The sequence below is a fragment of the Heloderma suspectum genome, chromosome 1, assembly GCF_057233095.1.
Source record: "Heloderma suspectum isolate Gila_16-S chromosome 1, 16-S_ref, whole genome shotgun sequence".
Classification (NCBI taxonomy): domain Eukaryota; kingdom Metazoa; phylum Chordata; class Lepidosauria; order Squamata; family Helodermatidae; genus Heloderma; species Heloderma suspectum.
The window spans coordinates 354,725,371-354,784,405 of record NC_139458.1 but is presented as its reverse complement, the minus strand read 5'-3'; the positions used below and the strand labels follow the sequence as shown (position 1 = coordinate 354,784,405).

General features: G+C 42.8%; 1 protein-coding gene and 1 long non-coding RNA gene across 11 annotated transcripts; one reads left to right on the top strand and one right to left on the bottom strand.

Moving 5' to 3' along the window:
- Positions 1-8,796: 8,796 nt before the first annotated feature.
- Positions 8,797-58,762, bottom strand: LOC146359716 (solute carrier family 22 member 3-like). Of its 10 annotated transcripts, none has more exons than XM_084827960.1 (13): positions 58,557-58,695; positions 55,427-55,522; positions 45,120-45,412; positions 35,619-35,722; positions 31,607-31,761; positions 28,923-29,091; positions 27,921-28,038; positions 23,753-23,850; positions 23,429-23,643; positions 13,519-13,627; positions 11,472-11,584; positions 9,914-10,013; positions 8,797-9,147 (listed from the first exon to the last, which is right to left on the bottom strand). In XM_084827960.1, coding segments are annotated over exons 2-13 (1,533 nt in total). In that variant the 5' UTR covers positions 55,428-55,522; positions 58,557-58,695; the 3' UTR covers positions 8,797-9,089. The 10 variants fall into 10 exon arrangements, with proteins under 10 accessions (XP_084684086.1, XP_084684088.1, XP_084684083.1 ...); XM_084827962.1 differs by lacking the exon at positions 55,427-55,522 and adding an exon at positions 45,940-45,984 and having other exon boundaries at positions 58,557-58,659; XM_084827957.1 differs by lacking the exon at positions 55,427-55,522 and having other exon boundaries at positions 58,557-58,762.
- On the top strand, positions 43,149-49,699 carry LOC146359717 (uncharacterized). The gene is made up of 4 exons (XR_014786750.1): positions 43,149-43,492; positions 43,821-43,917; positions 47,711-47,777; positions 49,389-49,699. It is a non-coding gene; the product is annotated as an uncharacterized LOC146359717 (long non-coding RNA).
- Positions 58,763-59,035: the final 273 nt, after the last annotated feature.

Here is a 59,035-nt window from a genome sequence, read left to right as displayed (position 1 = left end):
CAAACCAATTAGTGTCTACTCAGAAGTAACTCCCATTGTGATCAATGAGGCTTGTCCCCTCATTGCACATTTTAAAGCACTAATCCCTTAAAGGCTGTGAAGTGCTATCTCAAAGCTGCGATTCTTCAGTGTTTGGTTCCTGTTAGGAAGTAATGTGCAGCTTCGATCCTTTGCAGCATCAGGTTAGAAAGGGGGATGGTTGGAGCTACAATCAAGTGCTTACTGGGGTAAATGCTGATTGGAATAAGTCTCCTAAATGGGAGCTTAAGGGGGAAGGAGAAGGGGGGTGGGAATCGTGGGATAGAAAGGGGGCAGGTTGGAGCTGCAATCAAGTGTTTATAGGCTGGAAGGCTAACTGTTGTGAGTCCCCTAAAGGCTGTAAAACACCATGTCAAAGCTGTGGTTCTTCAGTGTTTGGTTTATTGCCATTTGGAAGTAGCTAATCGCAGCTTCGATCCTTCTCAGTGTCATATAGCAGCAGCTTAAGGGGGAAACCGAAAGGGGGTAGAAGGGGGGCTGGTTGGAGCCACAGTACATCAAGTGTCATAAGGTTAAAGGCAGACTGGAGTAATTCCCCCCTAAATGGTGTGACGTGCTAGGTTGAAGCTGCATGTCTCTGGTGTTTGGTTTTCGTAAGTTGTGTGCAGCTTCTATCCTTCGCAATGGGAGCTTCAGGGGGAAGGAGAAAGGGGAGTATAGCCTGGACCGGGGGGGGCGGGGGACACCGCTCTTATTGGCTGAACAGCTCCTGCCTGTCTGATGACATTCACTCCAATCACCCCTCCCCACCCAGAAGTATGTTCCTGTTAAGCAACTTAGAATGGCAGAGTGCACTCATTTGTGGAGCCCTGTGCAGACCAAAGCTGATTTTTTGAAAAATCTGGGTAAGCCATTATTGGCTTCTCCTTCTGTTGTCGTGGAAATCACCCCCCCCCCCCCGAAAGATTAGAGGCAGAGACCAGGTTTTACTTATTTGGTTGCTTGCTTGATTTAAATTATTTCCTAACTGCCCTTCATCAAAAATATCCCAGGGTGGTGGGGTCTGCACTGAGAAACCTATGTGTGGCTGCAGGGGTCATAACTATGTGGAAGCCAATCATGGGGTCAAGATTGTGTGGAAGCCAACCATAATGAATCAGATCATATGGAGGTAACTTCCCCTCCAATGCATGGATGTCCAGGGCAGGAGACAGTGGCATGGCTCTGCTCCCTGATAATGGAGTGATGCCCCCTTTACACAATGCACACATGAAGGGAACCCTAGTTTGGCCCTTATTTGGAGGCAAGATGAGGGTTGCCTCTTTGTAGTGTGAGAAATGGGCCAATTGGGGCAAAGTTAAAAATAGGAAGTGAGTAGGCAGAGTGACATGAACTTTGGGTTGGGTGCAAAGCTCATTGAAAGATGTATGGGGATGGGAGGGGGTTAACCAGTGACCTCCAGAGCAAGTTGGGGGCTGACATGGTTTGGGAAACTGGGAAGTGAAGGAGGGAGGTGTGGTCAAGACACAAGTCATGCTGCATGAAGAAGAGCTGCCTGAGCCGGCAGTTCATCATCTCCTACAGGTGAAGGACCATCGTGATGTCTGCCTTCAAAGCTGTAAGAAGCCAGTACAGTCACTGGAATGCTGGTGTAATGGGTTTAATATTAGGGATGGATGAATCAGTCTATTTCCAGTCCATGTTCATTTTGCATATGTTCATAAGTGTATTCTGCCCTGTTTTTGCATTAATTTGCAGTTTAAAAAAACACAACAATTCTGATTCAGATACATGTGAAAATATTTTTGAACCTGTTTCCCTATAAAATCTATCTTTGTAAATATGTTGTCTCTCTCTCTCTCTCTCTCTCTCTCTCTCTCTCTCTCTCTCTCAAAGCATACATTTCTAAATGTATTTTTACCTTAAAACAGGGCTGGGCCACTGGGGGCCCGCCAGACATTTTGGCCTGCAACTTCTATCATCCCTCACTGTTAGCCATGCTGGCTAGCATGAAATCTGAAGCATACATGAAGGGGCTGTTCACATAACACGCTAACTCACACTCAGTGGTTGAGTGTGGGTTGTTTTGAACCATGAGTTGTTTGTTGAACCATGGGTTATCATGTTGTCTGAATGCAGCCAGGGTGGTTTGTTAACCATGCAATGTGGCTTATTTTTCTTGAACAAGCCACCTTGAGAACCCATGGTTTAGGAACATAGGAAGCTGCCTTATACTGAGTCAGACCATTGGTCCATCTAGCCCAATATTGGTGACACTGACTGGCAGCGGCTCTCCAACGTTTCAGGCAGGATTTCCTTGCCCTACCTGGAGAAGCCGGGGATTGAACCTGGGACCTTCTGCATGCCAAGCACGTGCTCTATCACACTGAGCTATGTTGTTGGGCTGTTCAAGATGGTTAACGAGTCACACTGCATGTTAACAAGCCACCCTGTGAAGATGTGCTGGGTTCAGACAACACACTAACCCACAGTTAACTGAGTGTTCATTAGAGTGTTGTGTGAACAGCCACAAAGTCTTCACAATCTTATTTAATAAAGGGCTTTCCAATCTCACTGTTACCTTCTCAAAATAGTATCTGTTTAGTAAAGAACTAATTTGGTTCAGGTATATGTGGTTGTAAGCAAGAATACTGAACACTCAGTTAACTGAGTGTTCATTAGAGTGTTGTGTGAACAGCCACAAAGTCTTCACAATCTTATTTAATAAAGGGCTTTCCAATCTCACTGTTACCTTCTCAAAATAGTATCTGTTTAGTAAAGAACTAATTTGGTTCAGGTATATGTGGTTGTAAGCAAGAATACTGAATAACCCAGTGCAAACAAGGTACTCTTAAACAACTGAAAACATTTATTCGGGGGGAAACGCAGAACAAAATCTGACGTACAAGAAAGTAAAAGAAACATTAAGTGTTGTTGTTGTTGTTGTTCAGTCGTTCAGTCGTGTCCGACTCTTCGTGACCCCATGGACCATAGCACGCCAGGCCTTCCTGTCCTGCGCTCTCTCCCGGAGCGTGCTCAAGTTCATATTCATTTCATCCGTGATGCTATCTAGCCATCTCATCCTCTGCCGTCCCCTTCTCCTTTTGCCTTCAGTCTTTCCCAGCATCAGGGTCTTTTCCAGGGAGTTTTCTCTTCGCATTAGGTGGCCAAAATATTGGAGCTTCAGTTTCAGTATCTGTCCTTCCAATGAGCACTCAGGGTTGATTTCCTTTAGGATGGACTGATTTGACCTCCTTGCAGTCCAGGGGACTTGTAAGAGTCTTCTCCAGCACCACAGTTCGAAAGCATCAATTCTTCGGCGCTCAGCCTTCCTTATAGTCCAGCTCTCACAGCCATACATTACTACTGGGAAAACCATAGCTTTGATTAGACGGACCTTTGTTGGCAAGGTGATGTCTCTGCTTCTTACTATGCTGTCTAGGTTGGCCATAGCTTTCCTCCCAAGGAGCAAGCGTCTTTTAATTTCATGGCTACAGTCACCGTCTGCGGTGATCTTGGAGCCCAAGAAAGTAAAATCTGTCACTGCTTCCATTTCTTCCCCTTCTATATGCCAGGAAGTGATGGGGCCAGATGCCATGATCTTCGTTTTTTTAATGTTGAGTTTCAAACCAGCTTTTAAACTCTCCTCTTTCACCCTCAACAAGAGGCTCTTTAGATCCTCTTCGCTTTCTGCCATTAGGGTGGTATCGTCTGCATATCGGAGGTTATTGATAATTCTCCCAGCAATCTTAATTCCGACCTCTGATTCATCCAACCCGGCATTTCTCATGATGTACTCTGCATATAAGTTAAATAAGCAGGGTGACAATATGCAGCCTTGTCGTACTCCTTTCCCAATTTTGAACCAATCGGTTGTTCCATGTCTGGTTCTTACTGTTGCTTCTTGACCCTGGTACAGGTTTCTCAGGAGACAGGTAAGGTGGTCTGGTACTCCCATCACTTTAAGAATTTGCCACAGTTTGTTGTGATCCACACAATCAAAGGCTTTAGCATAGTCAATGAAGCAGAAATAGACGTTTTTCTGGAATTCTCTTGCTTTCTCCATGATGCAGCGAATGTTGGCGATTTGATCTCTAGTTCCTCTGCCTCTTCGAAACCCCACTTGTACTTCCGGTAGTTCTCGGTTCGCATACTGCTGAAGCCTAGCTTGTAGGATTTTGAGCATCACCTTGCTGGCATGTGAAATGAGCGCAATTGTGCGGTAGTTTGAACACTCTTTGGCATTGCCATTCTTTGGAATTGGAATGTAAACTGACCTTTTCCAGTCTTGTGGCCACTGTTGAGTGTTCCAGATTTGTTGGCATATTGAGTGCAGCACTTTAACAGCATCATCTTTTAGGATTTTAAATAGCTCGGCTGGAATACTGTCATCTCCGCTAGCTTTGTTGTTACTAATGCTTCCTAAGGCCCACTTGACTTCACTCTCGAGGATGTCCGGCTCAAGTTCAGTGACCGCACTATCATGGCTATCAGGGACATTCAGATCTTTCCTGTATAGTTCTTCTGTGTATTCTTGCCACCTCTTCTTAATCTCATCTGCTTCTGTTAGGTCCCTGCCTTCTTTGTCCTTTATCATGCCCGTCTTTGCACAAAACATTCCCTTGAGATCTCCAATTTTCTTGAAGAGATCTCTAGTCTTTCCCATTCTGTTGTTTTCCTCGATTTCTTTGCATTGTTCATTTAAGAAGGCCTTCTTGTCTCTCCTTGCTATTCTCTGCAACTCTGCATTCAGTTGGGTATATCTTCCCCTTTCTCCCTTGCTTTTCGCTTCCCTTCTTTCGTGAGCTACTTGTAAAGCCTCATCAGACAGCCACTTTGCTTTCTTGCATTTCTTTTTCTTTGGGATGGATTGAGTTGCTGCCTCCTGAACAATGTTACGGACCTCCGTCCATAGTTCCTCAGGCACTCTGTCTATCAGGTCTAATCCCTGAAATCTATTCCTCACCTCCACTGTATATTCATCAGGGATATGATTTAGGTCATACCTGAACGGTTTAGTTGTTTTCCCGACGTTCTTCAATTTCAGCCGAAATTTTGCAAGAAGCAGCTCATGATCTGAGCCACAGTCAGCTCCAGGTCTTGTTTTTACTGACTGTATGGAGCTTCTCCATCTTTGGCTGCAAAGGACATAATCAATCTGATTTCGATATTGACCATCTGGTGACGTCCCTGTGTAGAGTCGCCTCTTGTGCTGTTGGAAAAGAGTGTTTGCTATGATCAGCATGTTCTCTTGGCAAAACTCTATTAGCTTTTGTCCTGCTTCATTTTGTACACCAAGGCCATGCCTGCCTGTTATCCCGGTGATTTCTTGACTTCCTACTTTAGCATTCCAATCCCCTATGATGAAGAGGACATCTTTTTTTGGTGTTAGTTCTAGAAGGTGTTGGAGGTCTTCATAGAACCGATCAACCTCAGCTTCTTCGGCCTCAGTGGTTGGGGCATAGACTTGAATTACTGTGATGTTGAATGGTTTGCCTTGGATTCGTACTGAGATCATTCTATCATTTTTAAGATTGTACCCCAGTACTGCTTTTCCCACCCTTTTGTTGACTATGAGTGCTACTCCATTTCTTCTAAGGGATTCTTGCCCACAATAGTAGATATGATGGTCACCTGAATTAAATTCGCCCATGCCTGTCCATTTGAGTTCCCTGATTCCCAAGATGTCGATGTTCAATCTTGCCATCTCATGGTTGACCACCTCCAGCTTACCTTGATTCATTGATCTTACATTCCAGGTTCCTAAACAATATTGTTCTTTACAGCATCGGATTTTCTTTTCACCACCAGACACATCCACAGCTGAGTGTCCTTTCGGCTTTGGCCCAGCCGCTTCACTCTTTCTGGCGCTACTTCGAAATACCCTCTGCTCTTCCCCAGGAGCATACTGGACACCTTCCGACCTGAGGGGCTCATCTTCCGGCGTCATATCTTTTAGCCTTGTGATACGTTCCATGGGGTTTTCTTGGCAAGAATACTGGAGTGGGTTGCCATTTCCTTCTCCAGTGGACCACATTTTGTCAGAACTCTCCGCCATGACCTGTCCGTCTTGGGTGGCCCTGCACGGCATAGCTTATGGCTTCACTGAGTTACGCAAGCCCCTTCGCCACAACAAGGCAGTGATCCATGAAGGGGAAACATTAAGTGCCTTCTCACAAATACATTACTTTAGCTTTGATAGCAAAGACAAAAGAACAGGGCACCACACTTGTGATTTTCAGTACGTCCAATTAAGTTATCTTGTGGACATAATTACTCTCATTGGTTGCACTGGATGGGAACGTGTATTCTCATTAGGGATGTACAAAATTGGCCTTACCTGGCTCCGCCGGGTTCTGCTGGGGGGGGGGGAGGCGCTCCGTCCCTCCCCCCGGAATCCTTGCCGGCCAGCTCCACTCTGTGGGGATTCCGCAGAGCCACCAGCCGGCTCCGCCAGCAGCCGGACATCTGGCCGCTGGCTAGCAGGGATGCAAATGGCGGCAGCCGTAGGCGCCGCTGTTTGCGTCCCTGTAGTCAGCCGTGATAGGCTACGTAAATTTTTACGTAGCCTATCACATCTGACTTTAAAAACAAAACAAAACAAAACCGCACATATGCAAATGGCGGTGGCTATGGCCGCCGCCATTTGCGTTCCTTATTTTGGCCCGTCTTAGTCTACGTAAACATTTACGTAGACTAAGACGGCGAAAATAAGGGGAACGCAAATAGCGTAGCTGCCATTTGCGTATGCGCGTTTTTAAAAAAAAGTCAGATGTGATAGGCTACGTAAATCTTTACGTAGCCTATCACATCTTTTTTTTTCTAACACTGGAAATGGCAGTGGTGGCAGCTGGTCGGAAAACCGGCCACCACAGCCGCCACCGCCAAAGCTGCCGCCAGAGCCGCCGCCACCTGGAAGATCCGCCCCAGGTAAGTCTTGTCCTGGGGGGGATCCGCGGGGGGGGTGAGGGGGTGGCAGGCCGTTCCGCCAAGGAGTTCGGGGGGCTGAATGCACTGGTATTCGGCCTCACCAAGATCCATGGCGGAATTCTCTGCCATCCCTAATTCTCATACTCATCAAAAGATGCATCCAACCAATTCAATGTGGCCCAGATGTGCATCACAATGTGCTAATGCACATGCACTTCTGCATTATATGTGTAGAAGGCCGCTTTCCCACACAGAGTGTCTTCGCTGGAACAGGGCAAAGGAATCCTGCCAGGAAAAGTGCTGAAGCTGCCTTATAGCTGAGTCTGCAAGCTGATGGGGGTAATCAACACCGACTAATGGGCAGCTAGCCACACCTGGAAAATGACAGCATTAGTCTTCAGCTTCCTGGGAACGTACCTGGAATGCACAGAACCTGACTGGAGGTCATATCCATCCGTAATAGGAGATGGGAATTTTTGCCTAGTTCCGACAAAGTGCTGCTATAGGAAGTGGTTTGGCTGGTGTTGCTTTGAGACTAGCACATCTGTGCTTGCTGCTATGGCCCTGGAATACCTACTCAGCCTGTGCATTGTCTTGAAAGTAAAGATAATCACAAAGGCTCTATACAAGCCCATTCGTCGTCCCCCCCCACACACACACTAAAGTCTGTCCTTAATTTCTCACAACCTATTGTGAGAAAGTCTATCCTTAATTTCAACAACAACCTATTATTTTTTCTTCTTCCATTCTATTCATAAGGTGAGCACACTGGAGCCTTTCTCAGAACAGAGTAATACTTCGCCAGCTACTTTTCTTCTGGCAGATGTTATGCCACTGTCAGTTCAGCTGCTTTCCAACTCCGGTCCAGCAGCTGCTGGGTGGGGAAAAGTACTCTCCTCCTCTGAGCAGTAAACAGAAGCTCAGGGCCAAACAAGATGCGAGATTAAACTCTCCTTGTGTATGATGTGCAGGTAAAATGCAAATAGCATGTCCTGGGTGTGGGCTGATAGTTACTGGGATCCCTCCAGTTGATCCCTCCCCCCTCTGCCATGGTCATGAAGAAATTCCTCCTCGGAAGCTGCTGTTTGCTCTGGGAGGAAATCCTACACAGGCACCAGTGGAGGATTCCTGCTCAAAGCGAGTAGCACCTTGGAGGAGGATCTTCCTCAGAGCTGCAGCAAGGGAGCAGAGGGTTCGTTCCCCCTCTGCACCTGCTGTGATCCCAATGACTATCAGCCCCCGCCCCTCTGGCCGCTCAGCGGATGCTGCTTGCAGGAAACAAGTGAGGGTATGTATTGTTGCTTCTCGAAAATGGCGTAAATGAAGCAAAGTACTAATAGCACCTGCAAAGTTCCTTAATCTTGGATTTCAACAGCTGCAGGCTGAGCACTCCATTGCATCCATAGAGCCAGGCTGGCACTCTGGCAGTCCCAGTCAGTCCCAGATTAATGACACAGTCCCAGAGGATGAACATGGTGCAGTGGATAGAATGCTAGGTGCAAACTCCTGCTCCGCCACGAAGGTCACTCTGGAGCCTTTGGCAGGTAACTGTCGCTCAGTCTATCCTACCTAGAGGGTTGTTGTGAGGATGAGGTGGGATGTTCCCATGCCTGCTGCCCTGAGTACTTAGGATGAAGCGTGATAAGAACCCTGTAGAAGTGTAATCAGTGCATGTTTACTCTTGTTTGTATCTTTAAAATAGGAAATGTTAGTTTTCCATTCTGATTCAGTTCCACTGAATAATTTGAATGGTTTTGTTTTCAGGTTTTATCACAACGTTGTGGATCATGTCAATTTCTCCCCCATGCAATCCAATTTTGAAGCAATTGCGCTCATCAATTAGAGAAGAGAAAGACAACCAGGTGGGGCAGCCATATACAAAGAACCATGATCCAAAGTAAAACAACTTATTTAATGGAAGTGATTAAATTACAAGAGCCACATGTAATAGTTCCCTATCTGGAAACAAAAGGCTCAGAAAATACGTTCATATTTCCAAAGTCCATAGAAAAATACCAGGTTTACTTCATGTGTCTTTACATTTTGGAAAGGTGCTTTTAGGGCTAGTCATGATGACACAACTGGATCCTCCCTCTCCATCTGGCATGAGAATGGCATCCAACTGGCATCCAACGGAGAACCCGGTGACTGATGATTTCCTGGCAGCGTTTGGCAAAAGGTTACACGTATGTGCTGGAATTCTGTTGTTTAGGTTTTCCACAACGTCTGTTGAAACAGCTGTGATGACATGAGGAGGAAAAAAATAGACTTAATTGTGGAGCAAAGTTTGATTTAAGCAGAAATGTGTGCTTTTTCAGATCAGGCTATCCTTGAGACTAAGGGCTAACTACACTGTACATTAAATCCTTCTTTGCAGTTGTGTGCATATTTTGTTAAACAGCAACCACACAGGATCCTGATACAGCCCATGGTGTAAGTGGAGGGAGGTTGTGTCCCAATGAAACTGCTCTCCCTGAGAGTGCTATTTGCCCTAAGACGGAAGCTGCTATTGGACTTGTGTGGTGTAGTGGTTAAAGTGTCAGACTGGGGAGACTCAGGTGCAAATCCAGACTCAGCCAGGAAGCTTGCTAGGTGACGGTGGGTCATTCACTGTCTCTCTGCTTAACCTAACTCACAGGGCTGCTGCACGATTATAATGGAGGGGGACAATATACCCTGCCTTGAGCTCACTGGAAGAAAGGCAGGATAGAAATACACTGAATAAATAAACTGGCACCAATAGCAGCTTCCTTCCATAGAAGGAACAGCAGCTTGGAGGTGGGATTTTCAACAGGGCTGCAGCAATGGGTGTTGGGGGGATGATTAACTTCACTTATGCTGCAGTCACAATCTGGATTGGGGGCCCCCATGGCTTTTTGACACATACACACACACACACACACACACACTTTGGTTCCTAAGGCTAATGAAAAATCTGGTCTGGAAGTGTAACAATCCTTTTCAAGAAAGCACACAAGAAAATGTAAGGGTGGATAGCAGGTACCTTGATAGTTTTTCCACATCCTCTACTGTCTCTGGTAAGGGCAACCCCTTTGTCTCAGGTAAAAATGTGACTAGAATCCCACACAGAACAGAAAGTATACCTATGAAAAAGAGAAGTGGGAAACATACAATGTGCCGCATGCAGTGAAAAAAAAGATTTAACACTACAGGTCTAGGTAGTGTAGATGTGGGGAAAATAAAGCAGGGAAGGGCCTAAATGAGCAAGTTAAAGTATGAGCAAGCCCAGGTGCCACTACCCTGGGGTAGCAGCTTATAATAAAGTTGGGACATAACTTGTCAGACAGCGCAACAATTAGGACTTGAGCCTGATGCCTTTGGTGCTGCTGGGCTGGTACATCACCACCAATTACTGTGCAATCCTGGTAGTGGTGCTATGGTGTAGGTTAAGGGGTGGAGACGAAGCAGGTCCCATATAAGGCACCCTACAGGGTCTTTTGGCCCCTCGTAATCATAGACACACACATTAACCCAGATTTTTTTTTGCAACTTCTCTTGACCATTGGGATGGCCGCAGTGACTTTTGTTGTTGAAATTTTGGAGCTTGTGGGTCTGGAAATGGCCCCTGAAGATTTTTGTAATCTCACATTTTTCAGGTGGAGGTGCTTAGCATGATAGATACAAGATGGCAGAGGGTTGCAGACTGTCTTTCTTTAACTGTTAAGAAAACAAAATTCTTTGCCACTCCTCCAAGCAGTGGAGGAACTACAATAAGCAGCAGCAGCAGCCACCCTGCAGCATTCCTCTTAGAGCGGGTAGGGAATGTTTCTTTGGCCCAAGGGCCACATCAGTTCTTGGGGAAGACTTCAGGGGCTACATGCCAACAGTGGGTGGAGGCACAGCCCAAAGTGGGCCTTGCCCACGTTTGGGAAAAGTATGAGACACATGGAGCCTCCAGCAGCTCCAGCTGCCTTGAAGTGCTGGCTCCTGAAGAAGCTGGCTCCTTGCACCTCTTGCCTTTCCCTGGCAAGAAGCACATTGTCTTAGAGAATGCCCAATGGGAACGATGCTATGTCATAATGTAGCATTGTTCCTAGGCAGCCTTCTTGGTTTTTTTTTTTTTAAAGATGGCTATTCCCACTGGCTGAAAAATGTAAGAATGTCTCCCGCCTCCCCTGAAAATCCCCCCCCCCCCCGATTAAAGGTCCAGCAAAAGTGTGGGGGGCATGTTTGGCCCAGCCCTAGATGGCCATATTTGCACTTTAGTCCACAATACAGAACTGTGTCTGGTTCAAGGTCCAATATGTACCCGGCCTCCTGAGGACTGCACACACAGCAAGGCTGATACATGCTTTCAGAAGTGCAGGGTCAATGTAGATGGCATCACAAGGATGATCAGAAAAATTTCTGAGAGCTGGGAGAACATGGAGGGGGGAACTGGCTCTCAGCATTGCAAGCAGAATGTTCTGTTTTGCCTTGGAAAACTTAGTTGTATGAGGAGATAGGACTGCAGAGCAGTAGTGGGTGGTGAAAAACAATTCTAGTTCTCCTTCTTAAAAGAACCAGTAAGAGCAAAAGCAACTTTTAAAATAACATCTTACAATAGATAAGTAGAGGAAGCTCCGACCAGATGTCTGCTAGACGGTACAGCAGAAATGGGGCTACAATGCCCCCTATATCACACAGACCTGAACACAGTGAAACACCAAAGTTTCTATAAGGAAAGAAAAAGAGAGCAAGCATATTAATCAGGATATAAATAGTAGCTCTTCCACCATACTTCCATTCTGCTCAGATTTGTTTGTTTAAACTGATATTCAGTATTGACCTTGGAATATAAGGGCCCCTGGTAAATGTCCCCTCAATGTTTCCTTGAATAAGAGCTGATAGTAAGATGGTGTTGGGGAAGCTCTTTCAGCTTAAGGGCTGAATTCAATTTCAGAGAAGCTCTCAGGGTCATATTCTAGGGGTGGGCAGGGCAAAGGGGGTGGGGTGGACCAAAGGCAAACAGGGTAGGGCAAAAATACAATCCATATCTGCATATTGTAGCTTGAAGCTCTTACAGCCAGCAACTAAGCCTTAGGAGAGGCAGGTCAGCCTTTTAGACCTCTGAGGACATAGGCCACTGAGCCGCTCTCACCTTCCCTTTTTCAGGACGGTCTTTATCTGTCATGTATAACCCTATGGCATCGTACACATGTATTCTCATAGATAAAAACTTGAAAGGAAAGGCTGGATTTCTGGTAATGTCCAAGATCCCGCAGGTTGAATCCATGTAGACAAGGTGTATGTGTGTGTGTTTAATTTTGATTAAGGATTCAATCCTATGTATGTTTAGACAAAAAAAAATTCCTACAATCCTCAGCATCCCCCAGCCACCATGGTGGGCTGGAGGGATGCTGGGAAGTTGTACGACATTTTCCATCTAAACATGCATAGGGCTATACCTCCCAGGAAAGAGCTTTGTATGCTCATGGGATTTTCCATCCACAGCTGAATATGGGAATACTGTGTACACAATGGGATCTGGATTGCATATACCATAGAGTGAATATAGCCAGACATTTTACTCCTGTTTTACCATACATCTGCATTTCATATGTGGTAGAAATTCTCCATATTACTTGGAAGGATGATGCGGACAACCAGCATGCCAAACTGTGGAGGACACTAGCTGACCACCCCCAGCAGTCCCAAAACAGCTTGTTTTATTGCTTTCCTATAGGCAAGCTCAGCACCAGCATGCAGCATAATCAAGCAAATGCTGGGGCCCTGGGGACCTCACAGAGCCCTCCACTGCTGCTGCTGGGGCGCCATGGCTGATATGGCTCAGCTGGGTGGCTGCGGGTGACTGGAAGTATTGCTGGACCCAGCAATGGTGCCAGTTAGAACTCAAGGTCCATATAGTGTGCCTGTACTTGCTGGTGCTACCGTCTTAATTATGCCAGATGTATGTATGTTGGGGGCGGGACCGGCACAATTAAGATAGTGGCACTGGCAAATTGAGTTAAGCAGCCATGGAGCTCTGCTCAGCACGACTGCCAGGCCACTGGTAGCCAGCAGGGACTGGAGCTCTGGAACTTCGCAATGTGCCTGTACCACCATCTTAATTATTCCAGCCCTACCAACAGCACACATATATCAAGGGGGAGGGCAGTGTAATTAAGGTAGTGTTGCTGGCAAGTGCATGTGTGTCACGTGGGCATGGAGCTGAGCAGCCAGCAGGACCTGGAGAGAGGCCTGGAGATGGCAGTCAGCAGAGCTCTGGGCCTGTGCAATGTGCGCCCACCCAGTACCGCCACTACCAAGTAGTAAATGGTGGATGCCGGGCAGTTGCAGGGGGCCTCACCAAGGGCAGCTTGCTCGGAGCCTCACAAAGCCTTGACCTGGGGCCCTCTCATCTTACAGCGGTGGACTATAGATCACATAACCAGGTGAGGTCGTCACCTCCACAGACACATTAGCATAAGATCTGGAAACCTTATAAACTTGGCTAAGTTTCAATGCTTTCTTTCATTGGCTAAAAAGCCCTTTCTGCCAACCAATAGTTGATGGACTTTTCACAGGAAGATTAGACTTTCTAATCCAGTGCTGATTTTTGTTGGTGTATGACGCTGTGACATTTTTCAAGAAGTGTATTCTGTTTACCTGAACACTGTAGGATACAATTCAGAATTCACAAGATAAACCAGTTCAAAAGTTATGGTGATCCCCAATCTTGCCACGGTGGCTACTGATGTACTTAACCATGGGATATCTGTCGAGACATGCAAATGGAACATTAACAGCGCAATCCTATGCAGGTCTACTCAGAAGATCAGTCCCACTGATTTCAATGGGGTTTACTCCCACATTAGCAATCATAGCCTTGCAATGTACAGGAATTCATTTAACCATGGGAACCAGATATCAAGATCCTATTGCTGATCCCATTTACCATGACTTTATATTGCTCCATAACCTGATATACTACTCTACCGCCCTGATATCCTAAGATGAAGTTAAAATACTTTAAATAACTAACTAATTACATAACTGCTATTAATTCAGTGAAATCTCTTCACAGATAAATAAGCAAATGAGATGATGCTATGTTCTTCCCAGCTAAATTCAGAATCATAATATTTGGAACTGGCAAAATGGAAGTTTAAAAGGATACTGTTTATTCATTTTCCAATGTTATTTTTACCTGCCGCTGGCCTAAGGGTAGGGAAGAATTAGGTTATCCATTTCGGTGAGCAACGAGAAATGAACAAGAAATGTAATCTCCAGATTTTAAACAACTTAGCAGCATTACTCACATTTACCTGTAGGTAGCACTAAAAGACTGCTTTTTTTGATATGCCATTGTTGCAAGGTTAGCTTTTAAGTAGGTGTAAGACCTCAGGCCTGAACCAAGCTATTAGTAGGGATGTCAGAGAATTCCACGACAGACCTCGGTGAGATCTCCGAGACAGATCTCAGCCCCCCGAAATCCATTGCGAAATGAAGCCCCCGCCTCCCCCAACCCATGAAAGTTGGGTGGCATGAAGCCCCCACCCCATGAAAATAGTGCGAAACGAAGCACTTACCTGCTCCCGTCAGCACCGACTTGCGAATGGTGGCCACCCTGCGGCCACCATTCGCTTCCTCTTTAATGCCGTGATAGGCTACGTAAATACATACGTAGCCTATCACAGCAGGCTAAAAAAACCACAAACGCATATGCAAATGGCGGCGGCTACAGCCACCGTCATTTGCGTTCCTTATTCTTGGCCGTCTTAGTCTACGTAAATATTTATGTAGACTATTATGGCCAAAATAAATTGGAACGCAAATAGCGTAGTGGGCGCTATTTGCATTCCCCTTTTTTTTTCGCCGTAATAGTCTACGTAAATATTTACGTAGACTAAGACAGGCAAAAATAAGGAACGCAAATGGCGGCGGCCGTAGCCGCCGCCATTTGCGTACACAGGTTTTGTGTTTTTTTTACCTAGAGCCCTCCGCAGCCAGAAATCCGGCTGCGGATGGCTCTGGCCTGGGCCTGGCTGGCTGCTCCGCGGAGCCACCGTGGAGCGCAGCTGGCCGGTCGAGGATTCCGGGGGGGAGGAACGGAGCGCCTCCCCCCCATCGAGGATTCCGGGGGGAGGGACAGAGCGCCTCCCCCCCCCACCGCGACGCAGATCCACAAAACGGTAAGTGACTTTCATACATCCCTAGCTATTAGTAGTTTTAGAGGGGCTCACTTAAATGATCCATAATGCTCTCTGACTTTGATTCAGTTGGCTGCTGTTTTCCCAAACAGGCCTCTTGATATACCAGGATGAGTCAAAGGTCAATAGAGTGGCCTCAGCACATTCCATACTAACGAGCTGCAGTACCTTATCAGAATGTGCCTGGAAAGTGAAGCTTGTTTGCCTTAAAGCTGCAGGTGTCTGTGCCGGGAAAGTTCTGATTGTTTCCCTTCTGACCAAGTGCTGTTAGCCTATGCTGGGAAAGTTGCCGATGAATGCTAAATAATGCTTGCTGCTGTCATGCTGCCTCACTGCTAACATGTATGGTATAAAACCCATTTTACCCCATGGCTCTGGGTTCAGAGAAGCTGTCTGATCCAACCATTGGGTACGCCTGTGTGCTGTAAGTACTCAATAAAGTCTCCTTGTAAGCAAACCTGGATCTGGCTTATCACTATCTTGGCACCTCTAAATTAAAAGGCCTACTGCAGGGGCAATACAGTAGGGATGTACAAGAATTTTGTTTCAGTTCACAAATCATCCATACTTGCCCCATTCACAACCCCGAACGCGAACTTGAGTGCATTATTTTAAAAAAATGTTTGTACATTCCCAAACTTGTGATTGCATTTGGAAAATTCATTGTTTGTTGGTTTGTTTTTTAATTCAGAACGATGAAATGTGCGTTTAAAAAGAAAAAAAATAATTTTCATGCTTTATCCAATAAGGGGAAACTGGACTTTTAAAAAATGTGCACAGAATTGCACACTTTCCCCATTTGAAATGCACACCTTTCCCATTCAAATGAACCAAAAAACATGTCACAAACAAAAATGCGAGTGAGCCAAAAAGCTTCGAAGAGACATTCAAAGAATTTCAGTGAGCTTGAACATCCCTGGTTCTTCCATCACTGCTTTAAAGGAAGCCACAGTAAGTGATTCTGTGATTTTCCCTAAGCTACACATAGTACAGTTAGATAATTTGAAAAAACTGATAATCATCTGTAGCATTACTGTAGCATAACAGCTTAACACATCAAATGTAGCATAACCTCTACCATAAAGCAAATTTATAATCTTCAAGAAGATACTGGAGATGAAATGCATCAACGGCAGATCTTATACACATCTTTTGGAAAAGTTTATCAATACAACTCTTTTTTACAAGAAATCTTGGGGACAGTAAAGACATTACAGTGTATGATGTACTATATATCCTCTAAGAGTGCCCTACTTGGATCTCTGAAAGGTCTCATTTTGGATGAAGACTTTGAATTTGTTACAGCCTTGCTCACTTCAGTCAAACTATAACAGCTCATGGGAATTCTTCAGAAATCCCTCCAATATGGGATTGTTATTGGTACATACAGACAGTTGCTAAGCTCACATTCTATACAAGAGCCAAGCAATTGCAACAAATAGATTTATCAAGAAGTTGAATTCATTTGTAAATCATTGGATTAATATATTTCAAGATGTTTATCCATATACTTTATTTTCTTTTATATAGCTAAAATAATTTTGTTATAACTTAAAGACAAGTACTTTATTTTAATATGTATATTCTCCGAAAATACAATAACAAATAACTTAATCCCCCATCCTCCCCCCCCCCCCGAAAACACAGTGGTGTGTGTGTATGTGATTTGCAGTAGGAAAATGGGAGAAAAGGAAATGGTTAAGAAGCCTCTTTCCTCCCATACTAGTCTTCTAGTTCAAAGCGCAGCTTCAAGGGTGTATTATATAAAAAAAAATGTGTTTTTTTTAAAAAGTGCAAAAAGTAATCACGGAACTTGCACTTCCACCTTTAAGATGGAATGGATGTTACACAGTCCCATTGAAACTAATGGGACTTACTTCTGAGTAATCATGCATATAATTACAGTGTCAATCACATTTGTTCTAGTTGCAATCAATCAATCAATCAACCAACCTCAGGTTGCCCCAAAGGCTACTGGGGACAAATCAATGTCCTTGTTCCATCCAGATAACTGCTTTTTGTTGGTTCCAAAGAAGGAACTGGGCTTCTGTTCCTTTAGGATGTACCAAACAGATCCTGGTTGTACTTGCTACTCCCCTGTCACCTCAGGGAGAACGTAACAGATTAAATTTATTTATTTAATTTATTTTTAGGTCACCTTTATGGGTAAAACCCTTTAATGGGCTATACCATGCTTATTTAAATGTGTTATCTCCCTGTTTACTCAATTTGTTCCCAGAAAGGATAGTGTTTTTGACTTGGGTGTTCAGGGAGGTAACAATGAATGTGGCAATGACAGTTCTTTTTGAATCCATTTGGATACAAATATGGGATTCTTATAACATCACACAGCATTCACTGACATTATGGAAAAGTCTGTCAGATTGTGGGATTTGACAGTGATGTCACAGCTTTGTCCTTTTGCGCAACTCTGAAAGTCTGAAGTCTACAGCAATCTGATAAATGAACCATTTGCCAACTGTTTGCTAAGCACCTGGAGCAATGGATTGTGCTGAATGTTCCTCAGGCTACTACTGGTGGAACAGAAACATTTGCACATAACCAGTGCAAGAAGAAGCATAGCTAAACAAATTAAAATCCAGGAAAGTAACTAATATTCCTGTTTCTTGCAATTCATCCCAAATCTTTACAATATGGTGACTGCACCATTTGGGCTCCCGACCCATTCCCTGGTAGGTAGTGAGGGTGCAAATAGGTTTTGTAATAATAATTCATATATATTTTCCCCAAATGATACCACCACCACCCCTTAAAATAAATTGGTCTTCTGGAAAAAGGAAATAATTTCACTGTTCTGGCAAGGAGAGCTCTCATTTTAGCATTAAACAGATGTATGCCTTTCCCACTCTTCTTTCCACAAGGACAAAGTAACAAATAAACAGAATATGTTTGCACTCTGTACTCTATTGACCGCATTTAATCTTTCAGTGGCCTAGTACTAATCAAGAGGTAATATAACTCTAGGATCTGGGAGTTCCTGGAATTGAGTTTTATTCAAGGTTGGTCTTACCTGTTTAAATCAACGGGATCTAAGTTAGACTAACATTGGATACAACCTACAGCTTCGGATGATTCTACCTAGTCCTTCAAAGTCACCATCTTTTCCCCAATGGTCCCTTTATGGTTTTTAAGAAAATTGCTGCTCTGTTAGTTTGGGCATGTCTGGTCAGGGGGTGTAGATATCACAGCCATGAGTGGATGATGCAACTATAGGACCACTGACCTGACAGGTGCTCTCAACTGACTCATTTGTTCAATGCAGGGAGGTCTGAGAGGGTGCTGACAGGTGATTACTAATAACAAGCTTTTCTCCATGACCATATCTTCCAGTGCTGACACGGCATCTGGCTGTGCTTGGACAATGAATGCAGATGAGGTGAGAGAAGCTGAATCCAGATAAGATGGAAGTACCTATTTTGGCAGGCACTGCGGCCTTAGTAGATAGCTCCTCTCTATGGCAGAAAGCGAAGAGGATCTAAACAGCCTCTTGTTGAGGGTGAAAGTGGAGAGTGCAAAAGCTGGTTTGAAACTCAACATTAAAAAAACGAGGATCATGGCATCTGGCCCCATCACTTCCTGGCATATAGAAGGGGAAGAAATGGAAGCAGTGACAGATTTTATTTTCTTGGGCTCCAAGATCACCGCAGGTGACTGTAGCCATGAAATTAAAAGAGATGTAATATATAAACAAATAGAGATGTAATATATAAACAAATAGAGATGTAATATATAAACAAATAGAGATGTAATATATAAACAAATAAATAAATTACAGAATAACCAAAAAAAGGGCCAAATTAGCAAACTGACAGCTAAAAAAATGAAAGGTCCAGCCTTTCCAAAATCCCAACTGTGAGGACAGAGGAAGATTTCTTAATCTCTTCAGGAAGGAGGTTCTGAGTTTGGGGGCCATGGCTGTAAAGGCATTCCCATCATGACCTACCATAAAGATGGGACAGAGAGCAGTGTCTGCTGACTAGATCTCAACAGCTGGGTGTTCTCAAACTCACATTTGCTGAGATAATGGAAATACAGGGGGGCAGGGCACTTACAAGGGATATTTGGTGTGGGTGAGTGTGTGTGGGAAGTACTTAATCTGCATACCCCTGCAAATGCCACCCCCACCCTGTCACATTTTTCCGCACATGGGTTTACTTCTGGTTTTAGGGCTGTGCTAGGTGGGAAAAGTGAGGCCGAAATCAGGTTTGCTTCTGGATACCTAGGGGAGTATCCAGTGTTAGAACAGACCTATTGAAATGAATGGCTCTTAAGATAATCGTAACTTAAGTCTCATTTATTTCAATAAGTCTACTCTACATAGGACTAATATTGGATACTACCCCTAGTTAGTTCATGGCATGTTTGAACTGTAGATTGTCTGTTTCACAGCTCAATCTCTGAAGGCCAAACATGGTTTAGAGCAAAAAATTTGTTTCACAAATGCCCTGCAGTTAGGAGGGTTTTAATTCATTGTTCCACAATGCAGTCCTGATCTGTACTGAGGGCCCTCGCATGTGCAATTTGCATGGAGAAAACAGATCCTGTTGAAGCAAATGAGAGCTTTTTACCGCCCGCAAATTGCAGGTGTGGGGCCCCAATCCAATCAGGACCGCTGTGGGAGGCAAAGGGTTAAAGCCCCCACAGCCAGACCCACACCAGCTCTCAGTGTGGATTGGCATATCTGTGCTGGATATGTGTGAAACAAAAATCCTGCACTCAGGGGGAAACCATGTCTGTAACATTATGTGTATTTTAACTTTTTGCCATTTTCTGTATGAATACTAGACCAGCTAAACAAAAAACAACGATAAAAAATTATGTGTTTATCTCAATGGCAAACCATTCAATATCACAGTAATTCAAGTCTATGCCCCAACCACTGAGGCCAAAGAAGCTGAGGTTGATCGGTTCTATGAAGACCTACAACACCTTCTAGAACTAACACCAAAAAAAGATGTCCTCTTCATCATAGGGGATTGGAATGCCAAAATAGGAAGTCAAAGAGATAACCAGGATAACAGGCAAGCATGGCCTTAGTGTACAAAATGAAGCAGGACAAAGGCTAATAGAGTTCTGCCAAGAGAACACGCTGATCATAGCAAACACTCTTTTCCAACAGCACAAGAGGCGACTCTACACATGGACATCACCAGATGGTCAATATCGAAATCAGATTGATTATGTCCTTTGCAGCCAAAGATGGAGAAGCTCTATACAGTCAGTAAAAACAAGACCTGGAGCTGACTGTGGCTCAGATCATGAGCTTCTTGTCACAAAATTTCAGCTTAAATTGAAGAAGGTAGGGAAAACCACTAAACCATTCAGGTATGACCTAAATCATATCCCATATGAATACACAGTGGAGGTGAGGAATAGATTTCAGGGATTAGACTTGATAGACAGAGTGCCTGAGGAACTATGGACGGAGGTCCGTAACATTGTTCAGGAGGCAGCAACTCAATCCATCCCAAAGAAAAAGCAATGCAAGAAAGCCAAGTGGCTGTCTGATGAGGCTTTACAAGTAGCTGAGGAAAGAAGGGAAGCGAAAAGCAAGGGAGAAAGGGGAAGATATATCCAACTGAATGCAGAGTTCCAGGGAATAGCAAGGAGACACAAGAAGGCCTTCTTAAATGAACAATGCAAAGAAATCGAGGAAAACAACAGAATGGGAAAAACAAGAGATCTCTTCAAGAAAATCAGAGATCTCAAGGGAACATTTTGTGCAAAGATGGGCATGATAAAGGACAAAGAAGGCAGGGACCTAACAGAAGCAGATAAGATTAAGAAGAGGTGGAAAGAATATACAGAAGAATGATACAGGAAAGATCTGAATGTCCCTGATAGCCATGATAGTGCGGTCACTGAACTTGAGCCGGACATCCAAGAAAGTGAAGTCAAGTGGGCCTTAGGAAGCATTACTAACAACAAAGCTAGCAGAAATGACAGTATTCCAGCTGAGCTATTTAATATCCTAAAAGATGATGCTGTTAAAGTGCTGCACTCAATATGCCAACAAATTTGGAACACTCAACAGTGGCCACAAGACTGGAAAAGGTCAGTTTACATTCCAGTTCCAAAGAAGGGCAATGCCAAAGAGTGTTCAAACTACCGTACAATTGCGCTCATTTCACATGCCAGCAAGGTGATGCTCAAAATCCTACAAGCTAGGCTTCAGCAGCATGTGAACTGAGAACTACCGGAAATACAAGCTGGGATCCGAAGAGGCAGAGGAACTAGAGATCAAATCGCCAACATTCGCTGGATCATGGAGAAAGCAAGAGAATTCCAGAAAAACATCTATTTCTGCTTCATTGACTATGCTAAAGCCCTTGATTGTGTGGATCACAACAAACTGTGGCAAATTCTGAAAGAGATGGGAGTACCAGACCACCTTACCTGTCTCCTGAGAAACCTGTATGAGGGTCAAGAAGCAACAGTAAGAACCGGACATGGAACAACCGATTGGTTCAAAATAGGAAAGGAGTACGACAAGGCTGTATATTGTCGCCCTGCTTACTTAACTTATATACAGAGTACATCATGAGAAATGCCGGGTTGGATGAATCACAGGTTGGAATTAAGATTGCTGGGAGAATTATCAACAACCTCAGACACACAGACGAGACCACCCTAATGGCAGAAAGCGAAGAGGATCTCAAGAGCCTCTTGTTGAGGGTGAAAGAGGGGAGTGCAAAAGCCGGTTTGAAACTCAACATTAAAAAAAACGAAGATCATGGCATCTGGCCCCATCACTTCCTGGCATATAGAAGGGGAAGAAATGGAAGCAGTGACAGACTTTATTTTCTTGGGCTCCAAGATCACCGCAGACGGTGACTGTAGCCATGAAATTAAAAGACGCTTGCTCCTTGGGAGGAAAGCTACGGCAAACCTAGACAGCATAGTAAGAAGCAGAGAGATCACCTTGCCAACAAAGGTCCATCTAATCAAAGCTATAGTTTTCCTAGTAGTAATGTATGGCTGTGAGAGGTGGACTATTAAGGAAGGCTGAGCGCCGAAGAATTGATGCTTTCAAACTGTGGTGCTGGAGAAGACTCTTACGAGTCTCCTGGACTGCAAGGAGGTCAAATCAGTCCATCCTAAAGGAAATCAACCCTGACTGCTCATTGGAAGGACAGATACTGAAACTTAAGCTGAAATATTTTGGCCACCTAATGCGAAGGGAAAACAACTCCCTGGAAAAGACCGTGATGCTGGGAAAGATTGAAGGCAAAAGGAGAAGGGGACGGCAGAGGATAAGATGGCTAGATAGCATCACCGATGCAATGAATATGAACTTGAGCACACTCCGGGAGAGAGCAGAGGACAGGATGGCCTGGCGTGCTATGGTCCATGGGGTCACGAAGAGTCAGACATGACTTAACGACTAAACAACAACAACATATTCCAATGCATCACAACACTACAGTCAGTTGAGGATACACTAGGGATGGCATTGGTGCCTGATTCCATCTGGAAATCCAGAGGAACCCCACACACACCCTGAGCCCCTTTCCCTGTTTGCCTCCTGCCCACACTCTCTAAGCCGCCTGCACTCACCTGGGTGGCAGCAGTGAGCTCCACGATCACCATTTTCCGGGAAAAAGTGGCGATCACGAAAATGCAGATATTTGCCTATACGCAAAATGGGGCTGTGAATAGGCCATATAGGCAAGATTACAGGTGTTTGCTTGCCTGTAATCATGCACATATGGGCTATTCATGGCCCCATTCTGTGTATAGGCAAATGTGCACATTTTTGCAAATGCGCATATTCACATATAGGCAAAATGAGGCCGTGAACAGCCCATATACACAAGATTGCAGGCAAACAAATGCCTGTAAACTTGCTTATACAATTCATGGCCCCATTTTGCATATACGGAAATATGTGCATTTTAGCGATGGCCATTTTATTTTTCAAAAAATGGTGATTGAGGAGCTCAACAAGACCACCTGGGTGAGTGCGGGAGGCTCGGTGAGCGGCAGGAAACTCAAGCAAGGGTCTGGGTGCATGTGAGCAGGGGCAAGGGCTGGGCAGGCACCTGGAGAACCTGGATGGGGGTATGACCGCCCATCCCTAGGATACACTCTTGATATTACTGTTTTTACATCAAGTGAGAACTTGATGCATGTAAGATGGTGCTCTTGGTAACTGCTTCTAACTGCTGAACTCCCTACCTCTGAGGTCTGCCATTATTTTCAAGAAGCAATGCAAGACCTTATTTCAGCCACTTTCCAAGGATGTTTGGGGGGTATTTTAAAACTATTTGCATATTGAAATTGTCCTCCTTGAAAGACAGGGCAGGTTAGCAATTACACAAACAAATAACAATGAAAAGGATTACCTTTTGGTAAGAACGCAGTAATTAAGCATGCAATGCCTGCCACTATGCCGCTTGTTGCAAAGAGAGGGCGCCGACCAATGCGGTCAATGGTCAGTAAGATTAAAAAAGCAGCAGGCAATTCCATCATAGCTGAGACGAAGAACTCCAAATAAAGATTTCCTTGTATGATTCCCAGACGTAAGACCAGCCCTTGGTAAACCACTGCACTTGTGAACCTTAAGAAGTAAAACAAAAACAACAGAGCTGCAAAGAATTCAAAGCTGCCAGACTTGCATGGGAAAGAGCAAACAAGAAAGCTACAGAAGTAACACAGCTGGGACTTACCAGGCATACATTAAAATCAGAGTGAATTTTCTCATCTGCGGAGTTCTAACCAGGTCGAGAAGAGATGGGTTACTAACCTCGTCCTCGGAGACTGTGATCTAAGCAAAAGAAGCAGAAATCACAACTCAAATAACAGTAAAGAAATATGTATATATACAAAAGGGCTATAGAACTGAAATATACCAATAAAACATGGATATAGAGGTTGATGGCTGACAAGTGGAATGAACGAAGATTTGTTGTCTTATGTTCTGCATACTTCGAACCATTCATCAGACGTGAATGTGAATGTTGTCTTATGTTCTGCATGGCCCGAACCATTCATCAGATGTTTGAACAAACCATCTCATACAAACCATCTCTTTGGCCAAGGGGATAAACCTGTGTTGGATCAGCCTAATATTTGTATTTTTTCCAAGCAGCAATATTTACTATTGTGCTTATATACTGCTGCTGAATAAGAGGGGGCGCCTATGCCTAAATAGGCTTATGTGAGGCTATAATTCATCAGTATGTGCATATTCCCCTCTCTGCCCCTCCCCCACAAACAGGACGATATTAGGAGTTCAGGCAAAAAACTAATATTATAATTGTATGACTTTTTAAGACTGCCCTGTAAAAAACAAAATGTATGTTCATCAAAGGATTAATATTACTTCTTTTGCTTTCCCCCAATACATTGTAACAGAAAATTTTACAATATTTGCACAATAGCACTTAAATTAAAGAGCATTTAGCACAAATTTAAAAACTGATTAATTTTAATCACCATGTGTAATACACACACACACACACACACTTCCACTTTTAAAGATTGAGGTAATCATGCAATAACACTGAAATTTAAAACCCACTTTAGTGCATATCTTAAAAATAAAATGATTTTAAAACATTGAAAAATGTTTTTTAAAATGGATGCACTCAGGTCAATTGTCCCTTCCCCACCTGGCTGACTCCATCATCTGAGAATACTGAGGGTAGTGCGGGAGGGGGCTTCTCTGCTGCAGCTCCTTGCTTTTGGTATTCTCCCCTACAGAGGCTCGCCTGGTGCCTACCTCAATCTACCTCAATGTATTTCCAGCATCAGGTAAAGATCATGTTACTTTCCCAGGCTTTTATTATCTGTGCAGTTTTATTATCTGGATTTATTCTGCTGATTTGTTTGTCGTTTTGTGGTGTGTGTGTGTGTGTGTGTGTGTGTATCATACTTCTGTGATTTTATGTTTTTATTGTAAACTGCTCTGGCAATCTTTGCATTGAAGGATGATATAGAAATTGAATAAAATAATAAATAAATAAATAAATATGAGAACAAGCACATACAATATTTAGTTATAACTAGAAACTTAGAATGACCATTGGTCAAAATTGCACAGTAGATCCAGCCCAAATGTAATGACAAGCCGAGGGATATGCTGCCTCTGGCCTGCTCACTGTTTCTGTTTTGCATCCAGTTTAGAAACAACCTAGGATAGAAATGCCCTGTTCCTATGTTGTTTGGCACGATGTGTGAACTCTGGTCGTTGAGAGGAAGCAACCCAAAGTTTCCCATGGTTTGCTCCGCTCAAAACTATTTCCAATCATGTTAGTAAGAAAATATATCTAATTATACTTCAGGGAGAAAAGAAATAATCAATATTTAAGTATGCCTTCTGGACTGTTTAGTATTAATATTTACTTATATCCTGCCTTTCAGGATACATGCATGCACTCCATGTCCAAGCAGTGAATCATTTCATGGGTTCCAGCACTTACCAATGATTTAGTTTCCTTAGAATTTCACTAGAGAAGTATGTCATTTCTGTGATATAAGGTGTATTTACACACACACACACCCACACACACAGGCTGAGCATAAGACCAGGGGACACAGCATTACACTTCAATAGACTCCTGTTCTCCATCAGGCTTCCAGAGGAACCCATTATGCCATAGGATTCCTTGCAGAGAGAAACTTGGCTCTCTGCCTCCATTTCAGATCCAGTACCATCACAGACTGCCAGAACAACAGACTTCGCTTCCTTCCATTGTTCTCACAGCTCTCTGAATGAGCACATTTCTTACAAAGTGGGGAGAGAAAGGTAAGTCTCCTTCCAGAACAGTCTACCAAGGTTGGTGAGGGATGGGGGAAATCCTTGAAAGGATTCTCCCACACCCAACTTTTAAAGAAATGGCATGCTCTATCATACAATGTGTGTGTGTGTGTGTGTGTGTGTGTGCGTGCGTGTATGTGGGTGTGTATATATATATAAAACAGGTAGAAGATAAAAATGGATACAACTCTAATGACACACTGTTCAATGCCATGTGCCGCTCTTTGTCATTACAACAGGCTTATCACCACCAGGGCATTGAGGTACCTAGAAGAGTTAAAGTATGGTAGATTTTCTCAAACTCCCAGCTTCACTTTGAAAACTAGAGCTACATAATCTGAGAAGGAACTCCACCGAGAGTACAGCATGTTAAATGTGCTTGATCCTCCCATTATCTCAGTTCCAGGAGCATCATACTTTCTGCTGGGCACAGAATCAAGAATGACAGGACCTGCATATTCCAAAGGACCCTGAAATGGATCCAGAGTGCAGCTTAGAGGTTGCAGATATTACTAAGGCTAACCAGCTGCAGCTGCAAATACATTTGGGTCATGACTGTGAATACTACTGGAACATTTAGGCTAAGGTCTTTGGGAACGATGTGGGGAAAATAATACAGCCCTGATTGCCAAGGTCAAAGTTCTAAAAATTCTGAGATGCTGAACAAACTGAAGAATCTGAGCAGATGGGCACACCGCAGTCCACACATCCCCTTCTCTACTTCCTTTAATCTGATCTCATAAAAATATGGTTCATAGTAATGTGGACAGATAAGATACACATCACAGTCTACTGTCGAAACTGTTACGAAAAAGTGCACTACTATATTGTGGTGATTTATGATGTTTTAGTATGTTGTCCTCTGAATTGTGGTATAGAAAGTATTGAATTCTGCATTTGCTAAAATGTACTGCAAAACCTAAGGAAAAATATTGTCCTTTTGAGGTGCTATATTTCCAACTATCCTTCTCTCTTTCAATAACAACAAATCAAATAGGCTAAAAGCAACAACAATATTTCCAATGCACCTAAAGTAACTAAGTGCAGTACATAATATAAACATAAAGATCAAGTATGATGCAGCTTGATAAGCCAAGAGAACAAGAGTTTGTACACATACAACAGAATAGTTCTATTCTGGCTTTTTTTCTTTATGCCTTCACTGTGCACATGGAAGGTGGAATGGGACTACTCCCACCTGCCCTGCTGCCAACATCACACACCCTGATGGCCCCATCTCCTAGTGTCCACGTGCTTAGTGCAACCTTTGTGAGAGCCCACTCACATGTATGCAGGGTCTCCATCAGCTCAGAATCCTGATAGTTGTGTGCATTGATAAAAGACTGTCCCGCACACCACAAAAAGCAATCTTGATGTTATTTTACCACTGGTCTGATCAGGATTTATTTATTTTTTGCAGTGTTTTACCAGTGCACAAGAAGTACATGTGCACATCAGCAAAACACCAAACAGCAAGAATCTTGATGCACTTATATGTACGATCACATCAAGACTGCTTCTTTTGGTAGTGTTTTAACAGAGTGCATATGCTCATCAGCAAAGTGGAGGAGGCTGGGAAACTCAAAGGAACAGAAGAAACTAAAAAGCTGCTGCAAATGGCCTATGCTACGATTCCACAATGTCTCCAAGCTGAACTGGAATTTAGCAGGAGTGGAATGCAGCACAGACCCATGAAACACTAAACGAACAGAATGGGAGAAAACCTCTCATCCTTACTCCAGCAAAGAGTTAAGCAGCAACACAAGAGGGTGAGGAATATTTCTTCTTTATCCAGGATTCACTGCGTGGGGCAGAAGAACCACACACAAACATGGCTCTTGAAACAGCAGCAGAAATTGTATCTGCCTTGCTGGCACCATGATGGCCAAGATCTCCACTGTCTTGTGTACAGTGAAGACTAAGTGCACTTTGGAAGATGTGCGACATGCCTGTGGCTTTGTTCAGTTCAGACATCAAATTAAACATACAAGAAAGTGTAACTGTTAAAACAAAAACAAAAAAAAAACCCTGTAAAAATGGTGCATTGATACCCCATACCCATGTATAGCCAGTACCTCAGAAAAATGTGGCGGAAGACCTTTCCCATTGCTCTTGGCGATTGACTGCAAAACCTTGAGGGCCCTTTTCCCTTTTTTGCGAGTCAGTAGCCACCGTGGAGATTCAGGTACCAGCCTGCAAAGGAGAGAGGCCAGTGAGGAGGTATCTGCTATCGGTATTAAGAAACCAAAGAGATTTATAGCCTGCAATAATCAACATCTCTGTGAGATGCTTGTGCCCTCCAAACATTTCCTGGCAAGCTGGAAGTTCTTTAACCCTCTTGCAACCGTCTTTTGCAGATGGAAACAACAAGCACTTTCGAGGATCAGCAAGCAAACAGATAATGCACACATAAAACACAGTAGAAGCCCAGTATAAATGATCCATGTAATACTAATGAATCCAACCATTCTGATAGTGGGATAAAGATACACATGAATTATGTGGATGACTCATACATGTCCCAGCACATATATGACTGAACAGTGAGTTAATTAGTCAAGCCTAAGGGCTGTCTTTTCACTTAATATTTGCTTTAGATTTACATTTTCTTTTTAAGTGGGGCTCATATAAAAAGCAGCCTTTACTTTGTAAAGTCCTAAGAATGCCCTTTGTTTTTACATCTACTAACCTAATACTATGATTATTATTATATAATTATTATTAATAATAATTAATATTAATAATATTGTATCATAATACATTATATATTATATACATAATATATTGTGTGTCAGAGCATTCAAAGTGCTTCACATACATATCTCAGTAATCCTTATAACAATACTGTAAGGTAGATTATTATTATTATTGCTCCATATTGCAGATGAGTAAATTATGTAGTTTTCTTTTTTTTTGAGTAAGTGACAGAGATGAGATTCAGACAGAGGACTTCTCTTCATCACTACACTATGTTAGTTCTTATGTTGTACTACAAGACCTTATACTTAAGATCTACAATTTGTACTAAATAACTCATTATCTTACAGATAACAGAAGGAAAGTAACAACAAAATTACCAGTAATACAACAGGAAAAGGAAGTTGGGGAGTGTTGTAGCCAGCTGAATCCCCCGCCATGTGGGAATTAAATAAGCAATTCCAGGAAGAATCACAACTCCAAGGGTGAAGAAGATCTGAATCACAATCCCAACAATCCTTCGCTCATCTGAACCAACTATCTCTGTCACTGAATTGACAAAAAGAAAAACATAAGACATTGAAAGGAAACAGCCAATTCACTATTTAAAAAGATTAACTAGGTGTTAGGAGGTCATTGCTATCCTATGTGTAACATTTAGGGAGATTTTGCTTTGATATTGTTGTCTTCCTCCTTTACATAAGTGGATGGAAAAAAATGTGTGTTGCAAATGTTTGATGCTATGACTCTATGGCCTGGTTTAGACATAGCAAGTGTTTCACCTGTGTACTCATTCCCTCCCTCCTCCCCTTCTTTTGTGCACTTTAATACAATACTTCCAGGGTTTGTTAAACCACAGTTTTCCATTACATTACCAGGAAGCTATGTTTCAATCTCTGATTACAAAACAGGATATCAAACAGGATCAAATCTTGACTGGAAGTCAAAGATTAAACCACAGTTTCCTTGTTCATATGAAATGGGAAACTGTGGTTTTACAAATCCTGAAAGTCTTGCATTATGGTGCCTAAGAGAAGGAATGAGAGAAGAGGAAGAGGGGGGAGGGAGTGGTAAGCACAATGTTTACTCTTAGAACTTTTCTCCATGAGGCATTTATTGTGTGCTCATCATTCCCTACTCACAACTGTTGGCGGGTTCTTTAGATGACGTTGTGGCCCTCCAGTTTCACTACTCTTTGTAAACAGTACTTTTGGTGAGCTTTTTTAGAGTGGGGAAAATGGGATATTATTTCTGATGGTAGAAAGAAAATGCTATTTCTACTTGTGTATTTGTGCTATTTGACTATAACATAGTGCCACCTAGAGGTTATGTAGCAGAAAAGCAGGAAAGGAAATGCTCCACATGTAGTGCTCAGATCTCATTTTGTGCAACGAAACCAAAAGTAGATGTAGCACATTAACAGCTTCATGTAGAAAGGTCCTTAATCTAATAAACCATAGTCTATCAAAACATGGTATATTAAACCAAAATTGTTACATCTGAATTGGGCCTATGACACATGCACTGGTGAAATGATACATGTTGGTGTCCTTTGCACTTATTACCACTGCATGGGCATCTATATAGCTTAATGTGCATACAGATGTATCTCAAAAGGCTGTACTTTTCCTCTCCTGCGTTAGCCCAGCTTCTGCACATCTTTACTGTGAAAAGGCCAGATGTACATGCCACCAATCTGAGTGCTGATGCAGTCTTCTACACCCCTCTGGCTTCAGGTGAGCTTTAACTTTTAAAATGCCACACACACATTTGTCCAATTAAACGCACGTTTGTGTGTGTGTCCCACCCACCACCCCCATACATATACAGTTTAAAAACCAACCGACAGAATCAATTTTAAAATGTTGAAACTGCCTTGGGAGGGTGGTGGTAGTTTAATAAAGCCACCACTTCAGTCAATTAGTACTGTGCACACAGTCAGCTTCCGTTACAACTATCTAAAACCAGTTTCATTTGAGCTCATTGTGGCAGGGAACATGGCATGACTTAAAAACAAACAAACCAACTCACAAACAAACCAACATATGGGAGTACACTTGCCCATGAGGTTCACTACTGAAATTATGTACAAGTGTAAGCATTCTTAGAATAAATGTGTAAACCAAGGATTTAGCACACATTTTACTCAGTATATACCATGAAACATATTGACTTAGGTTCTGGACCCTATTTGATCAGCTTGTGACCTTCCAAGTTAAACACAGCCTAGCAGCCATGACTGGAAGTCCACTAGAGCAGGGGTGGATCCAGGGAGCTGAAATTCAGATATTTTGGACTTCAGATCCCAGAAGCACCTGCAAGCATGGCCAATCATCACGAATGCTGGGAGCTGAAGTCCAAAACATCTAGAGATCTACTTTCTACCCACCCCTGTTCTAGAGGTTCAATACACCAACTGTTTTTGCAGTCCCAGGGTCCACCAACAAAAATAGGAGGTTTACTGAGTCTCCAGCCAGCTGCCATACATAGATCATGAGCTGAGCTCAGCCTCATGGGTCACACATTATCTGGACATGTCTGCTTTAAAGTAAGCCCTATTGGGTTCAGTGGGACTTACTCCTAGGTAAACATGCACAGGATTGCAGCCTAAAGCTGTTAAGATCAAACAAAACATGTCATTAAATGCTTCTTTGCATTTTACATGCACAGTTAAAAGAAGAAGCAAACAGCAACTGCTGGGGAGGCTCATCATTACCAGAATCAGAACATGTGCTGAGGGGGAATCTAACCATTTCCTCCCTGCAGTGGTTCTGACAAAAACAGCTCCCTTGAAGCTGCTATTTCCCTTGAGAGAAAGTCCCCCAATGGCACCAGTACCTCTAGAATAGAAATATAATAGTTTGTCCTCGAATGGACTGGTCCCTGCATGGTCACCTCTCCCTTTTTTGCAGTCTTGAAATCCAGCAATATTCACAGTGCAGCCCACTGACCCAATGTGGTACACTCTTCCAGTATACCCTAATTCCACAAAGCCCCTTTCCATCTCGCTTTCACCTCCCACCATAGCATTAAGAGGAAGAACTGCAAACATGCCATGGCTTACCAATAACAAAGCTTGTCATCCAGGTTCCTTTTCCAAATACACCTTGTAGAAAGCGAAATATTGAAAATACTACAATGTTTTGTGCAAAAGCCACTATGAGGCCACACAGTCCTGCCCCAAAGGTAGAGAAGAGATAAATGCGGATTCTGCCATATCTGTCAAACAAAGCAAAAAGTGATGAGGGCAGGGGGAGAAAGACTTTTTTTTTAAGTGTCTGGTGAAATTTCCCTTCGGCACTCAGACAGGAGGCACAGAGAGCTCTAGCTATTGAGTAGTATAAAAATGTAAGAAAGAAAGAAAGAAAGAAAGAAAGAAAGAAAGAAAGAAAGGAAGGAAGGAAGATGCAATCCTATGCATGTTCAGACAGAAAAAAAATCCTAAACTGGGCTGGCTGGGGAATACTGAGAATTGTAAGACTTTTTTTTCCTGTCTAAACATGCAAAGGGTTGTGCCCTAATAAAACAGAAAAGCCTTCTTGAGGGCTTCTTCACACAGAGCTTTTATCCTGCTATTGAGATTGCTCACTCACTGAAGTTTGTGGGTCCTTTTCATGACGTCATCAACCTCCAGGGCACATCCAGAGGTATTTCCTGGTTATTCCATCTCAAAAAGATCCGGAAATAATGAACTATCTATTTGAATTGGATTGTTATGCTATTAAAACAGCCACTAGATGCCTCTCTTTCATTGATCTCTATGGCTCCTTAAAAACGTCCCCTCAGGAATCACGTGTTCGCCGTCTGGGAGCCTGCTGTAAATGCAGAAAGGCTCCACAACGGGAGGACTGCAGGGATTTTCTTTAATGTAAAGGCAGCCAAAGTGTTGCCTTGTGTTTTACTGCATTATGTGGCAGCAGTAGTGCTTGTGGAAGACTGCTTCATGGCAGCATTCCTGATGTAAATGGTTATTGTGAATGGATATGTTTTATGAAAAGTTATTTTTTCTTCCTTTCTTCTTTTCTCTCTTTTGTAATTTCCCCCTCTTTTTTGTTTTTGTATTTTGTATTTGCAAAAAAAAAAAAAGTGAAAAAAAGTCAGCACTCCTGAGTTCAAGCAGTTTTACTGCAGGTTTGCAGCACTTTGATTCAATTCTTTGCACACTGCTTTCTCACTGCATTATCAAGCTTTTAAACACAAGGCTGTTAATCATTGTATTTACTTTTGTTTTCATTGCAGAATTGAGATCTGAGCTCGACGCAAAGAGCTTTTCCTTTCCTGCTTTTCTGCTACATAACCTGTAGGTGGAGCTGTGCTATAGCAGAACAGCTCAAATACACAAGGAGAAAGAGTGTTTTGAGAAATAATACCTCAGTTTCCCCATTCTAAAAATAAAATAAAATGGGAAAGTGCTCTGAAAAAACAGAAGCGAAACTGGAGAATCACAACGTCATCTAAAGAGACCATAAACAACCGTAAGGAATCATGAGCGCACAACAAATGCCTCATGTAGAAAAGCTCATTGTCTCAAGGACACAGTGGATCAGGTAGGCCGAAAGACAAGGTGTTAGATGTTGACTGTACTAGTTCAAGGCTGCACTCCTAAACTCACTTTGTTCAGCTTAGTTTCACTGAACTTAGTGGGATTTACTTCTGAGTAAACAAGTGTAGGATTGACCTGGATCTTCCAGATAGTTGTAACAATTAAATAGTTCTTAGGGCCAAGCTACACATTACTCTGAAGATGTAGTTAGTCTTTCTTCCTTTCCTTTCTTCCTTCCTTCCTCTACTCTAAAACACAGGGGGGGCAATCTGGTTCAGGACCATAGCATGGTGGGTAGGGGGATGTTAACCTTTTGCTCAACACTGTGAATCACTTTTTGGCCAAGAAAATTACAGGCATGGGGGTGGGGGGAGATCTTGAACAGGACCACAGCAAGAGGCGAGGATTAACATCCCTCTACTCTCCATGCTAGGGTCACAGTCAACTTAGGGGCCTTGCACTTACTTCAGAACAAAAGTAAGAAAGACCTGGCTCTTCAAAGTAGCATGAGTTTGGCTTAGAGGTTGCACACGTACACAATCTCCTTTGTGCCTGTAATAACTTCCAGAATAAGGGTGGGGTAAAACAGGAAACACTGCTTGACAGCACTTCCAGTATTCTTACCTTCTTAGCATGGCTGCATTTAGTGATCTACCACCACACACAATCCCAGATTCTAGCAGCATCTGGCTGCATTCAGAAGTATCAACAAATCATGGATCTGATTCTGGTTTGTTAACAAACTATGATTTGCACAAACCACAAATGGAGACTTCAAATTTCCTTCCCTCCAGAAGAAGAAAGCGGGGAGGAGGGAGGAGTATGAGCCCAAGGCTCGCTATGGCACATTCTTGTAAACCTTGGGCTCTCTTCGGGTGTTCACTGAAGAGGTGTTAACCATAGATGGACCTGGGGCTATGCATTCTGGCCTCTACCCCACTCCCCCTCCACTGCAAGGGCAGCGTTAACACATTTGGCTGGACATGTTTACACTGCTCCACACAACCAGGAACCCTGGCTTTCAGAGTTCCCGATTGCATGGGGCTCTGTAATGATGTCCAACAAAAAGCAGTTACAGCACTCTTCACAGACCTTCCCCATCAACATGGAGAGGTCAAGAGTGGATGGGGGATGGCCAGAGCACACATCCCCAGCTCCTTGCCTGCTTACAGTTAACTCCTCTGTTAATAGACTGAGGAGGGCTTTTGTTATGTCTAAATGTGGCTTTTGACTTTAGCTTCTATCCTCTTTTTTCCTTCTATTTTATACAGCAACTAGCTTGCTCTGAAGGCATGTGGTTCCTCTGAAATCTCTCAGGTGAAAACTGAAATCCTGCTAGAGCAGAAAGAAAAGAAGAGGAGCTCATGGCTGCAGCCAAATGATGGTAGAAGCCAGGACGATGAAGGATAACCAAACACCATGCACATGCATAAAAGCGTTACATGAGTAAGACCCAATGGAGTGGTTACATATATTTATGCACAGATCTGCTCCATTCACATATCAACTGAGGTGGGGGAATCTATTTTACTTAAAAATGAGTATGGGGGGAAGAGAGCTAAATCCTCCACTGTCTTTGCTCAAGCACTTCTTTCTATTCCAACTCAACTTCCGGAATCAGAGCTGGGGGCGGGGGGGAAGGGCAGTGCTTCAAGCAGTGAGGTAAATTGGGGGCGGGGAGGTTTAGCACCTCTGATTTGTGCATTCCATTTCACATAAAAAAATATGGCAGCCGTCAAATATATATGGCTGCCCCCATCATATCTGATGTGGTTCTGAGAGAGCAGTGTTATTGCTATTGCTACTGTTGTTTTAAAAGAAAATAAGGTTTGGGAGAGATAATTTCTGTCAGAGAAGCAGCAGGAGGAATGGGGCTTAAAGCTTTCCTTTCCCACAGCTTCTGTATTTCACATCATTTATTCACCTTGCCCTTTCTCAATGGAGCTCAGGGTAGCTTTCATGGTCTTTCCATTTTATCCTCACAACCAGCCTATGAGGTGGATGAATGTATGGGTCACCTAGTGAGTTCCATGGCTGAGTAAAGATTCTCCCCCCATAACTGCTTTGCCCCAAGTTTCAAAACACGCACACACACACACTGTTTCTCTTTGCTCTAAATTCCTTCTACACAGCCTCTTTTCTATTTAAAGAAGTTGTTGGGGTTCTCTTACATTCTGTATTTCAATATAAGTAGTTATGTAGTAGAGAACTAAGTACAGGCACAGCATTGAGGTAAGAGAATTTAGAAGGCAATAACATAAACAGTTCTGACCTGTGAGGGAAAGTACAGCCACCTTTCCCTTGTTTGGAGGAAAGTAGAGGCAGAAAATACGTTCTGTAAATGTGGTGTTCAATAGTAACTTTCTTTTCCCTCCTTTCTTCCATAAATACAAGATGGGCATGAACTTCACACATCATGGTGTACAACGATGTACTCCCCTGCTTCATTTTCATAGGTATCATGTATGAAGCACTCTTATTTGCAACTGAAGATAATGTGGTTTGTAGGTTGATGTTTAAAAGCAAACTTTACCTGTCTGCAGCATAGCCTAGAATGAACCCTCCTACTAGAAAACCCAGATTGAGAAGAGACTGTGTCAAATCTATTAGCCATCTGTTCTCACACACAAGGTCAAACTGTGGGAAGAAGAAAAAACATACAGTATGTTTCTGTAGAGGAGAAGGAGCTTTGATTCAACAAAAGATTTTGGCCTTGAACAAATGCCAGGAGGGTTACCATTTTAATGGTGTTAGTACTGTTTTGTGAATTATCTTTATCTTCACACATACACCCCAGTTCCCATCCAGTAAACTATTTAAACCATGTGGGTGGGCATAGTAGGTTTGTGGGCTTTGTTGGTTCTGCAGACTGCTGCTAATACAATCATTCATGTTGCATTATTTCTCTACTTCATGCCTTACAGGTCAAAGCCAAAATACTTGCCCTGTGGTCAAACTAATTCACTAACGAAGTCAAAATGCTAATTTGTTTCCCCAGGACCCCCAGTTTAGAGGGAAAACAGTAAGGTTTTTACCCTAAAAATCCTGTATTCAGTCATCAGAATAATGTCCCAATCAAGGTAGCCACTCAGTTTAAAAATTATGTTATCACCGTTGTAGGCATATGAAGGAGGTCTCAAATTAAAAACTGGAACACATACATTTGAAGAAGACTGGAATTGCCAATTTGCATCAATCAATCAATCAATCAATCACAGAAGCTTATATTTTGTATTAAATAATATTTTTTAAAGAGAATGGTTTGGATCCAGGATCTGCCTTCCACAAGAGGAAGGGACCTTCCCCAAGAGGAAGGGCTTGCTCCATTCACAGAAGATCCCTCCACCCAGTTTTTGAGGATTCCCCTTCCTGCCCCCAAATACACCACAGCTCCTGCCGTTCAGCAGAGCCTCCTGACTCTCTGTGTAGCATTTTCAAAGGGCTGGAGGGGCTGCCATGGCGGGAAGGAGGGGGTGGAGAAGTCAACTTCTGCTAGTGCATCTCATCTAACATAAATCTGGATCCATCCCAATGGAAACAGCACCAAAATACCCCATGCAATATACTACAAAAAAGATGACAAAAAGAAGCATTACCATTGCCAATATCTATATGTCCCCACATGAATAAATGTGCAGCTTAAGAAATTAATAAAACTATTCAGCTGGACCAGTGGAGTGCTGCCCTCCACTGCTGACAAAAAAAAGAATGCGGTTATGCACCCTTTCACCCCATTCCAGCAAACTGTCATGGAGTTATTGCTCCCAACCAATTTTTTCCAATGTGCACAGATTTCCCCGAAGAAGCCCAAATCCCCAATTATCCAGTGCAGCATCTGAAGCCTTCCCCTAAGAGCATCGCACCATTCCAATTTCACCCCATTCCAGCAAACTGTCGCAGAAGTACTGCTCCCACCCCATTTTTCTCAATGTGCACAGCTTTGCCTGAAGAAGCCAAAATCCCCAATTCTCAAGTGCAGCATCTAAAGGCTCCCCCTGAGAGCATCCCTGTCCCAATTTTACCCCATTCCAGCGATCTGCCTCAGTGTTGTTTGTTTGTTTGTTTGTTTAAAACATTTCTTGGCTGCCTTTCAGGGCAGAAGCCCTCCCAAGGCAACTTACAGCAATAAAAATATATAAAACCAGTTAAAATATTTAAAAAAGATAAAAACATAAAAACAATAAAGTTATTGCTCCCACCCCCTTTTCTCAATGTGTGCAATTTCCCATGAAGAAGCCCAAATCTTTGATTCTTCAGTGCAGAATCTGACGGCTCCCCCTGAAAGCATCTCACCCCCAATTCACTCATTCCAGAAAACTGTTGTGGAGTTATTGCTTCCACACACACCCCTTTCTCCTTCTCTGGGCACTTTCTCCTTACTCGCAATGATGGGCTCCTGAGACCAGATCACTACTGCGATAAAGCTCTTAGTATCAGAGAAGCAACTTTACATAACATCAAAGAAGCGACTTTACACAATATTGGAGACACAATTTAACACCACAATGGAAGTAACGCAAACATCAGAGAAGTGCATCATCATGGAGGCTAATTACTCCCACTGGCGAAATGGGAGTGCAGGGTGATTCTGAAGGCTCAAAAGAGCGCTCTAGGGCTTTGATGTGCTGGAAAGGCAGGTGAGTTACTTTAGTTACTTAGATTACTGGGGGCATGGCCAGATGAAAGACACACACCTAGGAATGCCCTGATCATACCAAATTTAAAATGGAGGGGTGGCCACATAGCAGCTGAACTGCAGGGTAGGCAAATTAAAGAAAAGCAATGGACTAAAAGTACTCTGCAAAAATGCAGCTTCCCCACAGGTAAACTCTGGGGTGGCTGCAGAGTGGCAACAATGTCATGTATCCCTAATGACTTTAAGCCACAGCAACAGCAGAAAAAATCTCCCATGTAGACGGGCCCCTGGTTTATCTTTCAGGAGTTTGTCCCTAGAGGGTCTCAATGGAAAATATGGGGGAGGAGAGAAATAAAACATGGAGGTAAGAGAGAAATTGTAAGAAACAAAAAGTAAACAAATGAATTGTTTGCATCCAAGTCTCACCTGCTGAGTTCTCCTTACCAGAAACAAGATTTTTTAAAAGGCATTTAGCACAGGCTTAGCTAGTCCATGAATTAACTTGATGCCTTGTCGTCTATATTATAAATATATATTTATAATATATTCAAACAAAATATATTCTGTTTTAAATAACTCATCACAGATAACAGCACAAAGCCCTCTGTCTATCCAAAGCCCTGCCAGCAAGAGCTACGCAGGGTGGGAGGAGATTGGAGGCTTTTACTGCCTCCCATTCCTCCATTTTAAAAATTTCCAGCTAGATGGGTGTCTCAGCCTGTCTAGCTGACTTACCAGGCAATGGTCAGGGGCGGTCATGGAGAGACTGTTGGATCGAGTGGATCCAGGCTTCTCATCCTTCCTCCCCTCCATGCCCACCAGGGCCAGTTCAAGACATTTTGCTGCCTGAGGTGAAGGACATGATGGCGCCCCTTCCCATTCCAGTCCAAAAGCTGACTGGACTGGAAGTTGAATCTTTCTTTGACACTGGCAATGGGCAGAATACCCCCTTCTCAACCTCCCCAATCTGCCACCACCTCAGAAGAGAAGCGGCTGCGATGTTCTATGTGGTGGCTACAAGGAGTGAGGGATGAGGGTTGGAAAAATCCACACTCTGATTCCCACCCCTGAGGTCATAGCTGTGTCTAAAGCCTTGGGGTGGGGCAGAGTGGGGAATCTGCACCACCTTGTGGTTCCTCAGATGATGTTTGAGGAGCCCATACGATTGCTCTGCCCTGGGTTAATATGGTTTTGAACCAGTGTTTTAAGGGCCAGAGACCTTGAGTGTCCTATAGAAAACTTGCGTTAACAACAGATAGATTGTTTTGAGCAGCAGAGCTGTAGCTCAGCGGCAGAGTATATGCTTTGCAAGCAAAAGGCAAATTCCATGTTGGGTATAATTAGAAAAGGAATCAATATCATACTGTTTTATACGAATCTATGGTACAACCACACTTGGAATTCTGTGAACAGTTCTGGTCACCGCACCTAAAGAAGGATATTGTAGAGTTGGAAAAAACAGTCAGAAAAGGGTAACCAAAATTATCAAGGAGATGGAGCACCCCACCTAGGTGGAAAGCTTACGATGTCTGGGACTACTTAGCTAAGGAAAAAGGTGAATGAGGACAGAAATTATAGAGGTTTACACAATTATGGATGGTTTGGAGAAAGTGGAGAGATATACATTTTTCTTCCTTGCTCATACTAGAACCAGGAGTCATCCCATTAAGCTGATTGGTGGGAGATTTAGGACAGATGATTATGACAATTTGAAGTATTTTATGCCACCCTCCAGCCAAAAAGTCTCCTAGAGCTGCTTACGTATAATCAATTAAACAAAACAGTCCCTGCTCACAGGCTTACAATCTAAAAGGACACGACACACAAGGAAAAAGGAATGTGGAGGAAAGGGGGGGATTAATTATTTCATCAAGGCTGGTGGATTGGCCCTGCTCTCCCTTTCAGATAAAAGGAAGTACTTCTTCACACAGTGCATAGTTAAACTATGGAATTCACTACCACAAGATGTAGTGATGGCCACCAAGTTGGGTGGCTTTAAAAGGAGATTAGACAAATTCATAGAGGGTAAGGCTATCAATGGCTTTTAGTCATGAGGGCTATATGCTACCTCCAATGTCAGAGGCAGTATGCCTCTGAAACCAGATGCTGGAGAACACAAGTGGGAGGGTGCCATTGCACTCATGTCCTGCTTGGGAGTTTCCTACAGGCAGTAATTGGCCACTGTGTGAACAGAATGGCCAACTGAATGGACCCTTGATCTGATCCACAATGAGTGTTCTTATGTCCAATTCCTGGCATTTCCAGGTAGAGATGGAAAAGGCTCCTGTCTAAAACCCTGGAGAGCAGCTGCCAGTCAGTGTCAACAGCACTGAGCCAGCTGGACCAATGGTATTTGACTTGTATAAGCAGCTTTCAATGTCCCCCCTAGTTCTGGAAGGCAACTCTTTTCGAAGTAATCAATCAGGATTTCCTTAATAACTTACAAACACAATTCTTCATCACACCCCCGTATACCCTTCATCAAGATCACTAATGAAAATAATAAATGGAATTGATCTCAAGACTGGTCACCTCAAGGATTCCAGCAAGAATTAGTTCCTGTTTAGCACTCATTAGCTTTTTGTGGTCTTCCATTTAAGCATCCCCTTACTTTTTTAGGCTCAGAGCTGTATCTGTATATTTATTCATTCATATATATACATACACATATAATTTCCATGCCACATTTTAATATCATAAGATCCATACGTGGGGTACATTTGCACATTAACTTTGTGCACTGAAGTCCATATTTTGGTTCTGTTGCCTGTATGCAAGAGAGTAAATTGCAGGTATTTTCAGCAACAAGGAACAGAACTTTATCTTACGTGGGAATAAAACAGTGAATGTCAGTATTCATTTACATTTGTCTCCCTGTATGTTGATGCTTCTGAAATCATTTGTAATGTAGGCATGGCTGTGCCAGTATATTTCCTCATCCTGATTTATGTACCAGGAAGAGAACCTGTTCCCCACTGTATGCATTGGGTTGTATCCAATGGTGTTCTTCCAACAGAGCAGGTACTGTTGGCGGATCCAATTTTCCCTCCCCCCGCAGCTCCCCACTGCACAAATCTGTTCCAGATGGCTGGGGAACCTTCTGGAGCAGATCTTGGGAGCCTGTGAGGGGTTGCAGGGAGGAGGAGGAGGAGGAGGAGGAGGAGGAGGGGAAAGGAAACTCCCATTGCACAAGTGGAGGTCCGCTCATGTAACATTGGAATTCGGCCATTGCAATGGGGGAAAAACAAAACACACAGGCTATTCTAACATGGCTTTAGCTAAGTCTGTGTATGTATGGGAAAGGTGGTACTTGACCCTTAAAATAGCTGCATTAAAGTTTTCCAGTTAAAATAATAATGTTTCATATTGGACTATATCAATTATATAAATTAAACTGCATTTCTGCTTCTGGGAAACTAATTATCTTTCTCCAGAGGACATGTCGGTCTGGTATACTCTACCAAAACTATATACAGGCAATGGACCAGAATGTATCCTCCACGGAGAACTAAGTGTCAAGATTACAACAAAAACAAAACAGCTTTTGTATTTCATTTGACCTGGAAACTTGGAAGCTGTTCCTGAAGCTTGTGTCTTGCCTTAGGGGAAAGCACTCTAGAAAGTCCATGTGCCCTCCCACCCTCCCTCCTCTTGGGTGCCTCTCAAAGAGCAATCATACACCAACCTACACGCTGGCCAGTGAGCAGTCCAGTAGATGGAGGATAGCTGATTTTAATGACTAGTCAACGGTGCAATCCTATGCATGTTTAGACAGAAAAAAGGTCTACAACTCCCAGCATGCCCCAGCCATGCTGGGAGTTGTAGGCCTTTTTTCTGTCTAAATATGCATAGGATTGCATCCTAAATAAGTTTTCCTCCAGCTCCAACTCCCTTTTACCTGCTTTCCATGCTTGCATTATTCATTCTGTAGGTGTGGAAAGGTTGGGTGGGGGGATATGATAGCCATGATATTGCCATTCACACAATACCACTTCAGATTGCACATAGGGAATCATTACTTTGAAACTGTCACCACACTGTAATCTCCCTGAATGTGAAAAGCTTATTTGTCAGAGGGAGCGGGGAAGCTTCAAGTCTAGTCTTTGGATAAGGCTGGCTTCAGATGAGACTTCAGACATGAAGTCCCTCACCTATGGTCTGAATAGGTACAGTCCTGTAAGACTAACAGGTCCTGTAACAGGACTGTATCCTGTCCAACTGAACTGACTCTTCATCCTATTAGGTTGAAGGAAACCTACTACTAAGCTAGTCATTTAGGCTGCAATCACACTTACTAGGGAGTAAGTACCATTCCACTCAGTTGGACTTTCTTCTGAGTAAATATGCATAGGATTGCACTATATAGCACTATAGGGAAAACCACATTCTGAGCCTGAAGAGTCATAATGTTATGTTCACTAGAATATCTGGCTACTGGTTCTACCTTCTCCACCTGTTCCTTTAAAGAAATCTTTCTTTGTTGCCATATTTCAGTGTTAATGATTAACAACATGTTACTACACAGAAACAAAGCAGAATTAAAAGATATAACTTTCCCTTCTCTTTTGATCTAACCCCACCAGCGACATCCCATAAAACCACTACTACTACATTTATTTAAACAATAAATTGATATGAGTTCCAGGAAAGAAAAACCACAACACCTAAAAAAAGATAATATAAATGTACTTATTACATTTATATCTTGAAATGTATGCCTGACACCTTTCTAAAACAAGAACATAAGTGGTTCTGGGCAGTTACAATCCAGAAGTATTAATGTAAATGATGAGATACTACTGAAAGTGACTAACTTCTGCAAAGTACAAATTTGAGCTGAGGAATTAGTTTTCTACATGAAAGGTTTAAATTCAAGGAAAACATGTGATTTTCTCAGTGTTTGATAGTTATCACTGAGTATAATTTTAATATTCTATTGCTGAAGGTAATGGTCTTAAGGGATCATCAGAGCAAATATTATTTGCTGTGTTTTTTAACATCTCAATTTAAAAAATAACCTCCATCACCCCAAAAGGCACAAATACTATAGGGGCAGAAAACAAAGAGTGCTTATAGTAAAAGTGCCTTTTTGCTCCATGTACAATATAAAGATATATCCATTTTATAGGACTTCAACTGTCCTGGCTTCCCTCTAAGAACCCTGGGAATTGCATTTTGGTGAGAGTGTTGAGAATTCTCATAGGAATCCCTTTTCCCTGGGCCTCCCCCCTCCCCACTACATTTCCCAGGATTCCCTTGAGACTGTATAGATATGTCTTTACTCTCTGTTTCCATCTTCAGCCATGATTTTTGCAAATAAGAGGCTGGCACTTCAGTCCTAATTACATTCATTTTGAAGTGAGGTCCCCAGACTTTCATTGACTTCCTTCCAACAGCTTATTCAATCCTATGAGCAGCTGCAGTTGCATCAACAAAGGCGTTTTAGAATGTGGCAGACTGATCACTGCACAAGTATAAATTCACAACCTGCAAAATTGTAAACTAGACCAGAACATCGTCACTTTCACTGCTGTGGCAGCAACACTGTATGGGGAATATTGCAAGGCTATCCTTATGGCCCCAAACTGGGCAATGAAGGGGATTATCTACCCGTGTGGCATCTTAAAAGCATTGTTGTTACCATGGAGCCAGTGATGTGATTGTATCATGTGGCAGCAACCTTTTGAAAATGCAATCCTTACAGATACTGAGAAGATACTGCCATGGTACAGCCAATTCTGCATTCAAATTGCAAATCTATTACACCAAAGGTAGTGGCATAACCATGATTATCTCCTGTAACCTCACTGTCTACTGACTATTCCATTAGTGAATGCTCTCTGCTTTTGTTGTTTTTGTCCTGATACTGTTTGCTTTATTGTTAAATTGATTGCTTTTTTGTTCTATTTTATTGTGTCTTTAGATAGTTTGTAATCTGCTGTAAGGTACCTGCTTGTATGTGTGTGGGGGTGGGGGAGATGTGAATTAGAAATGAATTTAATATAATGTAAGAACTGCCATGGCTTTTAAAATTAATTTCTGTGTTTTGATCAGTGCTAAGGCAGGTTTGAATAACTGCTATCTTTTGTATTTTCAAAGGAAGAACAGATCTTGCTTCTTTATCACAGTATGTGTTGGTGCAACCTAAGATCTTTGGTGCTACGCAGAGTGCAGTCCTATAACTGTCTATTCAAAGGTAAACCCCACTGAGTCTAATGAGACATTCCCAAGTAATTGTGTATAGGATTGCAGCATTAGTCTGCTAAGAGCCTCCTGAATAATCATTTTAAGTCCGTCGCATATTCCAGATAGCCTCCATCGTAACTTGTATCAGCAGCTTCTCTCTCTCTTCTCCCCCCCGCCGCTTTTTGTTTACCCTTCTGTCCTGCCTGAGAAAGAGTTTTGTGAACCTCAAAAGCTCCCTCACTATTTCATGACATCCTTAAAATATTATGCTGCTGCTACTGAAGTCTGGATTTTGTCTAAATGGAGCGAAACACAGCTAACTGCATTTTAAATATTTCACTGTAGATGTTTTATGATGTTTGCGTTGTTATTTTTGTCTTTGCTGGTATATTGAGTGTTATGCTTTTTCTCTTTTTGTTATGGCTTCTGGCTGAAACAAATAGCATTGACCTGATTTCTGAACCTCAAATTATGTCTAAGATTTAGGAAGACAGGAACCTGTCTTATATCAGGTCAGACCATTTCTCCTTCTAGTTCAGTATTGTCCATTGTGACTGGCAGCACCTCTCCAGGGTCTCAGGAAGGCAAAGATATTTCCCATCACCTACTACCTGATCCTTTTTTTAAATTGAGATGTCAGGGATTGAACTTGGAACCTTCTGCATGCAAAACATGTGCTCCACCATTGAACTATATTTCATCCTTAATTTATTGTCAAATGAGAAATTTTACATCAACTTCATTTTAATTTGTTGTCAAATAAGAAATTTTACATCAACTTCATTTTAATTTGTTGTCAAATGAGAAATTACATCAAATTCATCCTAATTTGTTGTCCAATGGGAAATTACAACAAATTCATCCAGGGGGGTGATAGAAATGTCCTGTGACTGAGGTGGTGCTGTCCTTCAGTGCAACTTATCACAGTTTTCAAGTGAAGCCATTTGTACCTAGTCCAGTATCTATAATGCCATATAATGTTCCATTAGAAATGGAACAGACCTGGGATTAGTTCACATATTAAGCACTGACACTGTTTAAGGTTATCTATGATACTTTTCAATTACTGTCCTGGAGAAAATGGAATATGAAATAGTTTAATCACATATATCAACTTGCCATAGTTTGCATTCTAGACTCCTTTTATATATACATTTTATAGTCCTGTACTTTTAATAAAAATATTTGCTGGATGGGTTTGAATTCTCTTACCTCACTGGCAATGGTTGAATGTGGGTTTTTGTAGAGCCAGCCATCCTGGCATGTAGTAAATGACACATTGCCCAAGCTGTTGTTGGTAAGATGAGACAGTGGGTTGGTACAGCTATAACAGGTGCTATTCCATTCTATGTCATACCTCTCACACTGGGAAGAAGAATTCATCAGACTTGAAGCTAGAATGGTAAGATTGTACTCCTCTTCAAATGTCCATGCACAATGCTTGCTTAATTCAGATGCACAAGGGATCCTGCACCGATACTCCTCTGGATCTTGTCCAAGAAACACTACTCCAACAAATACAAAAGAAAAAGTTATGCCAGTCTGGCAAAGGAGGAGGAAGACCCTCTTTTGAAACCTTCCAAATTCCCCAGCCTCTTTTAAAACCTCATCAAAAGACGGCATTGTAACCGGTAGTTCAACCCCCACCCCCCACCCCGCCTCAAAGTCAGATGAATCCAAGAGGTGGCAGCATTAACAGCTCTCAAAATTTGTGACTAGAGACGGTACTTCCTATAAATCATGTATGTGTTCTCTCTGTGTCTTTCTCTGTCTCCCTTGCCCACACACATGTAGTCAAGTAGCATAAGCAATGCTGGGGCAGAGCAAAGTTTCATTCCCTCTCCCTTTCTCTCCCTCTCTCACACACGCGCGACGCACACGCACACACACAGTTATAATGTCAATTTGGCACAATGCTTACACACAGCAATTTAGGATTTCACTATAAACGTTGGCAAACATACAGCCCTAAAGAAGGGGCGGATATTTCCTATCTACCCAAAGGAGAGATTATGCAATCAAAACACTTAACTCTTTAGGGACCAGCAATCAGCAAACAGAAGGATACAAAGCAGAACTAGGGATAAAGACATTGACGTTAAAAATCAATCGCAATGTGTCACACGTTAGTCAGAAATTATGAAAGGGGAACTACTTTGTAAAAAAAAAATCTACAGAACTTCATTTCCTCCCTTCCCAATACTTGAGGGTTATTTAAGTTGATACTTATTTAAAAACTAACTTATTGCTATTGATAACTTAAATAGATTCTCATATCGGCTGAGACTGTGAAGTAATAGAATGCTGGGCAAGTTAAGGGAGAGGTATAGAATGAGAGAGAAAAGTCAAACCAAGAAAATGGTTGCTAATAGTTGAAGATAAAGGAGATGGAATAATACCAGAGAGAGAAAAGGGAGGAAAAAGAAGGAGAAAAGTTGGATAGACAGGGCAGAGGAGAAACAGGAAACAACAGAAACAAATGGGCGGAGAGGAACATTCTGTGATAGACTGACTGCTACCCAACCAGTGATAGACAACTGACAGTGTTGCCAAAATAATAAAAATGGTTTGGTGTTGGATTCGTTTGTGGTTTTGCTTTAACAATATTATATTTATTAATTAAATGTTCTGTGTTAACTGTCTTACTTCATTTTATCCAGAAACTTTCTCAAGCAACCATCAACCAAAGAACTGATTGCCAGTCTGCATGTCCTCATCTGTAATTAAGGATCTCGTGTATTACAATAGTTCAAAGTATTTTCTTTCTATATTTTTTGAACAGACATTTCACTTACAACCCGAATTATATACTTTAAGCAACAACACTGAAGGAACTTGAGAATAATTTATTTCTGAGCTTTTATTGTCATATGGGACTACTCTTCTCCTCAGCCAGCCCAGATAGTTACCACGTAGCTGAGATTTTACTTGAAAAGTTCCACCTTTTAAAACAAGGCAATTTACATACTAAAACGTCATAAAAGATTATTATAGATCTTCAAAACATTAACAAAAATGGGAAAACAGACTTTTAAAAATCCACCTCAAATATGCCCATTTGGCGAAAAACATGTTACCAAAGTCTTCACCACACTCCTAAAACATAAAGATATGCTGTGGCAAATTATTGGGGTACTATTACAGAACATTCCCTGCTAAATATCCTACTGATATTACCTCATGTGGATATTACCTCATGGATAATCCCTCATGATATTCCCTCATGGACCAGGGAGTCCTCCGATGATCTCAACGGACAGACAGGCTTATGAGAGAATTACACTTATGTCTCATTCTCAGAAGAGTTGTATCTTTGAGCTGTGTGTACTTCTGTGTAGGATGATTGGATGTACTCAGACAATGCTGGCTCCCAAACTCACAGCCTTTTGTGATTATTATTTAACAAAATTATTAAAATTATAATATAAAAACAATTATTAATTATTACTTTTAAAATATTTGAATATATGTCAAGGCATCACCATATTTGTTTATTTATACACAGCTCCTTTCACCAATATCATTCTAATGGAACTATGTGGAATTGCCTGGAATGGCATGAGGTTTCCTGGTTTAGTGAGTCACCAGGTGCTCTCTGTAACAATAGTTCCACAATAGAGTTGCTAGGTCAGATAATATCTGGCAGCTTAAACTTATTTTAGGAAGACTTTTTGGTCTGAAGTCTCATGTTATGGCTGAATCCTATGACTGTTATAAATGTTATGAATCCTAAATATTTAGAATGGAGGGTGTGTTGTTGTTTTTTTAAAACTGTATTACATTTGTATTCTCTCGCATAACAGAAGCTCCACCCTATGAGTTGAGTTAAGCTGTGAGTGAGTTGCCCAAGACCAACCAGCAAGCTTCATGGTATGTGGTTATTAAACCCAGGTCTCTCTGATTCAAGCCCAACATTGTATTCACTGCACCATACTGACTGTTGAATAGTTACAGATAAGAGTACCCATTCCAGAAAAGCACAGATTGCTTTAATTGGAAATATTTCTCAAATATCAGGATGAAAGCGCTTTGGTGGAAATAGATTGAAACAGTGGACAGATTTATTGTGTGGTTTACATTAAAATATTTCATTTTCCTCTATTTTTCTTCCAAAATATATAACAAAGCATGGAAAAATTACTTTGGAGATAGAGGGTTGTTGTGCTGATACATATTCATATTTTTGCCTCCTTTGCCTCACTTCTATTTTCTTTCATCTCCTTCTGTCTTTTCATTTCTTTTCCAAAAGGTGGCAACACTTGATAGACTTAGATATTTCCCATGCGTGCCTCTAGGTTAACCTCACAACATGTAGATCAACCCCGAGACATGGGAAATATCATTTTCCCATCAACTATATCCATGGGGTTCCCACCTTTGGGAACATGAAGAAAGCATAATGGCGACCTACATGATGCACTGTCATTAATTCAATGGATTTAATTCTTTTCTTTCTTTCTTTTTTGTTGGTGTACCATCCCACCAACAAATGTAAATATTAGCTCCACAGAATAATAGTAATAATAAATCTTGGTCTGTAAAAAGCAGAGGAACTTGCACACATCTGTGGGTGGAAGGCTAACATTAAAAATGGTGAAGGGAATCAGCGTTAAAGAAAGGGAAAACTTTTATTAACGGTATCTGCTCTTTCAAGCCTCAAAAGTGCTTTGTTTGTCCACACTGAGCAGGCGGCACAGCAATTGTGGTTTGTTGTTTTTTATACAAATGAGATATGAATAAAACACAGGACAGCAAGAGAAAAAACACTGCAATGCAACCATCTGACAACAATATTGTCTGAATTCTCCATAAATAGTGAGTGAACAAAATGAAAATAAATACTCCACATGGCAACATTACGTTGCAGCTCCCACTACATAGATATATATTTCCCAACACTCTGTATCAGGGCGATGCAACCAGTTCTCCCAATAAGTTCTATGGGACAAAACATGCCTACATGGCATACTGGACCAAATTATGGATGGAAGGATGGGGAGCAGAGGTGGAGAAAAATGTGTAGATTAGGGATAAGGGAGAAATGTGTTTGTTTGCATTTTAATGTGAACGCATCTAATTTACACTTCCTGAACTAATATTTGCACTTTTCTGAATTTTGTGATGCAGTTCTCCAAGCTAAGAAATGCATGCAAAATGTGTCTATTACGGGAAAGTGTATAACATACAAAGCACATTATATTAGAGGAAATCCCTTGCAAAAATGCTTATATTAGGCAAAATTGCGTATATAAGTCTGTCTATAAGGAGAAAAGTGTATGAACATGTGTCTACATTTTCATGCAGATCTATAAAATAATTGCAAACTCATGCGGAAATGGAACAAAAAAATTTAAGAGTGGAAAAATGGGGAACTGAGTGAAACCTAAATTGCCAGATTTGTCCAAGAGACTGGAGTTGGGGGGGGCGGGGCAGGTCTGAAGGTATTTTGACATTAACATAGCCTGTTACATCTTGTCACAGACATATGTGAGGGGAAACCCAAAATTTTACAAGTCATCAAGAGTTCCATCAAAGGAGATCAACAATGAAAAAGCAGTTGGCAGCCACCTATCTGCCACTCATAGTGGGACTGCTTCATCAGAGACCTGCTAACACCAAAGAAGAGACCCAAATTTAATCGGGACATATTGAAATTCTAAACTTTCTCAAGCACCTTTCTTTAATCTCTTTGTACAACGTTTTTGGAAGCAAGTACATGACACCAGTCTATTTATAAAGCAGCACTCTTTTTATTCTCTCTGTTATTATATGATGTCCTTCAGTTGCTCTTCACCATTGCTGGTACTCATGATTTATTTGAGCACAACAGCCTATTAATAGGAATGAAGACCTATCCAGGAGCCAATCTACATGGTTGATTTAATGTGGAGGGAGAGCACATCAGGGTTATCTGCGACAGATGATGCTATTGCCAATCTCCAGCCAACCCTCTTTGAAAAGCCGCATTTTTGGAAAGTCCTTTTAGTCCATATTTTTTACTTAAAGCGGCTCCCAGGCAGTTCTGCTGCAGTGTGCCCCATCCCCCCGCATTAAATCCTGGGGTTGCCTCTGTGACCTGGCAGTGATGTGGTCAAAGGGTGGGGCCGCCCCTCCCCCACACACTTTTTCCCCATTGGCAGTAGGGCGCACAGTCTGCAGACTGTGTTTCCCATTCAGAATACCGCAGTTGCACATTTTCAAGGAGTCAAGATATGAAGTAGTTGCTTTTGCCATTCAGAGTAACTAGTCTATGGCTGGATCTACACTTACCGCCTTTTTTCGCTTCCAATGAGGTTTCACCGCCCGCCTTTCACACTACACAGTACCCACCTCGAATTGGAACTGGAATTTCCCACTTCCGTGCTCCCGCTTTCAATACCCTGATACCCCGGTATTTCCCCTTAATGTGCTCTGATTTTCCGCCTTCGCTACCGTATCCCGTCGTAGTCCCCTCCCCTGCCTGTCCATATACGGCGGTGTTTGTATTTCCCTCCTGTCCAATCACAGCTCTCGACGTCCCCATGTCTTCTTCCGGCTAATGATCGCATAGCTTCCTCAGCAGCCCCCATTTCCTCAGCAACAAGCAAAGGGCTGGATGTGCGCACGCTTGTCTGATCTCGGAAGCTAAGCGGGGTCGGCCCCGGTCAGTAGTTGGACGGGCAACCGCCTGGGAATCAGGCTTCCTGCACTGAGCAGGGGGTTATTCTACCCTTCAAATGAGATTAAGTTTTACCCCCTCCTATCCCCCACTCCGGATGGTTTTTTTTTTAATTAAGGCATTATCCTCGCAGAATCGGGGCTTCTCTGTGATGTTTTTTTTTCTAATTCAGGCATGATCTTCAAAGCTTCGAAGGTGTGAAGCTTCACAACTTCCAAGCTTCGAAGATCATGCCTGAATTAGAAAAATAGGGATAGGAGGGGGTAAAATGTAATCTCATTTGAAGGGATAGAATAACCCCCTGCTCAGTGCAGGAAGCCTGATTCCCAGGTGGTCGCCCATCCAACTACTGACCGGGGCCGACCCCGCTTAGCATCCGAGATCAGACAAGCGTGCACAGGAAAACAGCAGGAAAACAGCACAGCACTCGAGTGTGAACTGAGCTCGCGCATTCGATGAAGCACTGCACTGGGGAAAATGGGTGAGTGTGAATAATCACATTTTAATGCAAGAGCATTTAACCCGACAGGACACCAGATTCATTGCGATGGAGGGTGCAATGTAGATCGGCCTTACCTTTCCTATTCATGAAACTGCTACAGTGAGGATTCAGTATTGCACAGTTGTTGCTTTCACCAGTCAGTGTAACTAGCCTGCCTTTCCAATTCATAAAAGTGCTACAGCAGTGTTTCTAGCTTTCACAACTGTGCAGTAGGAGCTTTCGTGATTCACAGTATGTAGCCTTGTTTCAGAGTGCAATAGTAGGGGGAGCCTGGACAGGGGCTGGAAACAAGCCCCTCTCATTCACTGAGTGGCACCTCTCACCAAGGGGGAGAGGCAGCTTATTGGGGGGGGGGGACACCCACTGAGCTTGCTTTCAGTACTTCCTGTTCTCCCCCAATCAGCCTCCAGTCAGTTAAATTTGAATATGATCCTGGCATGAGATTGAACAACATCACATACACCCGGCAATCCCAGGCTATACAGAAAATGAGTCGGGGGGTGGGGGGAAGGGAGGTTCATGGTATATAAAATTCCAGCCATGGAAAGGGAATGCAGACAGAGCAAGGCTGCAATCTTTGTGCTCTTCCCAGGGAGTAACTCCCGCTGAATACAATGGGACTTATTTCTGAGTAAAAAGGCACAGGACAACACATCACGGCAGCAAAACCAGGGCACGCTGCCTCCCTTGAACAGCGTGAGGTTTACTTCTGAGTAGACACACACAGAGGACTGAGCTGTATCGAACTAAAGGGGGGGGGGGCTCCCAGAGCTGGCCACCCCTTCTATTTCTGCTACCTCTATTGTTTACTTTTCTGTAGATCGCTGTAACACTGCTGTGAAATACTGCTACTCAAGGCTCTCAGTACTGGCTGCTCCTTCACCTTCCCGTCTGTGTATTCTTTATTGTGCACGACATATTGTGAATAGCCAGCCCAGGGACAGACATCCTGCAAGGAGGGAAAGGGCTAGAGTTGCCTCCCTCTGCTAGTCTCCGCTTCCAAAGCCCCAAACTGTTGTTTCTGCAGGAAAGCCTCCTCCTCCTCCCCACATACACACATGGCGGCAGGGGGAGCATGGACAGGGGTGGGGAACAAGCCTCTCTCATTCCCTGAGCAGGGTTGATAGGTTTGATGATGTTCAGTTCTACTCTGTCCACCTGGAAAGAGAAGCACTTTCAAGTCATCCATGAAAGCGGGTTTTTAAGTGCTGTATACTCCACTTTTCCTGCTTCATGTGCCCCTGACAGACCAAAGAGATTTCAAGAAAATCCAGATATAACCAGAAAGCACTTCTCATACCATTTCCATGTAGATCCCCTGCCTGGGGCCAGGTCTATCAAATTAAGCTACCTATGTAAGTACACTGGAACCTGAACCCTTAGGGGGGGTGTAAACTTCCTTTAACCCAAGTGCTTAATTGTTTTTAAAAAGATATTAATAGTTGATCTGCTTGGTTGCTTTAGTCCTCCCTCTCTTCTATCCCACTCACTTCCAAGTGCTTCTTACTCAATGTCAAGGAGGGGAAATGAGGTTTTAAGTGCTAACATTCAAGTGGGTGAACAGCGAAATGAAGCTGGCAAGGGATATTCACAAGGGACACTAGGCAGAAAAAACTTTGTCCATCCGTTCATGGAAGCCTCTTTGATCCAGCAGAGGCTTCTGCGAATGGAAAGGAGTGGGAAGTGTTTTTTGCAATTTCCCCCTTTCTCCTGCAGCCTCCTGCACTATGTCCTTAATAGTTCTGTTCTGAACCCTCTGGAGCAGATTGGCAGTGCAGGAGGCTGCAGAGGGAAGAGGAAACCAGCAAAATAAAATAAATAAATCCTCCCCCTCTTTCCATTCATAGAATCCTCCACTGGATCAAAGAGCCCTCTGTGAATGGAAGGACAATTGCATATAACCCATCTCTTATGTTCTAATAAGAACAAGCAGAAGACTATTTGCAGTATTGCCTGTGAGTTGGTAGAAAGTAGAGGAAATTCAGAAAGGATTTCCAGTGGTTGCAGGAAAGGATTTATTTATTATCACTCAGATACTTTCCTATTTCCATATACCCCAACTCTTTATCCCAGTGACTCCTTCACAAGCATGGCATTATGAATGGTGGTGGCCAGCAAACATGGCCATCTCTTTTGTTAAGGAGATAACTAGATAATGGGTTCGGATGGGCAGTTGATATATTCTCGATGGCAGATGTACAGAGATCACTGCTGGAATGTGAGAGTCATTTGAAGAAGGGGACTCATCCTCCCCCTCCCCCCACAGCTATTAATGGGTTCTTTTCTGTGAGTAAACACCACCACCACCCTACAGTTTTGGAACAGAGAGTTGGAGACAGAGGAAGCTGAGCGAGCTGTTAGCTGAGGGCATCTTGTGGATCTGTTTCTTATATGGTGTCGTGGTCGTGGATTGGCTGACTGCTAAGAATGTGCATGCTGTCCCAAAGGGTGTAAGACCTATACTTGCCTCCACCTGTGCTCTATTTGTGTATTTGTGGAGAAACAAAAATATTTAAAATGCCATACAACTCCAGTGATCTCTTCTGCAAAAGGAACTCAATCAAGGTTGCAATGTCCCTGGAACTTCTACCATCTCAGGAAAGTGAGAAGCACCCCCGAACTCCAAATCTTGAAGAAGAAGAAGAAACTCTGCACCCATGCAAATTAAGCAGAGTGACAAATTCAGTGCACACTGGTTAATTTTTAAAAGGCAATCCCAAGAGGCAAAATACAGAGAAATTTACCAGGGGCAGGAGCCAGAACTCTGAGGTTTTCCCTGGTAAATTCAAACTGCTGAAATTGGTGAGTTTCACTCCTCCATTTGTAAAATAGGAATGATAATGTACTTCACAGTATTGAATGAGATGTAGACCACGTTACTGTACTCAGAAGTCCTGTTCAGTTGTGAAATCCACATGCAATTACACTTGCATGAGGGGAATAGCAGGCTTGTGGCTTTGCTCCCACCACTGCATCTCTGTCACACCACCCACCGCCCTCCACATGTTGGAGGGCAAAGGTTTGCAGCGGGCAGATTTGCTGTGATAAGAATCATTTTTATTTTGCTAAAGATCATTGTTAGCTTGTCTGCTATAACTAAGAGCAAGGGTCAGATGCACCCTAGCAACGGGCCTTAAGAAAAGGGGAACCTAAGAAAAGAAACTTGGAATGGTTCCATAATGTGACAGACATTTGCTGGAACATATTCGCTCACTTTGCCAGCTGTTGCTTTCTAACTTTGCTAATTGTTAAGTCTGTAAAAGCTTTGCAATAAAGCAGTCCTAATTTAGAATAATCATATGATGAAGAAACTGCTGTGAATAGTGGATATTAGATGCCGTATATGGTGATATACTGTGATTGGTCCTCAGTCCTCAGGTATATGAATGTGTTGTTCTGGAAGGAGGGTTGTTGTTCCCCTTTGCTGGCAGCCAACCTTCATGCATGAATAAAGAAAGGATTTGTGTCAACTCAGCCTTGACCTCCAGACTCATTCCTTATTGAGCGGAGAACCCGACAACTCATGCAAGCCTCCCATGGGATTCAGAACCCTGATCATGTCAGCTCCCCGCTGCAGACCTTTGGCTTCCAATGCATGGACAGCGGCAGCACAAGGCATGGAACGGAGGGGGCGGATCCAGTGAGCATGAGGCTCTACTGTACCCCTCATACAAGTGTAATCGCATGTGGCTGTAAGAACTGAACAGGACGAGGGAGTTAAGGACAGGCAGTCTATAAATCTATTAAGGGAGCAATCCTATGCATGCTTAGACGGAAAAAAGGCCTACAACTCCCTACTGGACTTTTTTCTGTCTAAACATGCATAGCATTGTCCCTTAAGACTGCAACCCTATGTGCACTTACTCAGGAGTCTCCCTGAACTCAGTGGGACTCTTTTTTTGAGTCATACTGCATAGGATTGCACTCTGTACTGAGCAGGCTCTTTGCTTATCTGTTGCTTAAAGTATGCCTGTTGTATTAATCCAAGCTCTCCAATCATGCTACTCAACCAAACGAAATGGAAAGCAGTAATGTTCTGGAAGCTTATTACATTTCTTATAAAACTGGTACAAAAGATTTTGGTAAACTCCCTTGACAAGCTGTTACTTTTGATTCATTTTACTCTAGTTGTTCAACCCTTCTACATTTCCACAGGCTGCAGAGTCAGTTTTATCTAGCCCGGTGTTGTTACCATGGCATTCTGCAAAGTTTCCAGTGCTTCTGCCCAAAAAATGAAGATTTCCCTGGCATCCAGCATGTAGTTCAGAGCCAGGTTGTGTTCCATTCAAAAACATGGCAGCTAAATTTTGTTGGAGGACAGCCACACCATTTTGCTCATGACAAATCTGAGTAACTCACTTTAGTCTTGCGTAATGTCCTTCTGTAAACAGAGTCACCCTTATCCTCCATGGCTGCTTTCACAGAAAGAGGTTTGTCTTCCCTGAACCATCAAGTCTGTCAAGCACCAGAAAGGAGCAGTGAATTTCTGTGTCAGACAAGACGCCATGCTCACATATAGCGAGTGGGGTGGGGGAGGAGGCAGTGGAGATAGTTGCAGCTATTCTACTTTGCCCCTTTTGCTGGGTGGGTCCTAGCACCCCCAGTAGTGCTCAAGTTCTTAGGAGAGTTCTGGAGACAGGCTTTGTGCAAAGCACTCCCATTTTGCTCCCTTTCTCCACAGTTTCCCCCCACCAGAGTCCCCCCGGCACCAGACGGGGCCAGAGACATATAGCACCATACAGTACCCCCTGTCATCTGAGTTGTGGTCTCCCTGTTTATAGTGGGGTGCTATGATTGGGTGCTAAGTTACACCCTGTCCTACGCTCTGTCATGGTGATGTGATCAGGGCAGTCATTGACACTGGGGTGGTTATTTCTAATTTTATCCCTCCCGTTGAAGCCGATGGGAGGAGTGGTCTAGAGTAGTACAGGATATGGCATCTGTGTGCTTCTCTCCTCTGCCACCCTTATCATGCCCGTACCTCTGCCCCATTTTAGCCATTCCACAGTGTATCTTTAGTGGCTGGGCACACTGACCAGTGGAGTATTCTATCAGTGTATCTGAGTCACTCCACTGGTGTATTGTTTGTGCCAGCAGCATTTCTTGCATTCCAACAACATAGCAGGGCTTCCACCATGTCCGATGGCCCCTCAGCCTGGGTAACTCAGTTATAGGATTGTTTTGTTAATGAATTTTTTTCTGCTTTAACCCTAAGGCTCACATAATCCAATTCATCTGAACAAAGCCAGATTTTCTGCAATCCAAAGTGCATTAGTCCCTTTTTTCTGCTTCTGTTCTAAAGATCATTAAATGGTAGCCACATTTTTAGTGCTGTTTTCTAAATCCCTGTGTCCAAAGAAGAGTATTGTGTGTTGCAAAAACTTGCTTCCAGTGTTTTTAAAGACGAAGTTGTCTCATTAATTTGCCCCATGTTTCTTGTTCTGGGGATTAGAGTAGTTGCTAATATTCTTACACCTTTTGCTGCACCTTTTCTATTTATCTCTTTATGTTAGAATCCACGTGATCTGGTGCTCTGCTGTCACTGGAAACCCAAGCCTGTGTGAAGAAGCAGTTTTATTGATTTGCTGACCACTGGGCCCTTTTAAATATTCACTGAGTCAAGGGGGTGTCGCTTTTCCATGAGCAGCTCTCACATCCCTGGAGCACCATTGAAATGCTGCAGCTGCGTGGGAGGGGGCTGGTTTTGTGAGTCCTAACCATGGAATTGGCACTGCACTGCCTGGTGCCAGCTGGGAGAATGTTTACTGCTTCGAATGCTTATTTTGGATTTCTGTTCTCTGTACGAATGTTATATGTCACCATTTGGAAGACACAGAGTTTACACAGGAATGGGGGAGTTATTTTGTTATTTTGATTGCTTGTTTTGGACTTGTATTGTCAGTTTGCTTCTTTGCCTCTGATGGAGCTGCAAGACTTTATTACTGCTGATATCAGACTGCAGATTTTAAAGGATATTTATTATACTTCTGTTATGTCCATAAAATGTATGATGTACATTACTTAATTCTCTATGGCATTTCATTAATTGTTTCTTAGGCATTAGAGCGTGAAGCTTCTTGTGATGATCAGACTCTATCAGTAAATGCTTCCAGCTTTTCTGTGTGTTCTGAATAGTATTTCTCTATTTATTTGTGTCTGTTTATAAAGCGCTATCAGTGTGTGTTGGACTTTACCAAGAACAAGAGAATAGGTCCTTGCCGTGAAAAGCATGCAGCTGGGGTCCCCAACATGATGGGCAATATGCCCGCAGACACCTCTGCTGGTGTTTGCCAGGCTCCCCGTCCTGCCTGATCTTTAAAGTTTTTTAAAAATGATTTTTTAAACTGGGAGGCTGGCAAGTTGCAAAGCAAAGTGCTGGTCTCCAGCACTATCTTTATTCCCAAGAGTGCCTCTTAGAAAATAAAAAATGGTGGGTGGTTTGGTGGGTGTTTTGTCTCGCTGTGTCAGGTGTGTTTTGCCTACGTTTGTCACGTTTGTGGGCATGGAGGTTGGTGTGGGTTGTGTGTTTTGACTGGGTTGGGGGAGGGGGTGTTTCTCTGAGCACCACCAGTTTGCCTTCTGTGAAATGGCTATTTTGTTGTGCTTTGTGGGGGCAAATATGTGATTTGGCGTTGGAGCTCACACCCCACCTCTGCCTTGTACTCAGGAGTTTCTTGGCCACGTTACTTGTCTCTTAGTCTCAACAGTTTGCCTTCTGGGAAATAGGGTGCTGGAGCATAAAATTGCAGGTTAAAAAGAGTGGCCTTGAATTTGGCATTCAAAACCCAAGGGCAAGTTACTTTTCTTTTAGCCTCACCAATTTGCCTTTTAGGAAATGGGTGTTTCATGACTGCCGATGTCCACCATGTCAGCCATTTTGTGAGATTGCCCACAACATTCCCTCAAACAGCCAAGTGTTCTCAAAGGCCCCGAAATCCCTGGATTACACTCTAAAACAGGAGTGCACAACCTTTTTGTCCCCAAGGGCCAAATCCAGTTTTGCGGGTGGGGGGCAGGAGTTGCACATGCATGCCTGTGTAACACTTTTCTTCAGGGTCTCTAAAGGGCCTCACAGCAAAGGCCTTGTACTAGGACAAATAACATACAACATTTTAATGTCTTAATTAAAAACAATAATGCACATGTAATAATTTTACATGCATAACAATACACTTATTACCAAAAACAATAAAACAGCACAACCCTCCCAAAGTTCTGTCTTTTAGCTTGAGTTCACAATAGAAATAGAAATAAAACTGAAGCTTGATTTTTCTGCTGGCCAAAGAAAGAGAACAGTCTCTACTCAGTTCACTCTAGCTCAGCAGCAATTTTCTCAAAATGGACCAGGATCCAGCAACACAGGAACAATTTCGTAAACAGCCCTTTATATATATAAAAGAACATAAACAACAAGGAACTCATAGTCTTTGCAAACAATAAATACATCATGGCCCTTTTAAAAAATTCAAAAGGAAACCTCCATACTAACCTGTCTCAAGTGTTCAGGGTCTTACGGAGAGAAGAAAGCAAGCTTCTTCCACATGGCATTTTGGTAACTGCCTAAAAGGGTGGCCACTCCCCTGGGCTCCTTTCACACTGAGCTTTTATCCTGCGATTCAGATTGCTCCTTCAAGGAAGTTTGCGAGCGCTTTACATGACTCCGTGACCCTGCCATGACCCTTCAGGGTGTCTCCTGCACTAAATGCCCTTTGTTCAATTTTTAAATAGATCGCAGATGATGAGCTATCAAATTACCCCATGGTGTTCCTCTTCAGTTTCCTCCGTGAAAGATTTAAAGCGCCAAGAAGAGGACCGAGCGAGATCAATGAAAGATAATGGAAGACTCAGATACAGGAGGCACATGTAAAGGCAGTCAGTTGTGATCCCGCATTTAAAATGGATGCAGAAAGCCCAGTTTTAAATGCAGGATTTTAGGCTGGTGTAGAGATGCCCCCTATCTCACTCCAT

What these genes read in the sequence shown, in the direction of transcription:
- LOC146359716 (XM_084827955.1), bottom strand. Translation starts at nt 45,530, where the DNA reads ATGCCGTCTTTTGATGAGGTTTTAAAAGAGGCTGGGGAATTTGGAAGG. An exon ending in CTAGGCTATGCTGCAGACAG is followed by an intron (nt 31,762 to 35,618) that starts GTAAAGTTTGCT and finishes TTTGTTTGACAG; the next exon opens with ATATGGCAGAATCCGCATTT. An exon ending in TTCCGCCACATTTTTCTGAG is followed by an intron (nt 23,851 to 27,920) that starts GTACTGGCTATA and finishes TCTTTTGCTTAG; the next exon opens with ATCACAGTCTCCGAGGACGA.